This window comes from Coffea arabica, chromosome 8c (genome assembly GCF_036785885.1).
Source record: "Coffea arabica cultivar ET-39 chromosome 8c, Coffea Arabica ET-39 HiFi, whole genome shotgun sequence".
Taxonomy (NCBI): domain Eukaryota; kingdom Viridiplantae; phylum Streptophyta; class Magnoliopsida; order Gentianales; family Rubiaceae; genus Coffea; species Coffea arabica.
This window is the reverse complement of record NC_092325.1, coordinates 32,351,781-32,423,869: the sequence shown is the minus strand read 5'-3', so window position 1 is coordinate 32,423,869 and position 72,089 is coordinate 32,351,781. Positions and strand designations below refer to the sequence as shown.

General features: G+C 33.7%; 3 protein-coding genes, 1 long non-coding RNA gene and 1 other non-coding gene across 5 annotated transcripts; 2 read left to right on the top strand and 3 right to left on the bottom strand.

The window, feature by feature from the left end:
• Positions 1 to 40,802: 40,802 nt before the first annotated feature.
• On the bottom strand, positions 40,803 to 41,443 carry LOC113705237 (probable steroid-binding protein 3). The gene has a single exon (XM_027227020.2). The coding sequence runs from the start codon at positions 41,317 to 41,319 to the stop codon at positions 41,017 to 41,019; it is 303 nt and encodes a 100-aa protein (XP_027082821.1). The 5' UTR covers positions 41,320 to 41,443; the 3' UTR covers positions 40,803 to 41,016.
• Positions 41,444 to 42,298: 855 nt separating this feature from the next.
• Positions 42,299 to 43,045, top strand: LOC140013476 (probable inactive receptor kinase At5g58300). Its single transcript, XM_072062769.1, has 2 exons — positions 42,299 to 42,637; positions 43,034 to 43,045. The coding sequence occupies exons 1-2, from the start codon at positions 42,299 to 42,301 to the stop codon at positions 43,043 to 43,045; spliced, it is 351 nt and encodes a 116-aa protein (XP_071918870.1).
• A 2,637-nt stretch (positions 43,046 to 45,682) lies between these two features.
• On the bottom strand, positions 45,683 to 46,073 carry LOC140013701 (uncharacterized). The gene is made up of 2 exons (XR_011820543.1): positions 45,945 to 46,073; positions 45,683 to 45,861 (listed from the first exon to the last, which is right to left on the bottom strand). It is a non-coding gene; the product is annotated as an uncharacterized lncRNA (long non-coding RNA).
• Positions 46,074 to 46,153: 80 nt separating this feature from the next.
• LOC113705297 (uncharacterized) lies at positions 46,154 to 52,280 on the bottom strand. Its single transcript, XM_027227104.2, has 6 exons — positions 52,009 to 52,280; positions 51,843 to 51,899; positions 49,870 to 50,023; positions 46,947 to 47,044; positions 46,794 to 46,859; positions 46,154 to 46,516 (listed from the first exon to the last, which is right to left on the bottom strand). Exons 1-6 carry the CDS (start codon positions 52,135 to 52,137, stop codon positions 46,478 to 46,480), a joined length of 543 nt encoding a protein of 180 aa, XP_027082905.1. The 5' UTR covers positions 52,138 to 52,280; the 3' UTR covers positions 46,154 to 46,477.
• Positions 51,271 to 51,473, top strand: LOC113707539 (U2 spliceosomal RNA). Its single transcript, XR_003452264.1, has one exon. It is a non-coding gene; the product is annotated as a U2 spliceosomal RNA (small nuclear RNA).
• Positions 52,281 to 72,089: the final 19,809 nt, after the last annotated feature.

Below are 72,089 nucleotides of genomic sequence, written 5' to 3'. Positions count from 1 at the left end.
TTTATGCTATGATTCAACAAGTTTCCTTTAAACCCGCAAAGCTTTGGAAAGAAGAAGTTTCTATCAATCTCATAGAAGGCTCGATCCAAATTACAATCAAGAGACTTGGGAAATAAATCAAATTTGAGAATGAAGTATAAGTCAATTAAGCCACACATATCCCATTTCTCCAACCACAAAAGAATCTCAATGCATCACAGGACAAAATGTCCTAGTCAAGTTCTGGACATAGTTAGCAAGCAATTTGACGATTGAGTCTGTGATAATTCTATTACCATGTGGTATCACGTAACCAAAAGATTTTATTTTTCCTCAACTATCCAGGACACCAAATCAATGTCCATTACCTGTGTCTCAAGTTGTCTATTTCAAGTTTGAACATCTTTGTCAGTATCATCATTTTTCTTTGGCTGCTCCCTATAGAAAACATATAAGTTGAATTGATGAATTTTTAAGGATGAGTGATACCCATTAACAAGTCGGAGGAGCCAAAATTTCCGAAACAAGCACTGGTCACAATTCACCCGAAACAAGCTTTCGTTTGGACATTGTTGAAAAGAGGAAGATGCTTTTGAGAATGGTGAATTGTGAGTGATTTTTGGGAGATAATGAGAGGGTATGGTGGAAATAACAATGAGAGGACATAGCTTGTTAAGGTTTTAGGGTTTATTTCCCATGATGAATCGTGATTTTGTGGGAGAGTTTTTATTTTAATCGGTTTTGATTATAGATTAAGTATTTCTACCCGGTTAATCGATTAATTAACTTAATATGGTCCGAGTTGGGTTGTTTCAGGGTTTGGTTTATCAAGGGACACTTGGCAAGATTAGAAGGAGTGGGATAGGATGTGAGACAGGATGTGGCACAGAAGATTCGTTGTGCTGTACCTTGCACTTTTTAGCACTGTACACTTGCTGCTATTGTTGTTTCTTTCTTCAGTATTGGAAAATGAATACTTGAATCTAAGTTACTACAATGGGTTACCTTGATTGAATAGTCACATGAACATTTGAAAACAAAGGTCTACTTCCAAGGGAAAAAGACAATCTTCTTGTAATGGAGATATCTTGGAAATGATATTAACCATTGGCGCTATCTTTTTGTGTTTTGATACTATAGATGTTGTCATTGAGTTTATTGAAGGCAAGGTGGAAACATATCCGAGTTTGCAGTATTTCGATGGTTTCCCCGAAATAACACTTTTCATTTTTATTGGACCATTTACTCTTCCTCTGCTTTTACTTTAGCTGTTTAGAAATGAATATTCTTCCATAGCCATGCATACCAAGCAATCTTTGCTATAATAACCTTTTGAATATCAAGTTAAGGTTGTGTTGAAAGTCGACATCTCAGGTGTAACGCATGACAAAGTTACAATCATATCAGGTTGGTAACTTCTGTTGCATAAGTTTTAATTACTAATTTCTTATTACTAGCATATGGACAATGTATTATTGTTTTGCAAAGTACTAATACTTTTCCATAATACTTGCTAATGGGTAAACGACTATGCAGCATATTTTTCATTTCTCTCCATATCCTATACTAGCGCATGAGACTATTTTCTCCATGCGTTCTGTTCATTGCGCTCTTGCTTATTCCATACATTACTACTGCAATGTCACACAAATTTGATCCTTTTTTTTTTTTTTTTGAGGTTTGTAGACATACATAAATTCTACAACTTCCAATTCAAGGATAGAACAACAGAAGCTCAATTCATCTACTAATTGAGTGAACCATTGATGTCATTTCATTTTGCCTTTGATGTATGCATACATTTCCAATTTCCTTTTATTGTGACCAAATAAAATCAATTACGTTATTTCTTAATACAATTTTTTTATATAAATTCTCAAGTTTCGTATATTATCAGTCGATGAATTTAAATCTATCATTTTTTACTATGATTTTCCTCACATCTAAAATTCAAACTTAATTATACATTCACATAAATAATGTATCAATCTTTTACCATCTTTCTTCTTTAATTTATTTACATGAACAGTTTACTCTTTTTATATTATTTATTTTTGGATAAACAATATTGGGAATCTTTTACCATTTCTTCTCCAGTTACATATTCACATCCCTTAATAACACTAATGGCCATTACAAAATTATGACAAATTAAATCAAGTACTATACAAATTTTTTTTAGTACAATTTAATTTTCCCCAACAAATTTTTTGGAACTCATGCCCTTTTACTCCACCAACAACACAACCATAATGTAAGAATCCTTCCCTCATTCTCGATGTTCTACTCCTAAAATATTTCACCATTCTTCATACCACTAAAAAAAATAATACTAATTGTAGTACCCAAAAAAATCAACCAAAAATATATAGGTGATATATTTGACAAAACCAATAGAAGGGGGAGGCAATTTACACACATAAAAATATATGTGGGAGAAGAGAAATAATACCAACAATAATCAATTAATCACATCATAAGAACAAGGCTCTCAATTTTTCACGCTTCTCAACGAAACACAATAATATGACTCTCTATTTACATACTAGATGACTTGATAAACAAGTTTTACAATCATAAGAAATTTCCTAACAAGAAACTAATTCCTAAACAATAAAACTACTATAACTTGACTTCAATAGAATTTTTAAAACCCTAACTTGACTAAAACACTATTAAATAATAATATGAAAATTTCTAATTTTGAGTTTTGATTTAATATGCCAACATTGCTTCCCTTAAATCAAACTCTCTCTTGGATCAGGTTCACCACAATCATGATCAATATTCTCCCTACATATGTGTGTTCATATGAGTATATTCTTGATGTCGGTTTCCACAATTGTCAAACAACTTATTTGATGTTCGATGAAAATGCAAAATACTAAACACCTTTAGATAGAGAAACCAAAGAAAACATAAAGAATCCTTGTTTCAAGTAGCAGCGATACACCTATGCTATGCTATCCAGATAGATGCAGATGATATAAACTAATTAAAACTCCAAAGTTTAATTGGTTTGTTAATTCACCAAGGTTCGAGTCATAAGCTATAACAATTAGTAGGAAAAGACCTAAATAAAGTTTGAGTACATTTACAATATTAAAAGAAATTGGGGAAAAAGTGAGGAGAAAAAACCTTAGCCCAAGTAAATTGACAAAAAAGAATTAACAGCAAAAGCGCAAAGGGCATATATGTATCAGTTCATATACATGCGTAATGGCATTTTTTTATTATTACCAATGATGTGCATTCTATGCTAGCAATAAGAATTAGTCTAAACACCAACAAATTGGAGAACACTAAATTTATAACCAAGACCTTAGCAGTCTAAGAAAAAAATTGTAGTCTCTAGCAAATTAGCAGTCCTCTTTGACCCTGTCATCTATCAAAGTCATATATAGTTTTGGATGACAAATGAGTTTTAGACCTATTTTATCCATCCAATTACTTAACCAACCCAAAGACATAGCTAACTTCCTAAAACTGTGTGGCATATGATGAGTGACAACCAAGCTGTTGGGCTTATAAATACGGTGTTTAGAACTCTGGTGAAATTTCTGCACAAGCATATAAAGCAACTACCTAGTTTGTCTCAGGCTCCCTCTATGTATGCTACGTATTGGATTCCCAAAATGCAATAACAGAGACCAGAATGTGATGAATTATTATCCATAGTTTAAGTCCATAATACAAGGGTCTTATTACTGCCATCCATGATTAGGCCAAGAAGCCAACCTTAAATGAATTGGAAAGTTTACTTGCCAATAAGGAAACTTTAAACACATCTATGTCTGAAGTATCTGTTAAAAAAGAAGCAAAACTCTCTTTACCAAAAAGAGAAGATCTCAGGTTGAAGATAGAAGGCCAGCAAATAACTAGAATAACTCAAATAACAAGTAAGGCCATGACAATAGAAGAAATGGAAGAGCAACAATTGAAAGGGAACTGGCCAAAATCAAAGAGCAAATGGCCAAAATAGAAGGCGTCAATGGTCACAAAGCAACAAGAATTGACGAGTAGCAATCACAGCCCAGTAGTGGTGACAGCCAATAATTTTAGGTTACCACTTACTCATATTGATAATACAATGATACTATTTCGATACAAGTCTCAACAAATGGAGTTGCAACATATCTACCACATACTTGGAACAATGAAAATTTTATTACTAGTTTTTCAATTGACAACATTTGGCAACTATGTGTTGTTCAAAATTGATGATGTCAAAATATATCGATATCTAAAAGTTATATGTACACCAACGAAGCAAGGAAGACAATACGAGTCAGTGTATGTGATGTCAATTCAAGAAACCTATGTTGATAAAGAGAGGAAGAACAAGACAGCTGATCTATGGCATGCCAGATTGGGGCATGTCAGTTACCACAAGTTGAAGATCATGATGATGAAATCAATACTTAGAGGACTTCCTCAGTTAGATGTTCGAGAAGATATTGTTTGTGCGGGTTGCCAGTATTGTTATTCTTGGTTTTGATGATCACAAAGTACTTTGAAATGTTTATTTAACTCTCTTCAAATATAAGTGTTTTTTGCCTATCAAAGAATCAGGTACGAATATGTCAAGAAATGAAAATCAACCAAAAGAATAAGTAAAAACAGGACACTCATGTCGGACATCCGAAGGAATCTGTCAGACGTCCAAAAGGATAAAGAACATCAAGAAGGAAGCTCTGTCGGACGCTCATAAGGAATCGTCGGAAGTCCAGAAGGATCGGACACACGCCTCGGACGCACATCAACCGCGTCGAACGTCCAAAAAATTCCAAGAAGACTTGCCAACTCTCTGACGACGATCGGACGCTGATGCTGTCGGACGATAAAAAACGCATCGGACGTCCGAACTACAACTTGGCTGTTTTCGGACGATAGGTTCAGACGATGATTTGGTCGTCGGACGTCCGACAGCCCCAACGGCTAGCTGACTCTTCATCTGCCTTCTATCCGTTTGAAGCATTAATGAAGCCCATTTTTGGTCCCCTTTAAATACAAACTGTTCTAAACCAAGAAGAGACTTTTGCACACTTTGTTTACAAGATCTCAAGAGATATTTTAGCTAGAAAATAGTCTCCAAAGCTAGATTTGTTCTCCAAGTGGTGTGAATTTCTTGTGAGCATTTCTCTTGTGGTTGAAAGTTTCATTAGTGTAGCTTTGTTGAGGGTTATCTGAGTGATTGTAAAACTTCTTGGCTTGACTAAGTGAGGCTTAGGGCAAGAAGGAAGTGCTCCCTCCATTGTACATCTAGTTGATCATCTTTCATCAAAGAGAAGTTGCTCAACCTAGTGATTGGTCTTCAAGTTTGAGGAAAGCTTGGTAGACAATCGGTTTGATATTCTATCTTATTTTTTTTGTTTAATAAAATTCTCATTGCTTATCTATACTTGTTTTTCTAATCAACATTGCTCTCTCTTCTAATCTACTTGGTTGATCATTACTAGAAAAGAAGGTAAATTTTTATTAAAGAAAAATTGCATAAATTTGATTAAAATTTTAATCAACCTAATTCACCTCCCATCTTAGGCTGTCTTTGGGCCTTACAAGTATGAAAAGGCTCGTCCACTTCCATATGAAGAGTCAAAATTCAGAGTCAAGGTGTTTCTAGAGCTAATTTACTCAGACGTGTTTTGACGAGTGAAGGAACCATCCATCTGTGGTATGAGGTACATGATTATCTTTATTAATAATTTTTCTAGATGTAATTGGATAGACTTTATGAAGGAAAAGTTAGAAGCCTTAAACAAGTTCAAAGAGTTCAAGGAGAAGGTTAAGATAGAAATAGATCGGAAGATTAGGTGTCTACGCATATACAGAGATAAATAAGTACCAAATGAGTTTACCAAATTCTTGTAGGAATTCAAGATAAGGTGGTAGTTGATTTGCCTGGTACGCCTCAACAAAATGGAGTATGGTATATGCCAAAAACATATCTCTGCATTTTTGAGCCAAATGCATGAAGACAGTAGCTCATGTGACTGATAGACTCCTTCAGCCTAAATTAGATTTTATTTCTCCAATTGAGAAGCTGTGTAATATTAAACCTAATGTTACTCACTTTAGAGTATTTGGATATATTTGCTATGTCTTTGTGATAGATCATCTCTGAATCAAGTTTGATAAAAAGGTCATTTGTTATATATTTGTTGGCTATGATAATCAATGGAAAGGATGCAAAATGTTGTAACCCTACAATTGAAAATGTTGTCTCACAAAATATGGTATTCGATGAGGTATCAACCTGGTGGTTACCACAAGCAACATTATTGCTAGATTCACATGAGTTAGAAGAAAAGCTGTAAGAGTGATCTAATGATCAACTTAAAACTAACAAGCTAGAAGCAAACCAAGACATAACCAATGTTCATTCACTTGAGAACAACAAAAGTTCTTGGCAAATAGGAGTACATGCTCCAACCTCAGAAGATAAAAAGCCAAACTAGTGCAAGGAGATTGAAGGTGATGATAATTCTTCTATACAACTTTAGAGGTCAACTAGATAGAAAAAGTCGGATGTCAAGTAGATTATTGCAGTTTTGATAGAAGATGATGAAGTAGTTAAACCATCTACTTACTAGGAGGCAACTAAAAATAGTGAGTGAAAGAAAGCCATGAAGGAAGAGATTCAAGTGTTCAAGCAAAATGAGACTTGGGATCTTGTTTCAAAACCAAGAGATATTAAACCTATCTCTTGCAAATTGGTCTACAGGGTTAAGACACATCCAGATAGCTCAGTTGAGATGTACAAGTCATGCCTCATTGCTCATGAATTTTCTCAAAAATATATTCTAGATTATGATGAAACATTTAGCCAGTAATAAAGTTGACTATGGTTCGAGTTCTATCTGCACTTGCAACCGGGAATTCATGAAAGTATTGGCACATGGATGTAAAACAAAAACATTCATGGAGAGTTTGATCGAGAGATCTATATGAATCAAATAAAGAGATTTGAAGGCATGGTCCAACCAAGTTACATATGAAAATTGAAGAAAGCTTTATATGGATTAAAGCAAGCACCAAGGGCATGGTATAGCAAGATAATTGGATTCTTGTTTCAAAGTGGATATTTTTTAGCACCTGCAAATTTCAGTTTGTTTGTGAAAGCTAGTAGTGGAAGGTTAGTTATTATCCTTGTATATGTTGATGTTCTAATTATTACAAGTGAGAATAATGAAAAAATTCAACGAATTAGAGGAAACTTGTCTATATGTTTGCAAATAAAAGAGTTTGGGGAGTTGAAACATATGTTTAGTCTTGAAGTTGATAAAACCAATGAACAATTGTTTCTGTGTCAGAAGAAATACGTCAAAGACTTGTTGAAAAAATTTGGGATGCTCGAGTGTAAGTCTATCTCAACTCCAATGGAGGTCAATACTAAATAATGCTCTACTAAGGACAAAGATCTTGATGATGCTACTATTTATAGAAATTTAGTAATTAGTTTAATTTATCTTATTTTGACTAGATGTGATATATCATATGTAGTTGGGATCGTGAGTAGATTCATGCAAAATCCAAAAAAGACACACTTGAAAGTTGTTCATTGGATTTTAAGATGTATTAAAAAGACCATTCACTATGGTCTATTGTACAAGAAAAGAGAAGGTTGCAAAGTGATTGAATATTGTAATGCAGACTATACTGGTGATCATGATACTAGGAGGTCAACAACGAGTTATATATTCAATGTTGAATCAATCACAATTTCTTGGTGTAGTAAGCGACAACCGACACTATCATTATTTAGAATATTCTAGAAGAAGAGTATAAAGTATCAGGTTCAGTAGCACAAGAAAGCACGTGGTTAATGCAACTTATGAAGGGCTTATACTAACCAATTGATTATTCGATTCAATTATATTATGATAACTAGTTAGCTATTCGCATGGCTAATAATCTAGTATTTCATTCGAGAACAAAGCATGTTGAAATTCACTATCATTTTGTTCAAGAAAAGATGTTGTAAGAAGAAATTGGCTTGAAATATGTCAACAAAGATGACAAGTTGTTGATATATTCATAAAATTTTGATTCCTTCCAAGTTGTAAAATTTTGATAGATGTCCGGTATGACTATGAGAAAAGTCAATGCTAAAGGGGAGTGTTGAAAGTCATCACTGACTTTATTGTCAAGATCCACTATTGATCTATATACATTTACCACAAACAAACTATAATAGTGTGAGCGAATTGCGCGAAATGTCACTAAACTATTTCAAAGTACCGGTTCTGGTCACTAAACTTTTTTATTAGCGCGAAATGTCACTGAACTAGTAAATCTGTACCGTTTTGGTCACTCCGTGTATTTGTGCCGTCAGGAGAGACGGAAATCAACTTTTTGAGGGGCAAATTCGTCTGCACAGTCTCTTCTGTTGGTTATTTAATATAGTGAGAAAATTTAAATTCTTTTTTCCCAATTTATGATTTGGGTGCAATTCTCCTTGTTTTCCTTACTCTTGATATATTTTAACCATCCAGCTTGAAGATCTTGGCCTTAATAGCAGTTTTTTTCCTTTTATAGTTGCTGAAAAGGATGTTTGCTCTGAGATCCGTATGCTTGAAAGTGAAATGGAATTACCTGAGACAGATTGTCTTGGTGTGAAAACCGAAAGTAGAAAATTGGCCATGGATTTTATACATGAATTTGGTTGGCTTCTCCATAGAAGTCAGTTGAAGTCTAAACTAGGGCACTGAGATCAAAATTCTCATCCATTTGCTTTCACACGATTCAAGTGGATTATACAGTTCTCAGCAGACCATGGTTCGTGTACTGTCGTGAAGAAACTCCTAGATCTTCTTCTTGATGGTAATATAGGTGCAAGAGAGCAGCCTTTGTTAAGGTCTGCAATGTTTGAGATGGGTCTCCTTCACAGAGCAGTGAGAAGAAATTCCAGGCCTTTGGTGGAGCTACTATTAAGATATGTCCCAGAGAGAATAGCAAATGAACTGAGTTTGGAATACGCTTCTCTGGTTGGTAGTGAAGGAAGCCCGTTGTTTAGACCTGATGCAGTGGGTCCAGCAGGATCCTGAGTCAAACGAAACCTTGACGCTTTTAGCCCGATTTTTGTCCAAAGCACAATCCCAATTCTGCCAAGAACAAACATGAACCCAGAGGAGAGCCCTTCGATAATATACTGCCCATTGACCCGACCCGGGAGGAAAACAACAGGTCTAACTGATCTGGTGCGGGAATCCTGAGTAGATCCGATGCCCGGAGGTTCAACGATGACATCGTAGACGAGCCCTGACACGACGAGGAAGTAGGTGAGGAGGATCAAGGCATAGATGGTCATGGCGGATGGAAGAGTGAAGGATGGGAGCTTTAGACGTAGACGAGGAGGGCGGAGGAAAGAGTAGGGAAGGATTTTGAGGACGTGGAAGAATGGGTCGATGGCGGATGCAATAGGATCCTGCTGGGCTCAAGCACTCACCTATCTGTTTCCCAAATTTTCTTACGAAAGTAAGAAATATTATGAGCGCTACTTGGCAGCGTCAATTAAAGAAATATTACACTGATTGAACTTGGTTTTTATTTAATATTATGCGTGATGTAAAGGTGGCAGTTGAAGCATGGAAAAATGCTCGTGACAACAATGGTTTTTGACTGTGCAGACGAATTTGCCCCTCAAAAAGTTGATTTCCGTCTCTCCTGACGACACAAATACACGGAGTGACCAAAACGGTACAGATTTATTAGTTCAGTGATATTTCGCGCAAATAAAAAAGTTTAGTGACCAGAACTGGCACTTTGAAATAGTTTAGTGACATTTTGCGCAATTCGCTCTAATAGTGTGGTAGTTGTCTGACAAAAGAAAATGGACAAATTGCTAAAGTCCATTTTCCCTCCATGAACGTGAAAAGATTTTGACTGTTGAAGATGTAAAACCATCTTGTTTGATATTTTGCCAGACTTTCAAGAAGTTCATATTTAATGTGTCAAGAAAAAATAGTGTTGCATGTTGAGCACCTTACTAATATAAATAGCGGTTTATTTTCTCAATTGAAGAGCACTAAAGTTTGAAAGAAAATGATAGTAAATAAACTCAATTATTAAGTGAGTATTTAAATAGACATCTCAAGTGTGAGAACCCGTAAAACCCTAATTATTTTTCTAGGGTTTATTTCCCCTTAATTGCATGTTTTCTGCATTTTCTGGCTTAGAAATATTTTTTTAGTGGATTTTATGAGCAATTATAGTTTTAAGATGATTTTCCTAGCATTGGAGAAATTTTAGAAAATTAAGAGTAAATAATGGACGTGGGACCCACTAGTGCGAAAAGTTCGGCCGATAAGGTTAAGTTTCGGATACTGTTTCAAATTTATCGGGTGTTAAGAGATAAGTAGTGTGTGTGAAGTGATTGATGTGAGAGAGAAAAGAAAGATAAGAATGCATTTATGAAGGTGACAAATGTCACCTTCTTATTGGATGCCTTTTAAGAATTACTATTCACAATTTTGACTTTTTTGACCAAAGGTTAAATATCCAAAAATTGCACAAAATTCACCATTTTTCTCCTCCTTATGGCCGGCCCTCTCTAAGCAAGAAGAAAGACAAAACTCTTCAACATTCTAGCAAACTTCTAGCTCAAATCAACTAAACCACTTGCTTAACTTAGTTTTCACTCCATAAAATTCTTCCTTCTAGTGCTAGTAAGTTGTTTGGTGAACTTTGTTTGAAGGGCTAAGGTGCACAACATCTTCCTCTCTCTTGGTTTTTGGTAAGTGAAACTTGAAACATCCTACTACACCTAATGATGCTTATGTTGTGCTTATTAGTGATAAGAGTGCTGAAATTTCTGGTTTTTATCTTGGTTTGAATTGATTTGGTGAAGTTTTCCATTTTATGATGATTTTTCTGGTTTAATTGGATTATGATGGTGTGGTTGTTTGTGATGATTGGCAATGGACTATAATGGCTCTAGTGGATGTGAAATGTGGATAAATGCAACCAATTTTGGATTTGGTGTGAAAATTGAAAAGCTAGGGTTCTTAAATCCCCAATTCTGTCCGGTTTTGGATCATAGGGTTAGAGGCCGAATTTGACTTTGCTCAAAACATGAAAGTTGTAGGTATTGATGTGATTGAGATGCCTGCAAAATTTCAGGTCATTTGAATTAATGTAGAATGAGTTATGACGAAATTACTGTAGCTGTTCTGCTTTGATCAGAATGCGAAAACTGCGATAGTAATTGGCCATTTTGACTGGAATTGGTTTGGATTTTGGAGTTGGTGTCTTCTGATGAAATGTATCTGGATGTCTTAGCTAACTTATGCCTTTAGAATTTCGGCATTTGGACTTGTATGGACTGAGATATACCGATTACAGTTTTCTGTGTTTTGCAAACCTGTTTTGGTAATTCTGGTATAGTATTTGGCATTTTCGACCTAGTTAAGCTAGGAACTGGATTGAGTGACCTTCTACATTGTTGTAGCCCTGTTTCATAGCTTCGAAACGGTGGGTCTTACACCACCATCCGATAACCGTAGTGAAATTGACGCCATTACCGCATAATAAGTGTAAAACAGTTTTCTATTTGGGGGGCAAGACTAAGGCCATTTTCTAATTTCTGGTTTGCTATTATGCACATTTATGCATATGAAACCCTATTGGGGTTGTGTTTAGCATTGCTATATGACTCGTTATCGAGTCTCATTGCATTTGTTGCGTGATTCTAGGGCGTGACGGTAGCTCACGACGTCTTGGTGACCACGGTGTATGAAACACCACTTTCTCACTTGGTGAGTATACCACTCACTAAATTGTTACTATGTGGCTTTGTTAAATGTTATGTGATGCCTTGATGGCTTACTTGGATATTGAAATTGATTAAGGTGAGGGTGTACTTGACCACCCTCACCTCTTTTGATATTGTCACTGATTGGTTACCGTTTTATTGCATTACTGAACTTGATATATTGGTTGGTGAATTCCATTTCATGGAAACTGAATTGGTGTCGTTTGGACGATGTCCAACGGCCTTACTATATTACTGAGCTCAACCCCGTTTGGTAGTCAATTGGATCGAGCCGGCGAGGGTTTGGTCGTGAAGATTGAATTGCCACGGGGACTGTATTGGGGAACCTTGTGGTAATGAGACCCTTGGTTCCGGTAAACTCGAGTATTACCAAAAACTACTGAAATGAAGTGCGGGCCCGGTTGGGGTATGTTAGGTGGAAGGATTGGAAGTAAAGGGTGGTCTACGGTTTGGTACTTTTAACATTGATGGAGAGTCAATGAGGTTGGATCAAGATTGCAAGCGTGGAAATGGGCTCTTGAGAGCCGACCGTATCCTTTTACCGTTTTGCTTCATTGCTCATTTGTGCACTTTAAATGAAAGTTCATTCTTATATGACTTTGATTGCTTATTGGGTGGTATACCACTGGGCTTTAGCTCATTCCGTGTTATTTGTTTTCCTTACAGGGTGATAATTACTTTTGAGAATGGATTGGATAGTCAATTGCCGAATTGAGCATGTAAATGTCTTTTGTATTGCTCTTGAAGTGAAACCCTAATGTATAACGGGTTCATTTCCTTTTGATAGGCAAATCGAATGTGTACTTCCTTAGTGAATGGTTTTGGCTTGCCGTTGTGGCTTGTAAATGGCTAATGTTATGTTGTATATGTATTTCGATGCTTGGTTGTGTTTCGGACGGGTCGGTTACTATTCATGGCCGACTCTGGAGTTCGTTTCTTTTATTTTGGGATATTTTGCCCTTTTGCCTTGTTGCGCGCGTTATAAGTTTCAAACGTGATAGATCGCTTTATACTGCACCGTTAGTCCTGGCGAGAGGTGGGCAGGCAGTCCGCTAACCTCTTTGGTTCGCCTTAGGGGAAGGTGGGGCTGTCACATCAAGAGTGAAATTTTGATAAAATTAGAGTAGATATTTTCAAGAATAAAGCTCAATTTAACAGTGTCTAGTGTAAGTTTATTTTGTGAGAGTTGTTATTATATACATTTTAGTGCAATAAAATTGTTTGTTTGCCTCCATTATTAATGGATTCAATCCATTAATTTATCATTAGAGTCCACCATAATGCAACCAGGTAATGTGAATGATATATCATTGCTCTCCTATGACTTGAATGTCATGTCATTTAGCAATAATGATATGGATAACATGTTATAGACATGAGGTGACCTAATAACCATTTCATCTATCATAAACGACCTAAAGAACGCATCAACAAAAGATATGAATGAAATATCATACGTTATGCTGACGTGAATGCCCAATCAATGGTATATAATGATATAAACAAAATGTCATATGTTTAAGATGTTGTGGATGAGATGTCATGACATTATGGTGATATGATGAACATATTATAAATGATATGGATATCAGCCTGAAATGACTGACATGTCATAGAAATATTGTGAACGCCATGTCATACATTCCGTTGTTGAGGATGATAGGTCATCGATGAGAAGTGACATGGATAACACATTATTTTGTCAAAATAATGTGGTTGGCACGTCTTTAAGAAAGGTGATGTGAATATGCCGTCACTATTGTATGTTATAATGGCATTTCATATCACATAGTATTGAGGTGACGTGAATGAACTATGACATATGATGTGTATGACATATTTGCGACTTCAGGTAACGTATTTTACACGAATTTTTCTATAATGGAGACAATACGGATGTCTCCACCAAGGAAAAAGCCGAGCAGATAAAGGATGAGTGCACAATTGGAAGGCGCTGAAAATGAGGTTCTATGGGGAAGCGAACGAAGATTCCAGACCGTGGAGGAAACTTGCTAAGCCGGTATTGCAGGAGGCGGGACATGCTCCAGGTGGACCAACACATCATTGCAAATGTGAAAAGATGATTTATTTAAAAACGGAGACCAAGGGATCACTAAATTGCAAGTGGCCCCTAAAAAAGGACAAATAAAAGAGATAATTACAAAATCCTCCTCTAAAATTTCTAACAATTTCACTAAACTCCCTTGAGATTTAAAAAATTACACATACCTCCCTTGTGATTTAAAAAGACAATTTTACTCTTAAATATTTTAATGAAATTCTCTTATTTGGTATCCGTATATTTAGAATGATTTTTAAAATTATTTGTTAATTCTTTTTCCTTCTCATTCTTTTTTGTTAATTTTTTACCAATGGAACTGTAGAACTGTCATTATTACCTCTAGTTTCTATTGTAACCAAATATCAAATTAGTGATTTTTTTTACGAGTTAATTTTATATGTAATTCAATGTTGTTGTTGATCTTTGTTTTCTATTTTTTGATATTAAAATTGACAAAAAATGAAAAAGAAATGGCCCAAAATAACTACTAAATTATGATAATTTCATTACTTGAAAAATTAATAAACTCTAAATGAATTATTTCAACATTTTCTTTTCTATCTTATAAATCTAAATTCATAATAAAATAACATCAAAAAGTATCCTATCATAGTAATAAAATTATTATTATTGTTACTTATCAAATAGTAGATTTGGATATGAAAAATTTGGCACCTTTTCTTTATAATTATACTAGATCATCTTATAATTGTATAGGAAAATAAATTAAAACTAATTATACAAGAGCATTTTTAGGTATTCATTTAAAATTTGACCCAATAAATATTATTTTTAAATTTTGTTACTAAAACTATCAAATCAAAGAAGGTAAGTGTAATTTTTCAAATCTTAGGGGAGTTCAATGAAATTGTCAGAAACCTCAGGAGAGGTTTCTGAAATTATCCCCAAATAAAAAGCATGGTATAGATGCAAGTAATTTGTAGCAGGTTTAGTATGTTCATGAATAACAACTATTATTTTGGCAGTGTAATATTTTTTTGCTTAATGATTAATTATGAATTGATCCAAGGTGTAAATAATGGAATAATAATATTTTGACAAAGTATTCATAGTTGTACGAAGAAATAATTGCATTTGAAGTATTTATCTACCATATTAGTCTTCAAAAAGTTATATATACAAAAATAGTGTGGTGCAATCATATCTGCTAGATACTACAATTCATACAAAAGATGAAATGTATTCTCTGGGATGGTAATTAAATTTATGATGTGTGTGATTATATTGACCTCGGTATTATTTTTTTTTTTTTTAAAGAATGGTAATTTTATTCAAATGAACGGGAAAGGTTACACAATGGTAGGAGTACTTGTGAACCTAACTCTGCGAAATGAAGGAAATGTAAGATTGTCCCATCGAAATGCACCCCTGGCCATTAATGGCAGGCCAGCGAAGTTTTCATAAACATGGAGCAACTGATCTGGATGGGTACAGCCCACATTAGACAGCATATCGGCCACCTTGTTTGCCTCCCTGTAGCAGTATACTATTTGGCACCCGCCTTGAGCTAGTTGCACCATCTTCTCCACCTCCCTACCGATGGACCAAGGACACCGGTACCGTTTTAAAAGAATTTGCACTAGCATCAGTGAATCCGACTCCACAATCAGGCTCTCCTTGAAACCTCATTGCATACATAACTGCAACCCAATAAGCAAAGCCTTGGCTTCCGTTTGTAGACTGGAATACTTCCCCAGGAACCCAGAGAGCGCAAGTACCATCTTCCCTTCAGAGCTCTGAAGTATCCCACTTCCCCCACTTACCCTAGGGTTTCCTTTTGAGCAGCCATCTATATTCAGCTTGACTAATCGAGGTGGCGGAGAGAGCCACCGGATCGGTTCCATTCGGAAAGCATCAGTCTGATGCTCCACCATTTCCAAGAACGTAGGCCAATCCCACACATGTTGCAACTCCATTTGGCACCTCGGTATTCTTTCAAGTTGAAATAAAAGGAAAGGTACCATAGTGCATTTGTGCATTAGTGATCTGTAAATCAGAGTCCCTAACTTTTGATGTTTACAAAACAAATGGATGTTACTAATTTTCTTTTCAAAGATCTTTTCAGCAATCGAGCAAATCAGGTTCAAAAATTAAGCGCATTTAGAAAAGACAAAGATTGCTGAAACTGTCGGACGCTCGTAAAAACAAGATCACACGTCTGACAATCATTGAGCAACTTCGGACGCATGAAGAACTCCATCACCAGATGTCCGAAAGAATTAAAACATTTTCTCTAAACTCACTGACCTCGATCGGACGCAAAATGTTAGAGCACCGGACATCCGATAAACTGCAAAATATTTCAAACGCAAAGCACTGGAGGTACCAGACGTCCGAAAGAATTGAAAAAGATTTCTCAAACTTTACCATCTGCTTTCGGACACAAACTTTGAAGGTACCGGACGTCCGAAAGAATTAAAGAAAATCTCTTTTGCTCACTGCCTGCTGTCGGACGCAAGAAACAAGTCTACCAGACGTCCGACACTACCAATGGCTAGTTGACTTTTCAGCTGCTTTCTATCCATTGAAAACTTTAATGGAGGAACTTTTTGGTCTCATATAAATAGAGCAAAGTCAACCACTTCAAAATACTTTTACACATTAAGACTACAAAAGATCTAAAGCAATTTTAGTGAGAAAATTCTCTTCAAAGAAGATTTGTACTCTTAATTGTGTAGATTTCGTATAAACTTTTCTTGTGTGAGAAAATTACTTCAATAGTGTAGTTTTGTGAGGGTTATCCGAGTGATAGAAAAACTTCTTAACTTGACCAAGTGTGGTTTAGGGCAAGGAGGAAGTGATCCTTCCTTTGTACACAAAAATTGGTTGAAATTGATCAACTTGAAGAAACTTGCTTTATAAAGTGATATTCAAACTTAAGAGGAGTTTGAAATTTTGCAATACAAATTGTTCATCTCTTCTACTTACGAGTATTTGTGTTTTCTCATTATTTGTTCTATTGTGTGGTCATCTAGAAAAGAGGGTAAATTTTATATTGAGCAAAAAATGTCTAATAACTTGGTTATTTTTTAATTTACCTAATTCACCCCCTCTTAGATTGTTTTCGACCCTTACAATTGGTATCAGAGATTGGTCTCCTAGAGATTAAGTTTAATCGGCTTTAGAGTAAAAATGACAACCAACAATGCCATATTTTTTGAAGGACAATATGTCACTAGACCTCCAATATTTAATAGATCCAATTATATGAGTTGAAAGGAAAGAATGATTATTTTCTTGCAATCTATTGATATTAAATTGTGATTTATTGTTAACGAAGGTTCATTTGATGCCTCTATAATTGATGATGTCACTCATAAACCAAAACCAAAAACCAGAAATGAGTTGACTATTGAGAATAAAACTCACCTCACTTTGAATGGCAAAGCTATGAATGTGTTGTATAGTGCTTTAATTCAAATGAGTCTATTAGAATCAAAAGTTGTAGATCTGCGAAAGAGACTTGGGATAAACTAAGAGAGATCCATGAAGAGAGTGAGAATATAAGAAAACAAAAGAAATCAATTCTAGTTACTAAGTATAAATCATTTAAGATGGAACCTCATGAAAATATTGATAAGATGTATTGTAGATTCAATGATCTCATTAAGAACTTAAAGGTAAGAACTTAAAGGTGCTGAAAAAGGAATACACCTTAGGTGAGAAAAATAGAAAGATTTTGAATACATTGACCAAAGATTGGGAGAGTAAGGTGACTGTCATTGAAGAGGCCAAAGATCTAAATTCGATGCCTATTGAATCTCTCATTAATTCTCTAATTTCTTATGAGTTGAAACTTAAGTCTAAGGTGCAAAAGGAAAAAGATGCAAAAGTGAGGAGGAGCATTGTTCTAAAAGCTTCTCAAGATGAAGATGATTCGGCTTCCTTGGATGGAGAAGATGTGGAAGTTGATGACAATGATATTACTCTTATTACAAGAAGGTTTAAAAGAATTCTCAATAAAAGAAGATTCAGAAGAGGAGGATCTAGCAATACATTTCCAAATCAGTTCAACAATACAAGAAACAAAGAAAAACAAGAGACCAATAAAAAACAAGTGGACAAATGCTTTGAATGCAACCAACTTGGACACAACATAAGTGAGTGTCCAATGAAGAAGAAAAAAGAAGGAAAAGTTGAACGAAAATCAAAGTTCAACAACTTTCAAATCACATGGAATGATTGCAACTCGGATGGGATATTGAAGAAGAAGAGGAATCTACTCAAATGGCTTTCATGACCATTGATGATGATGAGGTAACCACTTGCAACTCTCAACTTATTAGTGATGATGAATCTGATGATGATGTTGAGTCTTTCATTGAGAGATTGCATAATAGTTTGAAAGAATCTTATACTCGAAACAAAGAACTAAAATTCAAAATTAGTTTTTTGATTCAAGACAATGCAAATTTTTTTGGAGAAAACAAAATACTGAAAGCTGAAAATGACTACTTGAAAAAGGATGAGAATTTTCTACTCTTTGAGTTTGATAGAAAAACAAAACTATGTGAGTTGTTTAAAAAGGAACAAGGTAACTTGAAAAAAAGAATGGATGGTCTAAATGAGTTGTTTAAACACAAGAAACAAGACTATTTTCAAAAGAATGAATCAAAATCTCACTTTGATATTCATAAGAAAAGGTTGAATTCTAATGCAAACGAATTTAATATCTATAAAAGAAAGCAAATCAGATTTGTTAAACCTGTCTTTGTAAGCAATTCGCTGACTATATGTAATTTTTGTTGCCAAGTTGGTTACATGAAAAATAATTGTTATGTAAGAAAGAATATGAGAAATGGTATGAAATGCATGTGGATAGTTAGACATAATGCTAACTCTTAAGAACCCAAAAAGTAAATGGGTACCAAATATCATCTTGTGAACTCTTGTGTATGTGAGTTTGGTGAATATCATTAAGGAATCCAATTGGTTCACAGATAGTGGATGCTCAAGGCATATGACCGGTGATCCATCACAATTCATCAAACTCAAATCAAAATCAAGTGAAAAAGTAATATTTGGAGATGATAACAAAGTCAAAACAGTTGGAGTTGGAGATGTTGGTGTTCAAGAATGACATAAGAAGTTTACAATTCATGATCAAAATAATGCTCCACAAGAAGAGAGCTCAAAGAAAGGTGATTCCTAAGACAATCAAGCATTGGAAGAAAATGACAATCATGATGATGCACCTAGGGATCTTCCAAAATCTTGAAAGTTTGTTCAAAATCATTCTAAAGAACTCATTATTGGTGATCCATCCGAAAAGGTAAGAACTCGCTCCTCTTCAAAACAATTGATGGACAATTTTGCTTTGGTCTTACATTTTGAACAAAAAAATGTTGTTGATGCATTGAAAGATGAAAACTAGATTTTGGCTATGGAAGAGGAACTAAACCAATTTGAAAGGAATAAGGCGTGGATATTAGTTGAAAGACCTTAAAATCATCCTATTATTGACACAAAATGGGTGTTTAGAAATAAGATGAATGATAAATGTGAAGTGGTGAGAAACAAGTCTAGACAAGTAGTTAAGGGGTATACTCAAGAAGAAAAAATAGATTTTGATGAAACATTTGCTCCCGTAACTAGACTAGAATCAATTAGAATATTTTTGACATTTGCATGTTTCAAGAATTTTAAAATTATTTCAAATGGATGTTAAAAGTGCTTTTTTAAATGATTTTATTGATCAAGAGATATATGTTGACCAACCTCCCGATTTTGAGAATGAAATGTTTTCAAATCATGTGTTTAAACTCTCAAAAACTTTGTATGGTTTAAAACAAGTTCCAAGAGTATAGTATGAACGCTTAAATGGTTTCTTGATTGAAAATGATATTAAAAGGGGTATTGTAGACACCACTCTTTTTATCAAACAATGCTCCAATAATCAACTAATTGTATAAATATATGTTGATGGTATTATCTTTGGTGCTACTAATGAGTGTTTGTGCAAAGATTTTTTCACTATTATGCAAAAAAAGTTTGAGATGAGTATGATGACAAAGTTGAATTTCTTCCTTGGCCTTCAAGTGGAACAAACTCGAGAAAGAACATTTATCAATCAACCTAAATACACCAAGGAGTTGCTCAAAAGATTCGGTATGGAGGAATCAAAGCAAGTTAGAGCACCAATATGCACATCTACCAAACTTGACAAAGATGAAGGAGGTATAAATGTTGATAAAAAGAAGTATAGAGATATGATTGGCAGCTTACTTTATTTAACTGCAAGTAAACCTGATATCATGTTTGCTGTTTGCTTGTGTGCTCGTTTCCAATCTTGTCCAAAATAATCTCACTTGATTGCTGTGAAAAGAATTTTTAAATACTTGAAAGGAACATTGAACTATGGTCTTTGGTATCTTAGATATCATGAATTTTCTTTATGTGGTTTCTCAAATGCTGACTTTGATGGATGTAGAATAGATAGAAAGAGTACAAGTGGTACATGCCACTTTCTTGGTAATTGTTTAGTGTCTTGGTTAAGTAAAAAACAAAATGCTATTTCCTTGTCTATGGCCGAAACGGAATATGTTGTCGGCGATGCATGTTGTGCTCAATTAATGTGGATGAAAAGTACCTTGAATGATTTTGGATTAGTATATGATTGTGTGCCTGTGTATTATGATAATACAAGTGCCATAAATTTGACAAAAAAATTCATTCAATATTCTAGAACAAAACATATTGACATAAAGCATCATTTCATTAGAGATCTGGTCCAAAAATATGATATTTATGTACAATATATTTGTTCAAAAGATCAAAGTGCTGACATTCTCACAAAAGCCCTTCCACTAAATCCGTTTGTATTTTTTAGAACAAAATTAGGCATTGTTGAAAAATTTTCTGAAAAATTATTTGGTCACACTTTATCGGACATCCGATACCTGATGAACAGACATTCGACAGCGTTCTAAACCCTTTTTTCAAAAAATTTTGTTTCGGACAGTAGTGTCGGACAATGCTTGTTATAGGTCAGTCTTCTCCTTCATTCAGTTCATTTTTCTAACCGGTATATCAGACGCAACCCTTCATCTTCTCCCACTTTTAAATTTCAATATTTATCTCTCCTCTGAACAAGTTTCAAGAAATTGATTTGTCCAAAACCTTTACACTCCTTTTGCCCGATCATTACCCCTCATAACTTTCTCTAACTGCCAACTACTCTATAAATCTCAATTCTCACCCGAAACCCTAGTCACTCAAAATTCACTCTCTCTGGACGATTCAAAACTTCATTGCAGTCCATACCACACTTTTAGTCAATCTCATATACATTTGGATCATACTCTATAACAAAAACGCTTTGCATTTCATCATGGTAAGAGTAAGGGAAGGATCTGCTAGTGCCGGACGCACTACCAGGCTTATAGATGAAGATGTTGAAGTGGTCGAACCTTCCACCACGAAATCACCTAAAAAGGGAACTGCAACTCGTGATGGAAAAAGGAAACAGCCGGCTAGAGGCAAATCGACAGCTCAAACTAAGGCACGGAAAACTACTAAGCCGTCTGTTGAGCAAATTGAGGAACATCAAACTGCTTAGCAAAATGCTGAGGAACAGCAAACTACTGAACCTTCTACCAGGAAGTCACCAAGAACAAAGTCTAATGTCCAAACTGCTGTGCCAACTTCTTAACGCAGTGGAAAGAAGAAGCGTTCTGCCAGAGCACAATCTGAGGCTGAGCCTGAAAAAAAACCCACTTCATTACCCAAATTCATCGATGATGATGCCAGGGAGAAGTTCGAATGGATTTCTCAGAAGGGTTTCATCACCCAGAGAACCATTATCCCTTCTGAATTCTGTAAACTTGGCCTTGAACCTGCTCTTGAACTTTTTGCTTTCCAAAAATGGACTCATATTCTGATCATTCCCAATATCTATTACCCTGATATGCTTCATCAATTCTTTGCTAATCTTAGAAAGGGTAGCTCACACACTGATCTTGTTTTTCGAGTCAATTCAGTCGATATTGCTCTCAATTCTGATATTGTCAATGCTATTTTGAAAATCAAAATTGAAAATGATTTCAAAGGAAAAATTACAAACTTTTTCTCATATGAAGAGTTTTCCTTCTACCTATCATTATTTTCATGTTGCAAAACTGATGACTTATTTTCATACACACTTTAACACCTCTGCTAAGGCTAGATTTGAGGATTTCAGTCCCCAAAATCTGATCATCTTTTCAATAATTTCAAATTTATTAGTCCCTACTGATGGTCATAAGACAGATGCCAACAAAATGAAACTTTACTTGTTTTACTGCTTTGTTGAAAAAGTCCGTATTGATTTTGGTTTTGTAATGCACAAATTCCTACTCAAAATCAGTACTGATAGTCGTAGAAAACTTTCCTATGAAAAATTTTTAACACTAATCTTTGCTCACTTTAAGATTCCTTTCACTAGGGTGTCACCAAAAAAAGGTACATCCACTGTCTTTTCAAAAGCTTATTTTGAAAGAAAAATTTTGAGATTTTTTTATGGTAAATGGTGCTACAAGAAAATTGTATTGGAGTTTAGGATAAAGAGTCGTCATGAAACTCCTGTCACCCTCAGAACTCCTCGAAATCAGTCTCAATTTGTTTCACCTTTTACCATTAATCCCAGAAAACCATCCACTCGGCCTTCCTCATCCACTCATGAGATCATTTCTTTGCTTGAGAACCTCAAACAACACATCTTACTTCTTGAAGATGGTCTAATGATGACCATGTCACCTGAACAACAAGCTACCTTCATTGACAAAAGGAACTTGCTTATGCCTCCTACCCCTCAAGAAGATGAGAATGTACATCAAAAGGAGTCTAGGATTGAGCATACTGAGCAAACTCCACATATTGAATCCACTTCAGAGGTTCGTGCTTACAATTCTCAGCCACAAGATAAGGGAAAGACTCCAGCAAATGAAAACAGTGATGATGATGAGGAAACTGAAGAGGAAGAAGTGGATCCTGCTCAATTTCGCCAAACAATGATGAAACCTGGATCGTCCAAAATCACAATTTAGACATTTCTAGACACTTGCACTTTATATTTAAGTTGGCATCTCATAACAGACATTTGCATCTTCTGCATTTTAACATTTCAAGTACTCTGTACTCAGGATTCTGATTATTTGATTAACTCTTTTGGCTTGTAAACTTTGGTTAACTTTTATATTTTGAATGGTTTCTGGTTACTTTTGTCGGTCATCTTTTGTTTGGTTAACTCTGTTTATGAATGTTAAATTATTGGTATCCCTGTGACTGCTGATTTCTGATATTGATTGCTGATATTGTTTGGTATTCTTGATTAATGATGTTGCTGATGACATTGATGTTGGATTTCTGGATGTTGGATGCTGGATTTGAATCATCTAATGATGACAAAAAAGAGGAGAAATGGATGAGGATAATAAGAAAATGGAATGTCAGGAAGTTTTTTAGAGTCTTCTGGTATATGTGTGAGGGGGAGTTATTCTGAAGGGGAGTGACACTTACAAATTTTTTTTTATACATTATACATTAAGTAAGGGGGAGTTTTGACTCAATGAATTTTTCTCTCCATCCAACAAAACGGGGGAAATTGTAAATCTGAGTTCCTAAAATTTGATATTTACAAAACAAATGGATGTTACTAATTTTCTCTTCAAAGATCTTTTTAGCAATCGAGCAAATCGGGTTCAAAGATTAAGCACATTTAGAAAAGACAAAGATTGCTGAAACTGTCGGACGCTCGTAAAGACTAGATCGGACGTCCGACAATCATTGAGCAACTTCAGACACATGAAGAACTCCATTACTGGACGTCCGAAAGAATTAAAACATTTCCTCTAAACTCACTGACCTCGATCAGACGCAAAATGTTAGATCATCGGGCGTCCGATAAATTGCAAAACATTTCAAACTCAGAGCAGTGGAGGTACCGGACGTCCGAAAAAATTGAAAAAGATTTCTCAAACTTTACCATCTGCTTTTGGACGCAAACTTTGAAGGTACCGGATGTCCGAACGAATTAAAGAAAATCTCGTTTGCTCACTGCCTGTTGTCGAACGCAAAAAACAAGTCTACCAGATGTCTAACACTACCAACGACTAGTTGACTTTTCAGCTGCCTTCTATCCGTTAAAAGCTTTAATGGAGGAACTTTTTGGTCTCATATAAATAGAGAAAAGTCAACCACTTCAAAATACTTTTGCATATTGAAACTACAAAAGATCTAGAGCAATTTTAGTGAGAAAATTCTCTTCAAAGAAGATTTGTACTCTTAGTTGTGTACATTTCGTATAAGTTTTTCTTGTATAAGAAAATTACTTCAATAGTATAACTTTGTGAGAGTTATCCGAGTGATAGCAAAACTTCCTAATTTGATCAAATGTGACTTGGGGCAAGGAAAAAGTGATCCTTCCTTTGTACACAAAGATTGGTTGTAATTGATCAACTTGAAGAAACTTGCTTTATAAAGTGATATTCAAACTCAAGAGGAGTTTGGAATTTGGTTTGCTATTCTATCTCTTTCATTTACTACCTTGCAATATAAATTGTTCATCTTTTCTACTCACGAGCATTTGTGCTTTCTCATTATTTATTCCATTGTGTGATTATATAGAAAAAAGGATAAATTTCATATTGAACAAAAAGTATCTCATAATTTGGTTAGTTTTTAATTTACCTAATTCACCCCCCTCTTAGGTTGTTTTCGATTCTTACAACTATGTAACAAAATTAATAAGTTAACCAATATAAAAAGTGAATTAATAAATGTATTGAAAATTACTTTGTACAATAGTGCAAGTGTACTGAAAAGGGATAAATAAAATTAGAAGACAGGGATAAAACGAATAACTCAAATGCATTAGGTGTGATAGAGGTTATTAGAAGAGACAAATTATAAATGAAATTAGTTGGAAGAGACTTAGACGAAAAAATAAGTAGAACTCAAGTATAACAAATTAGTTGTTATACAATCAAAGTTGATAATGTATATATTGGCAAAGCATAAATGATTAATTCTTGAAAAAATAATTATGGTATACGTGTGTATGCGTGCGTACATATGTATATGTGTATGTATTAGTAACCATGACGAAGTCGAACATTCCATACAGGCGCACTTTTGGCAGATATGAGAAATGGGATGTTATGGGCCGTAAGAAGGTTGTGAATAAAAGTTATAGGATGGAAATGAAGAAGAGTTTAAGTATTGTTAATTTTTTTTAGTGCAAGTGGCAGATCTCGAACTTGGAACCTCTTACATACACTCCATCTCGCGTACTATCCAATTCATCCCTTTCTCTCTAAGTTTCGTCCATAATACAAGTAAAGTGTTCACGAACATATTCGAGTTCGGTCGAAAAAAGATTGATGGTATAATAAATGAATCAAACTCGAATACAATGCTAGGTTCATTTAATAGTCGAGACGAGCACGAACCTATTTACAAACTATTCGAATAGTTCGTGAACACATATATAATGACAAAGAATAAATGAATAGCAATATAAGTGTATTTTCAAATATAGGATATATATTTCTTGTTTCATAAAAAAAGTAATTATACATGAAGTTAATATTATTTAATTTGTAAAACAAAGAAGCATAATTAAATTTATTCTAAATCATGAATGATTTTTAAAATGCATAATTAAATAGTTTTCAAACTGAAATTGGAGGTAGAGCTCAAGCTCGAGTTCGATTCATTTAATTTAACAAACTAATGTCGAATTTGAACTCAAACATATATACAAATTATTGAAGTGAATTTGAGCAACAATTATGGGTCGTTTAATATTCAATCAAAGTCGAATAGCACTCATATAATATGGGAACAGATCTTGAACATCATGTAATTAGATCGATTTGACTCGTGGAAAACATATTATACAAATATAATAAAAGTAAGAAAATCTGTAAACCTAGTAAAATTAAATGGTAGAGAAACTAAATAGAAAGTAGATGAATGATCGCCTGCTAAGTAGAAAAAGGGAATAAAAATTTTTTAGGTAATTTGGCAAAGAGCAAAACAGTCCCCCAGGGGAAAATAGTCCTGGTGCTGATTGATTTGAATTATTTTAATTACCAGTTGCCACTTCTACCCACCACTAGGCATTCACGGGCCCCATGGAGAACACCTCACTCACTTTCAAACCGATGACAAACCGATACTGCTGGGCTGCAACGAAACGTCACATACTGCCCTCCCCATTATTGCTACTGCGGTGGCTCATTGCACACCACGTACTTCAAAACAATTGCTTTACTCTTGCTTTACTCTTGTGGTGGTCTCTTGGTTTCCCAGCTATTTTAACAATCTTCATCATCTAAACCTCATTAATGACGGTTTTCCAATGAAGAATAAATCCTTAATTTCTAAAGAGTAAATCTTCTTCTACTCTTTACTTGTAGATTAAGAAAAAAGTTATAGAAACCAACCCTCAAACCACTCCTCAACGTCAATTTCATCACTTTCCAAAAGGAAATTTTGAACTGAACCTTTACAACATAATGGATTAGATTATAAAAAGAGTTTAATCATCATCGAACATTTTAAAATTCATTCAATCTGAACCCTGTATCATTTCGCTATTTTCTGGAGAAATTGAATATTCTCTGGAGTGAGTGTACAAAAAATCTTTATTTCATGTACCATAAGTGGCAAGAAGAATTGCTGCCATTTTCAACATCATCATTGTCCTTCATTTTCTTTGAGAACTCAAGAGAATTAACTTATTAGTTGTCTATCTATATACATAACAATAACCATCAGTTTGCAGTTTTTATATGTATAATAGTAGAATGTTCACAGGAGAATTAGTTTGTTAGTTTTCTGTCTAAATGTGTGTAATAATAACCATTATGTTGCATTTCTTATGAATAATAGTAGAATGTTAGGAGTTTCTTTTATAATCATTTAATATTTCATGTCTTTATTAAAACGTTATAACTCATACTCTTTTAACTTCCACCTTTTGCACTTTGTGTACTTTTTGAAGAGTTCAATTGCAATATTTCGTTCGTATGTTATTTTGCTATTTTTAAGAACAACAAAAGGATTATTCATCACCACTCTCACCTTTTGGTTTATTTCTTCATTCTTGTATTGGAATTAGTTATATAAAACACAATTTATCGTGATCACTTATTACTGTTACGACTCTTTTTTCATGTCAACACGTAGTTATAGTAAATTACTTTGCTAGAGATGTAATATGAAAAATTGCAGTTTAGGTGCAAGTTATCTTTACTTTTCCTGCTTCAGATCCTCAACCCCTTAACAAATCCCCTTATTAAGTCTCAACCTAAAATTTTGATGTGTAACAAATCACGTAATATTACTTTTTCTACCCAAGGTCTAAAACATGACTTGTCTCTTGTCTCTTTTGACTATTAAACAAGTAACGAGAAATCACATGAAACGAAAATTTACAAACCCTAAATTGATAATTATTCCCTTTTAGCATGACTTGTTACAACCTATTATACAATCATTCCAATATAGCACTAGCAGTCCAAAATTTCATTTTCAAACTTCTATTAACTCTAAATCTTTTATTTGGATATTACCGTATCACAAACTATAGTAGATTATTAAAGAATCCTTGGAAAAGCAATAATAGGTTATTGAAGAATCACCAAAGGAAGATAACAAGTAGCATGACCAATTCCAAGATAATATGAATATCAATTAAATTTACTTTTTACGCTCCATTAAATTATGTTCTTGAATTAAATTTAAAATTGAGTACATCATTACTAAAACAATTATGTTCTGGAATTATATAAATATTGCTAATCAACGTAATATGCCACTTTTGAATGATAACAAAATGAAAATACATGAAATAGACATGTTTTATTAGTTGAAAATCAAAAAATTTTGTTAAAGAGAGAATCCACAACACAATGGTTGGAGGAGTGTATATTTGTAATGTATAGTGTGAAGTGGAGGGATTAAATGGTCAGGTGAAGATGTTTAATACAGACTTTTTAGTGAAATAGTTTAAAATTCAAGAATCGAACTTGCAGGACCAAGAGACAAGCATGGCACGGTTCCTGAGTGGTTTGAAACCTAAAATTGCTAATCAAATGAAGATGTATCACTATGTTGAGCATAGTGACATGGTAGAGAAAGTTGTCAAAATTGAGCAGAGACACAAGAGAAGAGGTCAGCCAAGATCTTTCTCTAATTTTTCACCTTCCATAGCTCATACTCCTCAACCAAGAAGAGAAGAAAGAATATTATTTAGCAATTTACCTTCTTCTAAGCCGAAATCTGGAGTTGCCAAGGGGGATGTGAAGTCGACTCCAAACTATACCAAGTATTCGGTTAAGGTGAATAATCGTGACAGCAAGTGTTTCAAGAGTCAAGGTTTAGGACATATTGCTAGCCAATGTCCAAACCAAAGAGTAATGATTGTTGTCGCGCCCCATTTTTGAAAATAAAATTTAGTGTTAAAAAAACATATTTTTTTATTTTAGAAAATAAATAAATAAAAATGGTTTAAAATGGGACTTAAAATATGTGACGGTTTGGGTTCAAAATAATAGTCTAAAAAGGGTTTTTAAGTAGAAATAGGAGTCACCACTTGGTATTAAATTTAGGTGTACCAAGTCACCCAAAATATATTTTTAAATAAAACAAAAAATCCCTTTTAGACGACTCCAGATCTTTAAAAATAAGAGAAAAGAATTCGGGAGTTACGGTTGAAAAAGGGGAAGGCAAAGATTTGATAGGTTCAAACCTAAAGCACCTTTTCAATCTAGTCAAAACTAGTTGCGAGATTTAGTCAAAAAATTTTCTAATCTAACCTATAAAATTTATCACATTTGGATGTTTCTATAATGGATGGAAATCTAGATCTAAAGAATATCGGGAGAGTCGAAATGTCTCTTCAAAGTTTAATTGGTACAAATCACATTAATTGTAATGCCCCAAAAATGATTCTTACAAGAGGTCGCGAAAAATGCAAAAGATGGGACTCAAAAAGAAATTATAATATATAGCTAAATATACATGATCTAGAAAAGGGAAATGCAACATAACAGGTACAAGATGCTAAAATTCGTGACTCAAATTTTCCTTCTTATAGAGGGGATAAGAGCATGCTAAGATTAAAAAATCATACTCGTTCATTTTTCATATTTGAAGAGTGACTCTACGAATCTAGTCAAGCAAATGGACTAACCTATTTCTAATTTCCTACAGTGAAATACAATTCTCAATGATATGGTCCAAACATATAGAGGGTAAGGGAATAATAGTAGGAAAAATATCATACAAATGAAAATAACCTAAAAATAGAAAAAAATGCATAAAATGCAATAAATGTCACGCAAAGGTTTGAATCTAGCACGAAAATGGCCTAAAGGGTCTAACGTTGGACTAACCCATTTCTACAAGTTATCACTAGCGTTGGACTAGTAAGAAATCAGGGAAAAATGCCACAACTAGCATTGGACTAGTGTGGTAACGTCATGCATTTATTATAAATAAATAAAGCATATAAAGCATAATTAAAACAAATAAACATATAAAGCACATAGAGCACATAACACATAGGCATAATATTTAGATGCAAAACCTTAGAGAAAACGAATAAATACATAAGTACACAAGCATGCAAGCAAATAAGCAAATAAAAATTAACTATTACATTGGGAGTCCTAACTACAATTTAGAAGGAAAATTTTGAAAATAATAAACCTATCTATTACATTTATCTAACTAATTACATTTTTGCCAAAAATAAAATCTATCTATTATATGGCCTAACTAAATACATTTCATGGGCACCTATCTATTACAATTTGGCATTTAAATGCCTCCCAAATAATTATCAAAATTAAATAAAATAAATGAAAACTTAAAATGAATAGAATGTGTAAATAAAAGAAAAAGTATTCAAAACATGCAATCACACATAAAAAAACACATAGGAGCACATAAAAGAACTTAAAATAATAATAGAAGGTACCTCCCTTGAAATAGTGGTTAAATGAGGTAATTTGCCCTATTTACACTCTAAAATCAACAAAATAGTCAAGACACTAATTTAATTGATAATTTAAAAGAAAATATAAACATGTAAATAAACATAAAATCCTTAAAATTTACTAATTAAATGCATTTAAATGAGACATGATTAACAATTAAAGAAGATAGACAAATTATACTTAAGGAATCAAAACTATAAAATAAAGATGGTGATGCGCGTGGGAAAATTTTTTTTTTTGTTTTTTTTATTCATTTTCTTTTTTGCTTTTTCCTACAAAACCAAGCAAAATGATTTTACTTAACAAGTTTAAAAAATAAGAATCAAGAAATAAAATTAAAAGTAAAATAAAAATAAAAATATATATATATATTAAACAATAAAGAAAAATAAAATGAATTATCGAATTATTGATATTTTGGTGTCGACAATTGTGTTGTCAAGCGGTGCAATAGTCACAAATGACAAGGAGGAATACAAGAATATGCCACCATTAACCAAAGAAGAGGAGGAAAACATGGAAGAAATGCCAACCTATGAACTTGTTGGATTAGGGTTGGTTGCACGAAAAATTTTGGCAGCACATGTCCAGAAAGATGAACTCCAATGGAAAAACATCTTTAACACCCATTGTTATATCAAAGCCAAGACTGGATGTGGCTTCACATGCACAAGGAGAGGTTCCTAGTTCAAAGGCTTAACAAACTCCTACCTCATGGAGATGGACATTTTCAAGTGTTGGAATGCATTAATGACAATACGTATAAACTTGATCTTCCACATGAGTATGGAGTTAGTGCTACTTCTAACTTTAATGACTTAAGTCTTTTTGATGTAGGTGATGACTATGATTTGAGTACAAATCCTTCTCAAAAGGAGGGAAATGATGAGGACATTGAAACTGTCCAAAGGTTCGACACTTCAAATGATGATTCGATTAGAGTTCTAGTTGATCCAATCACTAAAGCTCGTACTAGGAGGTTGAGAGATTCACTTCAAGCGTTGGTTCGAGGTATGAAAGAGCAAGTTGGGGCATCTAAGGCTATCAAAGAACTTGATCAAGTAAGCATGAAGGTTGAAAGTTTGCTAGAAGTCACGGCTGAAAGCAGCTCAAGTTGTTCAAGTAGTTGGAGAGTTTAGTTGAGTCGAGCACCCAACATAAGACCCATCATATTCTGGTTCTTGTTTGATCTGCAGAGATTTGCTATGATAGGTTGTTGACCTTGGTCCCTAGCTTTTGATGTTTACAAAACAATGTATAATACTAATATCTTTTCAAGAAAAACTTTCAGTTATGAAGTAAATTAGATTCAAAGATCAAGTGCATTGAAGGGACAAAGGCTACTGAAAGCTGTCGGACGTTTGGATCGGACGTCCGATAATCATTGCGCAACTTCGGACGCATGAAAAACTCCACCACCGGACATCCGAAGGAAATAAGATACTCTCTCTAACTCACTAACTTCGATCGGACGCAAGCATCGGACATTCGATAGGTTCATTCAAACTCGACGAAAGATGTCGGACGCTCACAAAGATAATACCGAACGTCCGATAGAATTGAGATATTTCTTCTAACTCATTGTCTACTTTCGGACGCAAGCACCGTACGTCCGATAGAATTGAAGAAGATTTTTCAAACTCACTGCCTGCTGTCGAATGCATGTTTCGGATGTACCAGACGTCCGATACTCCAACGGCTAGTTGACTCTTCAGCTACTTTCTATCCGTTAGAAGCATTAATGAGGCACTTTCTTGGTCCTATATAAATAGTGATTGGTCAGATACTTCAAATAACTTTTGCACACTGAAGATACAAAAGATCTAGAGTAGTTTTAGTGAGAAACACTCTTCAAGGAAGATTTGTAGTTTTAGTGGTGTGAGGTTCATTGTAAGCTTTTCATTTGTGAGTGAATACTTCATGAGTGTAGCTCTGTGAGGGTTGTCCTGAGAGATTGTAAAACTTCCTAACTTGACCCAGTGGAATTCGGGGCAAGGAGGAGGTGAACCTTCCTTTGTACACAAGAGTGATTGTAATTCATCAATTTGTTTGAATTAATCTACAAGCTCAAGAGGAGTTGGGTAGTTAATTGGTTTGCAATTTTTTCCTTTTTATTTACTTATTGTTACGTTTGTGATCTTTACACTGCTTATCTCTTCTACTTCTCTCAAGTGATTTTGTTCATTCATTAATTGATTCATTGTGTGATCACTTAGAAAAGAGGGTAAATTTCATATTGAGCAAAAAGTGCCCATAACTTAATTAGGTTTTTAATCAACCTAATTCACCCCCTCTTAGGTTGTCTTCGATCCTTACATGGGTGGTAATCATTGAACCCAACATGACCTGATATTGCATTTTATTTTCACATTTTATTTTATTTTATTTTATTTGAATAGAAGCAACCTGCTGATATTGAGTTTAGTAGTTCACTTAATAGGATAATTAAATTGTTTTTAAGTCTTTCTTGAGTCAATTTCCTAGTGCTAGTAGGAGTTTACATTCGACCAACTTGAACTTGATTTGGTCGAGAATCTTTCCTAGTTGGTTTAGGTTTTATGCTTTGTAAGTCTGTAAATAGGCTATTCATTTATTCAATAAGAAGTTAAAAGAATTTTCCAATAAACTTGAGAGTAAATCTCTTGGCTCTTTGAGAGATCCTTTGAATATCTTAGAGTGTGTCTTGGAAATTCAATTCGGCTTATCAAACAGGAATCACACTTGTTTGTGGTGCCTTCTACAATTCACCAAGGTTCTATCCATCACTAATTGTGAGTCAAATTACTTCCATTCCATTCGGTTCATAATTCAGGTTTAAAGGGTTTTGGTCGTTCCGTCAATCCAAATTTTGATGCCTTTCTATCTGGGTCTTACCTTGCGGGGTACAAGTTCTTCCAATCATGGTTGAGTTCGTATCATGATACCTCCTTAAATTAATAGAATTTGTATGATCTCATGGTTATTAATTTAATATGCTTCCCAGCTACTTTGAAATATTTAACTCTATTTCTTCATTGTCACTAATTTGTTGCATTCTAAATATTTTTGGAACAATAGATAGAATTCATGTACTTAATTAGCTAATTAATCTTGAACGTGTAAATTTTTTGCTTAATTTCATCAGGGTTTTTCATTAATATAACTATAATTCTATAATTCACCTAATATACTATATATATATATATATATATATATACATATTCATAATTATTATCCTCCCTTTGAATTTATATACTTTTTCTATTTAATCTTACTTGTTCTCTCTTGTATTTATTTACTTTCTCTAATTAATCTTATATTTTTAAAAATGTAGCACCTGAAATATATCTTAATGAGTACCTATTGGGCACCCATTAGACAGACCCAATTCATAAATACTTCACCTTTCTTTTTAAATGACATGATATATAGCTAGTTGAAGTAATTGACGACTGTTCTCATTTGATTATTTTACTTCATTTCATATTGTCATTGTTTTGATATTCTTATTTGCTATTTTTAGTTCTACATTTTAGATTTTTTAGTCGACAAAGAAATTAAAATCTAGAATCTACTTAAGAGTAGTTTTTAGTTTATTTTGAATATTTTCAAACTTTTTATTATCAAATTTTGCAACTATATTCTTGTGCATGAGTGCGATAAATTCGTATTTGTAACTTTGACATTTTTATATATCATATATTTTCTACAGATATCCTATTTTATCCCTGCAATTGGGTTAACAAAATGTTACAATAAAAATATCTTCCCAATGATTGAGATGTTGATCTTCCTGATCATGCATAGCTGGTGTAATCTACTTATTACTTGTCACGGAGGGAAACCGAGGCCAAATGGAGAGACAGACTGCAGGATCTATTCTTTTATCTTTTCTAGTTTGTATTAGAGGCCTAGATTTTGAACATCCTGAGTTGCTGATGTCCTAAAATTGGTTTTCTTTGATATATTGAAATATGCGGATAGCTCGGTAGAGATGCCTTGCATATATTGTGAGCTTTTCCAATTATAGTAAGAAAAAGGAATGAAATTCACTATAAGATGCTTAATTCTTGTTGGAATCAAGGAATGTGAAGACCTCGAATAAACAATTTGCTATAGACAACTATAAATACCTTAGTACCTATACTGTATGCTCTTTCTTCAAGGCTCATGTTCCAACCTATCCATTTTCTTTTTAAGGCTAATAAGTAGACCTGGCAATTATGCTCAAAACCCAACAATCCACCCAACCTACCCACTAATTTGAGAGGTTGGGTTGGATAATTTGGGTGTTGGGTCAATTTTGAGTTGAGTAATAAAAATTCAAATATATTTTGGGCGGTTTGGATATTTATGTTGGGCACCCATTACCCAACTTAAATATAAAAAATTAATAAAGAAATTAAATTCAAGAAATACGACTCTTGTTTTCGGCGACTTCAACAATAACTTTTGTTCTTCTGCCCGAATAAATCACCACCACCTCCTCCTTTGCCACCTCTACTCTTGAGCAAATTCACAAGTCTCCTTCACGAATGGAACCACACCGCCCTAGATGTATACTCACATCTCTCCTTGATTTATATTCAACCACACTTGGTGTTTGATATATTGCCCCAGTTGGCCATTGTTTCTCAAAGTCTCTTATCGATGATATAGCCAGCTTGAGATTTCAGAAAACCATGCCACTAACAAATATTGTTTTAGAAAACCATGGAAAATATCAGCCACCACCGCCAGAAAGCATATCAGAAATGCAATTGCAATATAGACCTATCCTGGGCTGAGCATATTGTGCTAGTTCTTGTAAAGTCCGCTGGCATGCTTCATATCATTTTTGGACTTCACAAATTGTGCTTTCATTGGAGCTTTTCAAATGAATTGGATAGTGATATTTGAACTAATTGATTGAGAATTGTATCTCTCTCATCAAAATTTCAATTTAATTAAGGCATGATTGAATCTTTTATGGGACTAGAAATAGTTTCAATAGTTAGTACGTGCGTGTATTTGTGAAAGTATATTAGTGTGTATTTTAGTGTATAAAAATAATGTATTTCTAAAGAACTTAAGAAGTAAGTGTGTGCTTGTATCTGTGAAAGTATTTTAGTGTGTGAAAATGTGTTTATGTGAGTGAAAAAAAAATTTTGTATGTAAAAATGTATTTGAGAGAATTTATGTATCAAAATCTATTAATTAATATATTTGGCCATATTTGGGTCATGGGTTTGAGATAACCCAATCCAAAATTAATCCAATCTAAAGTTGGGCGGATTAGGTATAACCAATTTAAATGAAAACCCAATATCAACCCGCCCAACCCACCCAATTGCCAGGTACACTAATAAGCTCACCTCAGAGAGAAATTGCAAGATCTGCAAAGTTTCCCTCACGTTCTCGGTGCTCGCTGGCTCTTATAGGTGGATGATTTGTCCATTAATTGATCAAGGGTAAAATACAAGGAACTCCTTTATGGTTTCGCAAAAAGACACCTTACCACCTATCATTTAGAAACCTCCATATAAACACCCTAAACTTCATAACTAAAGTGAAAATTGACCTGTAACTGGGTGTGCGACCTAGAGACGATGGGTATGCGAGGTTCCTTTGAAAAGACCTTAATATTCTAAAAATACTCAAAAATATGTTTCAAAAATATCTCTAAAAATAATCCAAAAAAATCTACAGTAAAAGTTTTTCATATAGTTTTTGAAAAACAACCCCAAAAACAACTAATCCAAACGGACTTGTTTTTCACATTCAAAATGCTACAGTGGTGTTTTTGAAAAACAAACCCAAAAACAGCTAATCCAAACGGAGCCAAAGTAAATTATTTGGTGTGAAGGAATTCAATTCTACTATCTCAGGCTGAATTTGATATATTAAACCGCCAGGTGTGCTAGAATTTAATTAGATTTTTATGTATATAGTCAGAGTTCAATGACCATCTCACTAATTTTTGTTGTAAAGCATCCTATCAAGACTTTTTCTATGAGTACAATGGAAACATGCACTATTGTACTCACACAACCAATGATTCTTAAGAAATTTTTAGATTTATAGGAAATATGCATTACCTTTTTGGCATTTCCTCTTCTAATTTTTTGGTCAATGAAATGACTGTTCGCCTATGATATATATATATATATATATATATATATATATACACACACACTCTCTCTCTCACTTGATTTTGATTTTTCCGACTTATACTCGACATAGAATAGCTTATTGAGTTGCCCGATCTCGATTCAAACACTGAGTTCCGGTCAAGGCTTTGACTGAACCAAGCAAGAGTTCAAATCAAGCAACTTGTTTTGATTGCATTCCTATTTTTATTATTGTGATAGTAGAAATTTTGATTGGACTAAGTCTCGTGATTTTTTTCAATTTAAGTTTTTCATCTTCAAAATCTTGGTGTCTTGTGTCTTTTACTTTTCTGCATTTTATTATTACTATTGATATCACTGCTTGGTAATTTGGTTTGGCCTTATTTTAATTGATACTTGAAAAAAGAGTAATTTGTCCTGTGTTAATTCTAATATTGTGTGCATGCACTAGTATCCCTTTCCCAATAGGTTCTTTTTTGCACACAAATGACAAAGCATATGAAACACCAAAATGATCACCTAGCATTCTGGAATAAGATAAGAGTGTCTTGGTGTTGATTGATCAATTACTCGACAAATAATTCCATCGTATTCATTGTAATGCATTACCAATGTTGGTTGACCAATGGGTAAAATACAACGAACTCCCTTATGATTTCGCAAAAAGACACCTTACTCCCTTATTGTTTAAAAACCTTCACATAAACACCCTAAATTTCATAACTAAAGTGAAAATTACCTTCTGAACCGGCTGAGTTACCGGCTGACTTTGTCAAAATCCTATCCCTTATATCTGTGAACACCTTTGGAATCGATGCAATGTTCAACTCTCTCAGCGTTTTAACGAATCTCAATCCATTCGGAACCATCTCCAGCTTTGGGCAACATACAATTGTCAATACCAAAAGGTTAGGCATGGCTCCTTCATCAACATTCCACTTCTCTAAGTTGTGTAGACATTCAAAACGAAGAAATCTAAGTTGGCCAAAACCTGTTGCCTTGCACCTCATCTCTTTCCCGAGAATATTTAGATCTCGCGAGTGACCGGAGATTAGGAAGCCTTTCTAGAGTTTCCATGGAATATTCCTCTATCTCCATTGTGGTTAGTTTCAATTCAAGAAGGCTTGCATACATGTATTGGGCTTCGTACTTGGGGAAATTGGCCAGTGGACCATGTACCTCCAAGACTTGAAGATTGCGACTAGAGAAACATTGACCAACAGCATCCGACAATTTTTTCTTGGTTAAGGCAGCAGAGGGTGTTAGCATGTCTTTGTTAAAGACAAGATTTAGGGATGTGCAATGCACGTGGCCAGAGTTTGCCATTAATCTATGGATTTCTATAGGGGAGTACTCATCATCAAAGTTCCCCACGAACACCATGGCGGATAGTACTCGAAGGTTCTTCAATGTGGATATATCTTGAGATGAACAAGTCGGAGGACAGAAGTTTTCCAGGATCTCTAGCTTGTCCAATCCCTTGAGTCCCAAATTCTTGCAGCACAAATTTAAGGTAAACTTGCCCACCATACAGTCACTGTAAGTAGCCGGAAGATACAAGTGCCTAAGCTGTCTCATCTTCCACAGCACATTAGGTATTCTAAGCACTCCGGCACGTCAATCAAGTGTCTGCAAGTTTTGTAAGACGACTTGTGAAGCCCAGATGGCTAAAATACTCTGTGCATGAATTAAGCCTGGGTTACCTAAATAATCAATGCCCACCTTCACTGAAAATTTGTGAACCCTTTTTGAACCAAACTGCTTCTCCAAACTTGACACCATTTCTTGATAAAAGTTCAGGAAAAACACAACCAAGTGCGCCAAGCATAGCCCATCTTGAATGAATAACTTCTGATTCGTGAAACCTCCTCCAAAATTTGCAGAAGTGGACATGGCGATTTTCGATTCTCCCTAAGATTCGTCAATCGTCCTACATTATTTTCTCTTAATTCTTCTCCCTTTTTCCTTTCACTCTTTGATGGCTTCAAATGTCTTCTGTCCTAATATGTCACTTCAATATAGCAACTGAAGGGTAGTTTGGAAATGAAACTTAATGATACATCATGGTATCTTTCCTTTAAACCCTGCAGATTAGACACAATTTTTAGATAGGCAAAATATGATCTTATACAAAGCTAATCAGTGCATTAGACTAGTTAGACCTATCTTCTGACGAATGACAATGGAAATTAATGATATTTTAGCAAAAGAAATGAAGATAAGCTCACTTCCAAAGCAGATGATTAAACCCCTGGAGCTTTCAATAGGTTTTAAAAAAAAAAAAAAAAAAAAAAACAAACTGTTTATCCTATTTGCTGTAGAAGTGTAGATTATGTAAAAAGTTCCCTCTAGACAAGTCTTTCTTGTTTCCGTTTACTCTTCTAGCTCCCATCAATAGGAAAACTATAGGCGAAAGAGTAAATTCTGGGAAAAAATTAATTTTGACTCACTTTCTTTTCTTTAAAATATATATATATATATATTTTTTTTTGTTCTTGTTTAATATTTTTCTCCGAATCAGATTTCTTTCCTCTTAATTGTTCATCATACATGCTTAATGCATACACTTGTAAATTTTTGGCTCAATGTCTTACCATAATAGGCTTTGATTTTTTCCATGTAGGAAAACTCATGAATTCAATGTTACCTCACCATTGTTGGATGCTCTGCTATAGAAATCAATTCCTAATTATTATTCTCTCTTAATTATTGATTTCTAACATTTAACAACTGCATGTTATTGTTCAGTGAGCGACTGGTACTATTTCATCTTTGCAGTTCATCAGTTTAATCTTCAAAAGCTTGCAAGTAGGAAATCAAAATTGAAAAATTTGGAACTCCACTCCTCAATCATTCATTCTAGAATTCCCTCTACATTTTTTGTTCTAAATTGTTTGTACAGGATTTGAATCATTGAAGTTGGTCCTAGTGATTATGTTATTGTACTTTAAGTTTGTAAGTGAGAAGCATAGCAGGAACTAATCTTCTCACTTGATCAGTAGATCATTCCCTATTTATTTTATAGATTTCCATTTTAGGATATGGCTTAATTTTCGAAATTCACTCTCGAAGCTTTTCACCTTTTATCCAAAAATTTTAAGTTTTGCAAGGGCTTGCTCACGCAATGCATGAGCCCATACATATAGCAGAAAAAACCTAAATGAAGTTTCAGGACTTATTAGAATATTAAAAGAAATCCCAGGGTAGGAGGTTTTTTTTTGTTTTGGGGGTGGGGGTGGGGGTGGGGTTGGGGGTGGGGGTGAGGGGGGAGGGGGAGTGTCTGAGGGAACAAAAAGCTTGGACAAGATCAAGAGATAAAATTGAATTAACAGAGCAAAAAATGCAGAGGGCATCCATGTATCAGTTCATATAAGTGCATAATGGCATTTTTTGGCTACCAACGATGGTGTATTCCATGCCAGCAACAAAAGAATTTGTCCAAACACCAACAAATTGGAGAACTCCAAGTCTGTAACCAAGACCCAAGCAAAATAGAGTAAGGACCTATTCATCCACAACACAGCTAACTTTCTTCCTAAAACTATAAGGTGATGCAATAACCGATAACCAAGCCACTGGGCTTACAAGTATAGCGTCCAGAACTCCGGTGAAATTTCCCACAAGCATATAAGCAAACACATATATTTTGTCTCATAGTACACTCTTGCAGTAGACAACAAACCTTCCTACACAAAGGACTAAGCGTTCTAGCACAAGAAGCTACCACCCCCAGAACCCAGAAAAGTCACCGAAAACCTTTATTGCAACAGCCTAGGGTCCAGCCATAATGCATTCATATGCAGAGACAGACACATTTTGCTTTAAAGTACAATATTAGAGGAGAAAAGAAGACTAAAAATCCAAAAATAGGAAGCAAGATATGCAGCACTAAGATTAAGAGGTATAAACACAGGAAAAGGCAAATCTTGTGACAAACTCAAGCAAGCCCCTGAATGTCTGAAGAAAGTTTACCTAACCAACAAAATATTGACTTGAAAATGATAATAACAATAATAATAAGCTGTAACTTAACCAAATCTCTAAAGCATCATTAAGCAAGATTTACGTAACACCCTAAACAAACAACACAACAAAGTTCCTAAATTACATCTCATACATCAATCAACATCCAGGATGCCACATCCATCAACATTCTTATGGTGAAAACACAGTAAGTGACTCAACAAGAACATTCGGTTAATCCACAGTAAACGCAAAACTCCCACAACAACACAGAAGATTAGTGCATCAGTCATCTCACATTCACCTTAAAATAACCTTTCACTAGATAATGCCTACCTAGACTTTATGGAAACAAAAAGAGAGAACAGAGAAACACATTAAGCCGGCCATGTTGCTGCATATCAAAAGCAATATAGCTCAAACAGTGAAGAAAACGAATATGCAAACAGTTAACGACCATTGATTCCATGGATTGGCCGTTTCTTATCAGTGAAAAGATATACAACCAATTGAAAGGAATAATGCTCAAATCACAATAAGTTATGACTAATTCGCATTTGCCAACCAACCAACCCGGTCATATTCTCAAACCAAAACATAGAAGCATAAGGACCACAAACTTGATCATAAAATGTTATGTCCATGACAGAAATACAAAGCTACTGACCAAAAGCTACTATAAACAATTAATTTCAAGAAATTATTAAATCGCCTTCTTACAGTAAAGTTCTAAAATTTCTCCCTCCCTGTATTCCCCAACAATCACACAACAGCCACAATCAAAAGACAGCTCAGAAATCTTAATCAAAATGGGCAAACCACACACAGGTCTAATTTAAAAAGAAAACAAAATTTACAGAATTATTCAGCTAAAATGAATAAAATTCCATCAGAAATTTAATCACTTCAAGATTAGAAAAAGAAAAAAATCACAATTAAAACACAGCCAGCCAATTTATTGATATAACCAACATCCAAGTACCCATTACAACATACCTCATAATCCACCCAAAACCAACCCATATGTCTCCATAATTACACAAAACCCACAACCCAAATCCTCACTAAACCACAAACCAACACACAGGCATACAGAAAACACCATTTTTTATTTTTTATTTTTTTGTCTTGAAACTTCACAATTTAATCAGCAAGGCTGCCAACGACAGGGTACTTAGCCTCAAACTTCTTCTCCCAATCATCAAGAGTCTGGATCTCTTTCTCAGAGAGGCCATCAAGGGATCCAATGACGTCCTCATCGTTCTTGCTCATCTTGGCCAGTGCTCGGCTGGCGTCTTTGCCGGCGAACATGCAGTAAGATCCACCTGGGCCGTAGAAGGACTTGCCAGCGGTTACATCGAATACTTGGCCTTTAACTGCTACGTATATCGGCTTTGATGGGTCGCTGCCGTCGTATTGCTTCAGCTGCTGGAGCGTAAACGCCATTGACTCTGAGAAGAGTGCGATAAGCCGATAATAGGAACTCAGGTGAAGGGTGCGAAGCGGCTTGTTGGGAGAGTGAGTGTGTGGACTCTGTGAATTGTTATTTTTAATGGATACATAAGATTGGACTGTATCAGTACTTGGTTTGTTTGGACAGAGGATTATTTGTCAAAATTTATTTGCTTACCTCATTATTATAATTTTTAACACATTTTTTTATTCTCTTAATTACTTTTTTATCTCACATACATTATATCACAAAAAATACTACGGTAAAAATATCTCAAATAATTTACAATCCAAACAAAATTCTGACACCCATCCACATTTCAAATCAAAAATATCTTCTACTAGAATTCTGACCCCACCCGTCCACATTTCAAATCAAAATAGCAGAATTATTTTTTCAGTGTCTATTACCATCAAAATGTGTTATTTTGAATAAAAGCAAAGGGAAAAAAAACCAAGGTTATTTTGATATTACTGTTTGACAAAAAAAAAAAAGGCAAAGGAAAAAAAATCCATACCCATGGACTTGAAAGAAACTATGAGGGGCTGCTTGGTTAAAGGGTTTGGGAATCACAAAATGAAATAAAACCCTTATTTGTTGCTTGGGTTAAGCCTATTGGAATGCAGTTTTGGAATCATTTCTAAAAAATGAGACTTATCCCATTCCCGAACAAATTGAAAAGTTTTGGACAAAACCCTCAACTTATTTCCTCGGACAACATTTATAACGGACCTACCCTCTCTTTCTCTCCATCACACGCCACACTTTTTGCTTTTCTTCTTCATCAGTTTTCCTATCTCTTCTTCCTCATCATATACTCTTCATCTGTCATCCAAAATCTCTTAAAAAAAATCTAAAGTAAATCTAAATGGATTAATAGTAAGCAAATATCTTCAATGGGCAAATTGTTCAACAAGATCTCTACAAGAAAGATCTCTAAGAAAAATTGAAGAAAACTCCACCCAAAACGGGATGCTAACTGGAAAACAACCAATTCAGTCTCTAGGACGGGATGACATGGTTGATCTCCCAAGGTGGGTCCAATCAGTTGTCAGGGAGGAATGGACAGCCGAAGCTTTTGATGTCGAGTTGATGAGGTTCCAAAATATTGAAGAAGAAATGGTGCAGATGCTGCAAATAGCCATGACATGTGTTGCCAAGGTGCCAGACATGCGACCAAACATGAATGAAGTAGTTAGGATGATTGAAGAGTCCGGCAATCTGACTCGGAGAATCAGCCATCTTCAGAAGAGAACAAATCCAAGGACTCAACTGTGCAAACCCCCTGACTCCTTGTTTATGTTTTTTGCGGTTTCCCATTTGTATTTTGAAAGGATACTCTGTTCTTATAATGAAAGAAACCCATAAAGAGTTGGTGTTTTATTGAAAAACAGTTTTATTTTTATTTTATCCGATAAATAAATTTGTTTATGGGAAAATGGGTACTCTGTTATTATAATGGAGGAAAGCCATAAAGAGCTGATCTTTTTATGGGAAAGTGATAATTTACAGAAAGTGACCGCGATTTGGTTTATGAAATTACCCCAAACTAATATTTAGAATGAATTTGTTTGTTTTGAAACCTCAAGGGAGTATCAGTGCAAATGTCAGAAACCTCAAGGAAGGTTTCTGCAATTATCCCTTTGTTTTATAAGAATTGTTATATCAAGGATAAATTTGAAATTTAATTGCATTTTATTCCATCAGGAATTGGAATGATGCTAATTTCAATATGTGAACCAAGCTAGATATTGGAATGAAAAGTTTAATTACAAAACCAAAATCTATGATTCTATTTCCATTTTCGATTCCAATATGTGAAACAAGCACCCCTAAAATTGTCTGAAAATTGTGTTTAATTGTCATCCTTTCATTTTTTATAGTTGCTTATAAAAATTTGTGCTATTTTAGAAAAATTCCCTTCTTTCATTATATACTGCAGCATGAGAATTTTGTATATTTTTAAATTACATGTGATTGTATGAATAATAGAAAAAAAAAATCTAATTCCAAATGCATTATTAGAGAATAATTAATCTTCAATAAAAGATAAAGCAATTAGCAAAATTAAATAGAAAAATGCCCAAATAAGGTCGAAAAAATATACCAAACACACTCAATCACTTTCGCTCTCTTCTTTCCTCTCTACCATCTCTTCTACCTTGTAATTGCACCATTTCTGGTACTCTTCCCCTTCTTTTTGCCATACTCCCCTCATCTTGTAACTTTATCTCTTTCATTTTCCCTTCCCTTCCCTTCCTTCATCCTCCTTCCCCAATACTATATGCCTTAATTTTCAACTCTCTTCTTATCTAACAGACCTACTTTTTCCTATCCACATTCTTTTCCTTACCCTTATCCTGCAAGTCGTATTTCCTTGCTCTCCCACTCAACAATCTCATTTTTTACCTACCCTTATAATCTTATCTATCACTCTCTCGAGACCCTTCTCCCATATTACAAATTGCCACCTCCCAACTCCACTTTGTTTTTGTTCACTGCCCATTTATATATAATGCATATATACATATGTAATTTATCTAGTTATAAAAATTATTAGAGTTTTATGTATGCTTACTCGAGCTCAGCTCAATTGAGCTTGAACTCAAGTTCATATTCAAATTAGTCTTATTAACAAATATATATATATATATATATATATATATATATATATATATATGAAAATTTCTGTTATTATTTTCAAGAGAACCATATCATTATTTTTAAACCAATAATAAATTACCATGTGAGAGGTTTTAATTTGATGGTTGTGTGTTTAGCAATTTTATATACAAACTTATGAGTCGGTGTTTCTGGAGGTATTTTTGAAAAATTTTACTGTAACTTTATAGGTAAAACTTGTCAGTGAACCAACTTATTTACGTAGATTATCTTGGACAAAATCTACAACAACATAATTATTTTATTAATGACTTAAATACCTTTTTTTTTGTCTATCTAGAAGGTGCATATATATCTAAAATGTTTAATTAAACATCCTAAATTTTTTAATTAAATAGTTGTACACGAGTTCGACCTACGAGCTTAATCACATTGCTTGGTTAATACCTAGTCAAATCGTTTCACGAACTGAGCTAACTCAATAACGCTAACAAGCCCACTTAAGTTTTGTTTTTAGTCCCAAAAATGACTCTAGGGTGTTTGTTTGAGTCAAAATATTGCAAAAGGTTCTTTCAATAAACAGCATATGGAGATTCACCACTGAGTGTGTTCCCAAGCAGCTCAGGTCAAGTACAAGCTGATAGACCAAGAACTCCCATCCAAACCCCTTCAAGCACGGAACAGCAATATATAATTAGGATCTAATCTTCCGTGATGACTCCCATGCTCAAGTTAGTACAAATTATTCACAATCTAAAGAGAGAATATGTGGACTTGTTCATTATTACCTTGAATAAATAGAGCATGGGGAGTATTTATAGATTGTGAAAAAAAAAAAAAAAAGATGACCGATGTCGTAGATGTAAGATTCTAACAGCCCATGTGAAGGGATAGATCATGCATCCCAACGACGAAGAAATGTCGGGAGGCACTTGGAGCTCTGGAAAGAGCTCTACAGTGCCGAAGTATTGGGTCGCCACAGAGAACTTTGCAAGAGACTGACTTGAGCACAATATTTGACCTCCCTTGATAACTCTTTACATTTTTTTTTTCGTAACGATAATCTGATAACTCTTTACTTAATTGGATAAGAAGTGCTTCATACAAATGTAGGGTTACAATTTGAAGCTTTGTTTGGCAAGCAAATTTTTGGCCAAGATTGTCTGCTACAAGTTTTTTTTAACAACTTTAACTACAATAATCTCAAAAACTTTTCAAAATTTTTAAACTATACACTTCAAAATATCCAAAAATTTTCACACTTCAAAAAAATTTTTTACAACTGTAATAAGTTACAGTAAAATTTTAGACAAACGCTCAAAAAACTCACTTGTCAAACGGGATCTAAGAATGGCTTATCTGAAGCTGGATTTTGTGGTAAATTGGCTCCAAGCCTTAGTTTTGTTGCAAATATATCCAAAGCCCATTTCGTATCGTTGAGATATAAAACACCTTCATGACTATCTTAACACCTTTTATCTGCAAAGGAGGCAAAGAGGTCGACTATCTTAAACACCTTTATCTCAACACCTTATTACATTATCTGCAAAGGTAAAGAGGTAAACTATCTTAACAGCTTTATGACTTGAAAAGATATAAAACGATGTGAACAAGGGCAGAAGGGAAGATAGAAGAGGTTCCTATGTCCGGGTTTCAAAGGTCATTGAACAAAACAAAAACTGCAGGATTTGCAAGGCTATTTCAGCACCAAGAAGCCAGCTCAACAAGTCTTCCTTTCAGATTGCGTCCTTGAAGAATTACTGATCTACTCAAGCCTCATCTTCCTGCTCTAAATCTCCATTCTTAATATTACCCGAGGAGGGACTGGCCAAGAGTTCAGCTTAGAAGCTTTGAACATGAACCGTCTAGAGGGGAAAGAAAGATGAAGAACTCCTCATTTGCTTCTCGGCTTCCTTTCTCCAACAGATGTGGATAAATTAGCACCCCTTATTTAGAACACCAACCCCAAAAGTGACTGTAATTGCCTTAAAGTTACCTGCAGCTTCTTCCATATCGAGCATTGACAAGGAAGTAAAGCTTATTCGACCAAAAGATTTTAGCCAATAATTAACTCACTGCCACTTTCTAATACCAACCAAAAGAGGTCTTCAGTTTTCGGTTCATGTCAACTGCAGAAAGTGCATCAAATTGCAAATCCTGCACTTTTAGATGCTACAGGAATAAACAAAACTGAGTCAATGCATATGCTAGAAAGGATAACTACTACGTGCATTCAAATTCTTGAGCCTAGGGATCCAAAAGATTATCTTAAATTGCCTTAACAATGTTATTTTAAGATCTAATTAGGAAATAAATAATGGTGTCATCAGAGAACAAATCTGAAGCCCTTACAAACAAAATTCATAAATTGCTCCTGCCACATGGACTTTTAAATCACAGAAGGATGACAATAAAGGAAACATATCCGGCAACATGAACACCGATGGCAGTGAGCAAAATTCACCATACTTCAAGAACCCATTCATTCAGAAGCGCTGCCAGGAAATTTGGAAGTGTGCACAGTTCAGTTTAGAACAGAGAAAAACCGCCACCAGAATACTCGACCTCCTGAAAAGAGAGACTCCTTGATGTCACAACAGATATTAAAATTTATGTTAAAAGGAGCTAGCTATTAATCATTTTCAGTAGTATACTGAAGACGGTCACAAATAAAACATTCATCAAATTAATGGAGCATAGCTAAATGTAGAAACAGTTGTTGTTGGTTCTAAGCATGAGCAACATTTCATGGCCATAAAAAATGTCACAAATCTCTTAAAGTTGAATGCAGACAAAAGAAGGCAGAAAAAAAAAAAGCAGGATTCAGATTTTCTAAAAAATCCACCTGAGCAGGCGGCAAGGATGAAACCCAATCTGATGCGTGAGTTGGAAGAAGGCCCAATGTATTGAGCTGCCAGAAAACAAACAAGTGATGAAAACTTTAAAACCTCGTATGGTTAATTAACAGAACAAGACAAAGCATCAGAAAACAACCTACCTTCCATACACCTAGCCCTAAACCAACCAGATTAAGGGCAATGTATACCAATTTTGGTCCAAGAAGGTCCACTTTATTGTCCTTGTAAGGCTCAAAAACTGCAAAACAAATTTCCAACAATTAGCTCTCCTTTTTAAGAGAAAATTGACATTGGAAACTTGAAAGGTGAAATAAAGCTAAAGTTCCATGACAATTCATTATTTTCAAAATTGAGACAGAGACTGCCATACACGTAACTTTATTTAAAGTTTCAAACTTTCAAAAGCATGAAAATTTATTCTGAAAAAACATTACTCTAAAGCTCATGGGAAATGACTCTCTGGCTCTTACCATTTAGGCATGGCAAAAACCATCTTTTAACAGTTAAAAAAATGCTACCAACATAAATATACACACAGGCCGATGCCCACCCACTTATCAAGACACGCCCAAGTTCACACACAGACAGGTGTGTGTCTCTGTGTTATCTGTAAGAGTAAGCATATATGTGGAATAGACCCTAATACTTCACAAGGAGAGAAAGGATTATTTGTCCTGCATAAATTTGGACACTGCATTGTCATTTTCTCTCCTAAGACCTACTAATCTGAATACTGTATGAAAAGTAATAACTTCCCAGCCTTACTAGATATGAAGACTGAAAAGCTCTGTTTAAATGGAATTTCCAATAAGGCCTCAGCAGTTGGCATCAAAAAGTGCTGTAAACACTACTACAAGACTATCCATAAGAAAAATAATAACAAAAATTTTACCAAAATCCCCATACTTGAACAAACAACCTTAAAATATAAAAAGCTCCAAATCATATGAATTAACAGGAAATGGAAATGGGCCTATGAGGTTATACTGTTCTAACCGAAAGTATAAAGCCAAAATCACCATGCTTGCCACAATGAATCTCAACACAGAATCCACGCCACCAATGTCTTTCCATGCCATAGCATGTTCAGATAATGGGATGCACATTGCTTTTTACTATTTATGTTTGAGATTTTGCAAATGATATTCCTTGAAATCTTTTCACTAAATCTTCCAAGTTGCCCTTTCAGCCAAAAGTAATGATTAGTCACCAAGATTCAATGCTAGTGATGTGACTACCAAGGGTTTGAAGTAGCTGGTGAAGGTATAAAACTGAAGGTTAAAATTCTTCCTGAGAAACTATAACATGTTATCCACTTGCCAGAAAAACTTCAACACATTATCAAGCCTACATAAGATGTGAAGAGGTAAACAAGAGAAAAAGGAAGTTATATCACAAGTTTGAAATGAAATCGATGATTAAATCTGCAAAAAGAAGAAAACACTCCAAAATCTAGAGAGAATATCTTGATGCCTCTCATACAAGTCAAGTTCTTTGTAAACACAGGGAAATTGATGCTAGTGCAAAATGTTTGTAATTCAACTCCAAAATTATGAGATGATTGCAGCATATCTTTACCTTAAATCATTTGGGTATTTCATTCAAATGAACATTTACATTTATTGGGGCAGCAATACGTTATCCCAGATATTCTTCTTAAAAATTTTGGGCAGCCATCTTGAAAAATTATAACCATAGAAGTGATCTTTCATTATAATGCATAGCCTCCTAATGCTATTTTCACATGTTAATTGTTATTTCTACATTCGATTGCGCAAAGCCCGGACTTGCTCAAAACACTCAAGCCCAATGACATGCCCATCTTGCAGCAGTTTATACCACACACTTAGAAATGGTTGGGAATTTTGACTAGACCTTGGACCACAGATATGAGAGACCAAATCTTGTTGAAACAAAGAATTCAAGCTTTGCCATGAGCTCTCAATCAAAATAGCTCATTCGAGCTCTATTCCAAAACAAATTCATATTGAGTTTCACCAATATCAAGTCCAGACTCTTTGCTTGCAGCTTAAGTAGAATGCAACCTGAATCCTATTGAAGGGGAAATGCCATAAAATTCCATCAGTACTATGAGTTAAGTAACGGTACATTATACGTTCAATAAGGTGTATGCAATCAAATTCTTCTCTCGGTTATCACCTGCCTCTCTATAAGGAAAAAGCCCACATAAATGCAAAATTTTGTGCCTCCAAAAATGTCTTATGTTTGAGAATATAAGAGTTACTAGAACCTGAAAACAGGAAAAATCTCTCATCTGCAATCCAATGTGCCATGAAACAGGCAACTTACTTACTGCAAAGTGATCCTAGGATGGACACCCAAGTCTCAAAGCATGTTTTATATAGTCAGTTTAAGTAGAATTCCACCAAGCAAGATAATTCACCCACTTTCGTTTATACATCAGTCTCATCAGTCCTGCATTGCATCCTTGTTTTCACGTGACTCACGGTAGTTTTCTTCCAGAATGCACACAAGGTAGATGTTAAGACTTCACTAAATTTACTATTACATCTTGAGACAGGATATTCAAGTTATATGACACTCCATCCAAAACCAATTGGGATGCATTTCCTTAAACTAGAATGACAACAACTAGTTAGGTGACAATTTCACTTGGGAAAATAACAGGAGATATTGAAGAAAGATCATGTTAAAGGGCCCATGTTCACAGACTACAGAACACTTTCAGACTGCAAGACTTGTAACAGTATGTGCAAATTTATGCAAATCAGAGAAGCACGAGTGCTTAGCCACAGGAGCTACAAGTCTAAAGTAAAACACTTTGACCCTAACGCTCTCAGTGATGCTTCTCTCTAAACCAAATAATCGATTAAGGAAAATTACAAATTCTAACTAGCCAGTTAGTTGAGTGATAGACTCAGTGGGTAGAAAAGTGAGAACACAATATTTCTTGTTTATGGTCACTGCAATAGCCTCAGAATTCAGATGTAACTCACAATTTTGTACCAGAGTAACTGGAGGAAAAAGAACATGGAAAAGTAAATAGAAATAATGCTATTGGAGTTCTGATCAATGTCTTACCTTTTCCGACTCCTTGAAGAGCACTTATCGGCTGCCAAAGGGCTGAAAATGTTATACCAATGCTAAACAAATGGACTGTGCTCCCAGCCATCCACATCATGAAACCCATCATCATCAAATTCTTAAAAGGTGCTTGTGCCACCTCCCATGCTTTCTGTTCATAAAAATTATATGACATGAAGAGATTCAAGTGTGAGCATTAAAACATATAAAAATAAATCAAACCCTTCATGAACAAACTGGCAGTCTAACACAATATAATATATTCTTTCTTTTATATATATTGTCACACTTCATCTAGTTAACACAAGCTGTTAGACCCATGTAAACTAACATTGGAACATAGTTACAAGCTTCGGCATTGGATTTCATTATCCCAAAAATACAAGGGAATATAAAAAACTTGCAACTTGATCATTGAAAAACTAGAAATTTGATAATAGCCCAACCATATCGAATAATACTAAGGCACACTTCAAGGGATAGACAGTGACTGCAGTGAGTACTACTATGGGAAAATAAGAGAAAAATGTCAATGGATAGACATTGACTGCAATAGATGGCGCCACTAGTTCGGGCATTGCTTACTGACTGCCACAACAAAATTGGCCACTAAGATAATTTCTGCTATCATAGGGAATCTCTAATATCCCAAGTGCATCTCCCTTCCAAAATCCCAGAAGAAAAGTATATTTACTTCAAAAGAAAAAGAAATACAGAGATAACCCAGCTAATCCATAATCAGAATAAGAAGACAAATTACATTTCCAATTTTACATTTTACCATCTTTCATAACCAGACATTTTCTAGGCTTTAGGGTGTCTGACCAACATCTCAGAAATTTTCAAACTATAATCATGGAGGGAAGAAAAAGAAAACCAGAGAAGACATTCTGAAGCAAAGTATTTCTCATTTTTCAAAAACAGCTATGCTATAAAGGTGTATTATTGCATCTAATGAAGAAAACAGTCCAAAATACCTAAGCCTTTGAAGTTTCTGTAACAAGGCAAAAGTAGAAAATAAAAATGGAAACATTCGAGTGACACTCATTATCCTACTTTTCTTCCTGACATGTTCAAGCAAGTGCACTAGAGGTGGAACATTAATTCAGTCTTCAATCGAACAAGATGATGAATCCATCGGTTTTCTGAAGCTGTTCATAATACAGCTCTGAATCCCCATACTTTATCAAGGCCATTTAACGTACTGGAACCACATCATAGAAACTCACCAACCTTTTACAATCATTCACACAAACAAAAGATCGAGGGATCATTCAAACTCTATCATCTTCTCCCCCTTCTTTTCAATGTCTTGCTATTCATCCTATCCACTATAGACATATTCAAGATATGACAAAATCATACTCGACAAGACTGGTATCTGAATATGCCAAGTCTACACCTTTCCCGGCCTTTTAGCTAAAATCCAGTGGGGTATCTCTTCTTAGCAGTTTAATATCTGATAAATGAGCACACAACCCACACGATATTAGCTCAATTTTTTTTCCCCTAAAGTGAGCCCACCACGGTAGCTTGCTGTCAGGGCTCAATCGTCTTAGGTGGCATTGCACTACTTCCTAGGCCTGGATGGAACACCCTATTGACAAGAACAAAACTCACAGAATATTGCATGTGTACTTTTCTTAATGAATGGGCCACCTCACATATGCCAAGTGGTGAATTCCCTATTTGGCTACTTCAGATTTAAAGGATTGGCAGAAGGACGAAAGCCAGTTAAACAACCGAAATTCAATCATACATTATCAAAAACATAAATATAAAAAAAAAAATCTAAACCAAGGAAAATCTCCTACATAATAGCTAAATATTAAAATTTTAAAAATTTAAAAAACCCCAAAAGAAGAAAACAGTCTGCATAACCCTTGAAAGCTGAAAATATAAATATAATACCAGAAATCATGCAAAATATATTATTCATATTAAAAGACCAAAATATCTAGTAAAATTACCTGGGATTTCCAATTGGCTTCAGAATCCTTCTTTTGTTTACTCACCGATGAATCATCCTATTAAAGAAAGTAACACAATCCCATCTATAAAATCAATAAACAAATAAAACCCAGATAGTAAAATATATACAACATATACAGAAATAAAAAGATATAAAAATCGAACCTGATCATGAGATGAGCGAGTGAAGCCAGGAGGGTCAGGGATATCTCGCGATGATGGGGAAGCAGAATTATCAGTGAATTCGACGGCCCATCTACGACCCGAACCCATTATTGCTTTTCCCTTATCCATTTAATCGCACAAGATTGATTCTACTCTTTACTATTGCCGGCACAAGGCTGAGAACAAGATCTATCAGTTCTTACCGGTTATCTGTACTCAGCTATAAAACTGTAGGAAGAAAAAAAGGGAATCGTTTAGCCGTTTAGGTTCAATGTTTTTTGGTACTTTGGTTTTGTGTCTATTTATTGAGAGGGCTAATTACACTAAAGCCCACCTGAAAGCCAGCACTACAACTTTGCCCTTGTGATTAATACCAAACAGCAAATTCGGTTTGGATATTCAACCGGGGATAGATAATCAATTCTCGGTTAGAGAAAGTCGCATGGACAATTTTACCCCTAAAAAGCCAAAAAATATGTATTGTATTACTATTTATTTTTTTTTTTGAAATTTAACTGTTGATTTGAGTATGAGTTACGAGTTACTCTTTAGCATTTTACTATTGATTTGAGCTCCATTAATCTTAAAATGTAAAAGTTAATTATGGGCTTTGTTTAGATTTTTTTTTACTAACAAAGTTAATTTTTTTATGATAAAACTACAATAAGGGCGGGCAAAGCCACTGCCCGTGCCCAACATTTTCAATAATATTTCTGAACAAATTTGGGAGGAAAAATTAGTCTCAGTAAGTGTAGAAAATCGACTTCCTATGAGGCAAAGCAAATAAAAATGGAAGTCACTGAAATTATAATTAAACATAGATCCAATAGTCACTTGTTCTTTACACATATTAGCATGCATTGCTCTATAAAAGCTATTTGAGCAATGGGTGCTGATATGTTGTCAAACAAATAGTGCATATAATCTGCCATCCATAATATCATTATGCAACTCCTGCTAAACATAAATATTAAAATACATTATTCTATCAAAAGTTATTGGAGCAATGGATTCTACTACTCCATTAAAAGTACAATGTAGATAACCAACATGGCAGTGTAAATACCAAAAGATCAGACAAAGTCTTTACCAGATTCTAGTTCTCTTCTTTAGTTTTGTCTTTAGGGTTGCTCAGAAGCAGTTTTTTTGGTGGGTGAAGCTATAGCACTAAACTTATCACCAATTTTATGGGTGGCTGATGTTGATATCGTCACTATCACATCTTCATGTTCACTCTTAGGAAACTGAAGGCTTCTCTTTGAGCTAGCCATTGTAGGGATCAATCTTGTTCTTTGGACAGTAGAGTCAACAATTTCTTACAGGATGAGTTTTGTAGTTGGTGTGAAGAGTAGTGGGTCAGCTGCTTCCTTTTCCTTGCTGCTTGATCTAGTAGTCAATTAAGGGTTGGTAGTAGTATCTACTGAGTTATGCGAGGCTAGGGATTATCTTCTGAGCTATGCGTCGCAAGAGAAAGGCCCAACACTTCGTCAATAGCATAGCTTTTAATGATATTATTTCTCCTTTGAGACTATTCCTAAAAAGTGGTCTCGTGGGTTTTGAAAAAGTAGCCTATTCTGTATCTTCTGAGATAGTCCCTAATTTCATCGTTGACTGCAATACCCTGCATTAAAATAGCTGTAATTAGTTTGGAATATATTTGTCCAAATAAATAAATAGAGTTGTCTAAATATTAGTAACAGATCTGTAGAGCATTATAAGCTTATAAACTAACATTTTCTTCTGATTGTTTCTATTGCAGAGCATTATACTCAATCATCATCTTCTATGCATCTGTGTCATATATGCCACAATCAATGCTTCTTGAGGGATTAGTAATTGTGATTCCAATGTGACACCTTAAATAACATAAGATAAGCAAGTTTTGGTTTGAGCAAGAAATGAACTAGGATACAAATGTGTTTTTAACTGTTTAGAGTGTCAAGGATCACTTGACTTCAACCTCAATTCCTTGCTTGCATGATGGACATTTGATGATCCATTCAATATCAGCACTGACTGACTTGAGTTAGTTGCTACAAGTAGCGTAGCAAAATTGGTTTCGGTCAGGTATTAGTGCTATATCTCCAGATATCCATGTTGCTCTTTGTTGAGTGAAAAAAGGGAGGGTACTCATATGGTCAGCATGGTCATAGTCTTTTTTAGATTTGAGATGGAGAAGTTATTTCTCAGTTTAGATGACAAGCATAACTCCATACTTACAGTTGCAAATGAAGCCTAAGCATCATGAATGCTCTTAATATCCTATTGTGTTGGAGGAGGCAAGAGTAGAGTAGCATTTTTATATGCTTTTGCATTTAAGAGCTGTCTGATCTCCTTTTTGTTGATATTGTACCTATACCATATATTTAGTAGACAAACATCTAAGCATTGATAGTGAAAGATTATTAACCTGGCGGGAGGGGTGGGTTAGGTAGTACGGAGGGAAGGAGTGTAAGCGTGAGGTCTCGGGTTCGAATTCTCTTACTTACACTAAAAAAAAAATACTAACCTTAGAAGCTAGAGAGTTGACAAAAGATAGGTTGTAGGTCAATTTACCATTGCCTCAGTAGGAGTTCTTCTTGGACTGGTCAATTAATATAGATTCTAGATAGTCCAATTGTGCTAAAAGATAAATCTGACATGAAAACAAATGTAATGTTAACATAGAGTACTCATAAATCTGATAGGTAATATATAAATGACTATTAAAGTTTACTAATACTCATTGCCAAAGATAGTCACTTTCACTTTCATAGCAAATATCATAGGCACACTGCTAACAATGTTAACAAGTATGGTGCCTTCATCTTCTTGAAAGTCATTTTACAAGATTAAGAGCGTGAGCTTTTTTCCTGAGAATAATACAATAGTAATGAGTAAGATGACAGGAACTCTCAACTTAAATGTTAAATGGTATTCCTTGGATTCAACTAGATAATCTTCATTTACAGTGACAAATCTCTGGTAATAACATCTGGAAATGTTTCTTTGCATGGAAAGGCATGTATCACAAGAGTCTTGACACTTAGATTTTAAGGAAAATGTTAGTGAACATCATAAATAAGAATACTATAATGTTAAAAATGGGAATAACAAATCATTTTTATCAAGATATTACTGGTAAGTGCAGTACCTTATTCAACAAACTTATGTATATCATAAAACTTGCCAAATTTGAATGAACATGAAAGTGTAGGAGGAATTGGCTCAATAAATCGTACTACCAAAGTTGAAGTTGAGAATCCAAGAGAATCCATAATCACTGACTTTGTAGATAGGAGAAACCGTACGTGATAACAGTCACACTAGATATGTAATATCGGTGGTACGGTATGAGTATGTTTTTGAACATTCAGAGATAGTTATCATATATATGCAGCAAGCAAAAAACTTGGTTCCCTATTTAGGACAACAATTAGTTGATAATCAAATTAATACTAATATCTACTATTCATGTTTCTATAATTTGAATACATGCATTAATTGATCTAAATTATTAGTTGTTATATGTGTGTGTGTGTGTGTGTGTGTGTGTGAGTTCTAAATTGTCAGCTGACTACATACATTTATTTAGATTATATATAATGTGAATAGCATTCATTGTTTACATGGAAACAAAGAGCTCATCCATGAAATGAAGCTTTCGATTAATTTTTGTTTCTTTGTTCATATTGATGGAAACGATAAGATAAATCTGCAACTAGTAGATAACACGTTTGAATGAGATATAGCTTATGAGCTAATTGGTAGTGGAGTGCTATCTTTAATGATAGCCAAGAGCAGCAAGTTAGAAAGAAAATAAGAAAATGACTGAAATTGTGAGAAGTCATCAAATTAAAGGAAATCAAAGTGTAACGTATCAGTAAAATATATATGAACATTAAAATATATCAAAGTCCAAATTAAAGGAAGTAAAGTAAAATGAAGTGTTTAGTTACATGTACAATATATTTTTGTTGGAGAATATTCTTAGTAAAATAGCATTTGTAATCACAAAAATGGTTAGCTTAATAGTTTAAAAGCTTGTTGAGAGTTAAGTAAAATATTCCAGTTGTGTAACCTATTAATGATTTGATATTAATGGATGTGTATTGAATGATCTTGGTGTTAATTATTTAGAAAAGTGAATTTAATTAAGGAAAATATTCAAATGTGTGCATTTATATCATAAGTCATGTCTAATTTAAGTGTAAATCATTTGGAAAACTGCTATTAATTTGGAAAAGAGTAAAAATAAAAAGAAAAAGTGCAAGTAATGTGTGCAATCACAAAATAAATTATGTATAACTTAAGTATATTAAGAATTGATCAGTGCAACTGATAATACATCATACACATATGATCCTTTTTGTGAGTATATTAAGGGATAGGATTTGTATTAAATCCACTATATCTACATGTATATACAGTTTATCCATTTAAATGCAAATCCAGATCAAACCTTAATGAGTTTATAAAAGAAGACCCATATGTACTAAATTATGGACACCTGTGGCCTTTTCTCATGATAAAATAGGGTTATTATCACTTTACCCTCTTAACGTTTAGTATACTATCAATTTTCCCCTTAACGTTATCTTTTATAGCTAATTTGGGAGTTTAGGATAGAAAAGAAAAGAAAAGAAACCTTAAGTTATGAAAGAAAAGAAAGGATGAGAAAAGAAAAGAAGAGATGTTGATGTTGTTTGGGAGTTTAGGTAAGAAATGGAATGATTTGGGATATATATGTCAATAAAAATTTGTTCAATACCCATTTGAGGATAAAATGGACATTTTTAAAAATTTTGTTAGGCTTTCTCAACTTTCCTTTGCTTTCTGGCCACATTTGGACGGAAAAGTATAACAACTATGGCAGCAACATACCATCCATCCAAATCCTTTGGTTTCCTTTCTTTTCCATCTCTTAAAAAGTCCCAAATGGCAGAAAGAAAGTTTTTGTTCTCCTTTCTTTTCTTTTCTTATCAAATCTGATCATCCAAACTAGCTGTTAATCACTTTACACCCAAGCTTAACGGTCAAACTTAACGGAGTTTGTTAATTAAAGTGAAAAGACATGTTTAACTCTTAAAATTATTATCACTTTACCCCCATAAAATATAGTCATATTATCAATTTATCTTCTAGAGTTATTTTTTAGGCAATTTGCCCTACCATTAAACCAATTTAGCAAGTTAAAAAACTTTAGAAGAAAATACCCTCTTCTTTGCATAATAAAAATAATAAAAAATTTAGAGTGACTCTTCTCCTTTTTGGTATCAAGGAAAAAAAAGTCAAAGTATTAATTTCTTTCTTCTTGGCAATCTTATTAATATTGAAAAAAATAGAAAGATGGAGATGGGGAGGGGGAGGGGGAGCTCAATTTTCGTGACGGTAGCTCACGACGTCTTGGTGACCACGGTGTATGAAACACCACATTCTTGCTTGGTGAGTATACTACTCACTTAATTGTTACAATGTGGCTTTGTTATATATGAATTTGAAGCCTTGAAGGCTTACTTGGCTATTGGAATTGATAGAGGTGAGGGTGTACTTGATCGCCCTCACCCCCTTGTGATTTCATTCATGACTGTCTACTGTTATACTGAAATACTGCACTGGCTATATGAGTTATTGAATTGCAATCCTGGAAAACTGATTTGGTGTTGTTTGGACGATGTCTAACGACCTCACTGTATTACTGAGCTCAACCTCGTTTGGTGGTCATTTGGATCGAGCCGGCAAGGGCTTGGTCGTGATACGTGACATACCACGGGGACTGTACTGAGGAACCTTGTAGTAATGAGACTCTCGGTAAAAAAGAATTACAAATAAAAAAGAATTAAATACTTTTATTATTTTAAAATTATTTCACTTTTTTTATTTTAAAGAATTAAATTATTTTAATTTTTTTGTTTACCACCAAATTACAATCCTAATCTCAACAACCTTAAAGTAATACGATAATGTTAAATTTTTCTTTATTTTCTTTTTTTTTTTGCAAAATCTAATTTTTTGTCTCCTTCTTTCCTATCTCCTTTTCTTTTCCTATTATTAATAAATGTGAAAAAAAGAAATTTGAGAAAACCTTTTTTATTTTTATGTTTTTCGATCTCTTAAAGTGAAAAAAAAAAAAAAGAATAACCATTCCAACTTTTTTATTTTTAATTATATATAAAAGGGTAAATATATTTAAAATTTTTTTACCATAGTAGTTAGGTTAACGATGAGGTAAAATGTCTAGAAAATAATGTTAAGAACTAGAGTGATTATATCACTATAATCTAAACGAATAAAGTGATAATAACAATGTAGTAATGCTATAAAATAAAAGGGTATTTTTGTCTAAAAATTTTTAACATATTGAGTTGAATTGCTTATAGGGGTAAAGTGATTAAAGATAACGTTAGGAGGTAAACTGATAGTAGTGATATAGTTTAAGGGGGTAAAGTGATAATAACCCTGATAAAATATGAATTCTAATTAATATCCCTAGATCAGTTGGTAAGGAAGTAGAATAGTGCCTAACTAAATTGAGTACTACTACTGGAATTGAGTACTATTTGAGTACTAACAAAATTGAGTACTACATTTAATAATGAACCCCATATATTGTCTTTTTAATTCTCACATTTTAATCACTTTAATAATAAAGTATATACCTAAGAGTCAGTTACAACAAAGCATTGGATGCTTTAAGATGGAATTCGTCAAGCTTACTGTATATGATTCTTTTCAATGATCTGGACCAAAACAGTCCATTTCTTTGATTCTTTCTTTATGTCTAGCACTTGAGAGATATGCCTAGACATTTTGACTTGCAAGTTCATAGTTGTGTTAATGAAAATCCTCACTAGTCTGAAACATATTTGACTATGGTAAGATTAAGAAGGAGAGATTCAGTGAGTTGAACATAAAGTAAGAAGAAAATTTTAATCATACTTGATTTGTTATCTAGAGTTCAAATTTTTCTAAATACAACTAATCATGATAAAACTCAAAGGAAGGAATTTAGTCTGTTAAATATGAAGTAAGAATGAATTTTTAGACAACTTTTTTACTAGTTATTGGGAGTTGATATTTTTGTCAAATGTATTTGACCATGGTAATAGTAAGGAGCAATTCGATGAGGTAAATATAGAGTAACAAGTTATTTTTAATTATACTTAAGTAGCTATTGAGATCTAAAATTTCTTTAAAACTTCTTTATACACAATATTTTTTGTTTGGTCAATTTGTAGAGGAGCAAAATATATTGGTTTTATTAACAATCTCACAGCGGAAGCGTCTTTGCTTGAGATAGAGTAACATATAATTGATCATAGAAAAATACTAGTTCTTTTAGGTATATCCCTACAAAATCGAATGTCTATCCTTGCGCTTTTTGTGGTTATTGCAGAGCACAGGCGAATAGGAAATTGGGTTGTCTTATATGGCATTGGATATTGCTCATCATTTGGTGCTGGCATAGAAATTCTATAAATAAAAACATATTTGCTAGAAAAATCACCAAATGAAATCCTAGCATGAATGACATTTTTACTCAGGGATATGACTATGAGTCTCATACCATTGCGTAATCCTTTAGGAGGATCAATATTTCTCAGACGGATTATTAGCACATTTGATTTTAACAATAATCTATATGGTGGCAAACCACTAGGAGTTAGGGTATTTAATAGATCAATGTACTCAACTTGTTGGTTTTCATTGAGCGTCTCATCATAACTCAAGTATTCAGTTAATTCACCTAGATACTTATCTATGAGAACATTATTTATCTGATTTACAAAGTTATTCTTTGTAGTGAAAATTAACCTCTTCTATGAAAAGGGCACTGTTTTGGAGTGACTACTGAACTCAGGATACACGATATCAATCAACTTTTGAAGAGCATCAATTTCATAGATATAATTGATTAAGATTGAAAATGGGATTTTTACCATGTCATTAGATTCTGTTTGTAATGTCCCATCTCTAATTCTTAATAGAAATTCACTAAATGAGGGATATGACTTGACTCTCATATTTTCACTCAGATTGAGTTTCTCAAGTTTCTGCGATTATGGAGAATTTATTGAACACGAATCTATCATTTTATTTTTTGTTCCTTTTTGAACAAATGGAAGTGTTTGTCTAAAGTCACCTCCTAGAACAACTACTTTTCCCCCAAAAATATCTTTTGAATCCATTAGGTCATCTAAGAGATGATCTAAAACTTCAATAGTAGCTCTCTTACACATAGGCACTTGATCCCAAATGATTGTTTTTTTTTCTTTAATAATCAATCTTAAAAAGTTTTGTTTACTAATTTTACAAGGTATACTATCTTAAACATCTATGGAAATTTTAAAATGGGATTGTACAGTCCTTCCACTAAGTAAAATAGAAGTTGCGATTCCTAACATAGCATTTGTGAGTGCAAGAAATTCTCTTATTCTTACATCTGCTAGAAGGGTTTTATAGAGAAATGCTTTTCCCATGCCGCCTGGATCATCTATTAAAAAAGGTACGGAGTTTGTAATTTATGGTCATGCATCTGAGCGACAAAATGTATCTAAATACTGAACTGTTTAAAGACGAAATTCCTTACCAACCTTTTAGGCTAATTGTGAAATTTACAAGTTATCTCTGTATCATTTACACATGTTTTAAGGATGAAAAGTTTGGTTACTTTGAGCTTATTTTCTAATATTAATCCCATCTTCTTTTTGAAACATTTCATTTGATCGGGTTAGTCTCATAAGAGAGGCTGCTTGAGAAGATATGCTCCAAATTGGATACGCATTATCCAACCTGCAGATCGGGGTTTAGCTTGGTTTGTGGTATAGCCATCCAAGCAGTTTGAGTCAAAAAGATTGATTCTAAAATTAAACTACTCCTGAATTGGTTCATTTCTTTAGTCTTCAATTACTAACTAGTTTTGTAACCGTTCATTGAACGGGAATCTTTGAAAAATAGTAAACTATTTAGTCAATTTTATAAAAAATGTTGATATGAAATACAAATTTAATGTATATTTTATTATAACCTTTCTTAAGTATATTACTATATGCGCATTGTAATATAAAGTATTCTTATAATATAAATTTGAACATCTAATTCAGTAAATAATAATTCAAAATTGGAAAAAATAACATTCGACAATACCATAATATTCAAAAACTTGAAAATAAATAAAAAGTGCAGTAAATAGTATCAAATAATATTCTACTCTTTAGAAACTTGTTTTTGTTTTTCTTCTGTTTGAATATTCTCCTCGATTTGTCCGTGCAAATCAGCATTTATTAATTTTCCATTATCACTGCATGATAGCAAAGCAGGATAACTAAGTATAAAAGAATAAATGATTTATTGCATTCAAGGTTGTGTATAACAATACGTAAAGATTATAATTTAAGAAAGTAAAATAATATATTAAATCTACCTTCTCATGCAAATCTTTTTATGAAGATTCCCTTCCTCTGTGGTTTTTGTTGAATGAACTTGAACCCTTTGATGAATGATTCATATGAAGTGTATTGAAATGTTGTTGATTAGAATCATTTGTTATACTAATTGGGATCTGAGGAGAAGATACTCCAGATTGGTATCGGTTGTTGGTTCCACCAATCTGATAATGATTTATCAAAATTAAAGGCAAAAATATTATGTGAGATATAATATGTGAAATATAAGAGAAATTTATTACTAATTCAAGATATATTACTAATCCTATGTGTTCATAAAAAAAATAAACAGAAAATAAAACAAAAAAAAAACAAAAGGAGTGGAAAAAAAATGAAGATCAACATGCCTTTTTTAAAAAAAATATTTATTGAAAGAAGATGTACCTGATAATCAAGAGGAGTGGAAACCCAAAATCAATGTTTTAATGTGTCAACCGCTTGCACTGAAAATACCTAACCATGAATTTGATACTTGAAATCAATATATTAGAGCCTATATATAGTGTAGGCATAAGAAATAAGAATTGATAAGAACATTAAAAGTAGGTTTATCTTGATTTAAGTTGTTTATAGTACGTAATTTTGGGTAGGAAATAAGAATCCTATAATATTAAAATATTTTATCAAAAATAAAAGTCCGTTCCCAAAACAGATTTTACCTACCTTGAGAGACCACATCAACTATATCAAGTCCTTTAAGTGCATGGACTCCTATGGTGTGGGTCCACACACTAAATACTCCCCACCATCTGGGTAGAGATGTATTGTGAATCTTATAACCTAGCAATGAGTATAACCTGCATGTTTTGATTAACCACGAACGGGTTTATTGGAATTTACAAACCCGTGCTCAAATAGGAATTTATATTTAATCGTACGGGTCAAATACATATAGTTAATTGGATTCAATTAACTTTTTCTTTTCCATAAATTTCGTACTATGCACTATGTTTTGATAACGCACTTAATAATAAAATTTATTAAGAATCCTATTTCAAACATCAGATATTGACTTCTGTTATTAATGGTACCTTTTGAAATTAGTTACTTTTCTACTTCTTGTAGTGATAACAATTTTTATTTACTTCGGTTCCCTATGCAGTACACAAATTATTGGCATGAATTTGGAAATATATCTAATAGAGATATTTATGTCTCTTTTATTTATATCGCATTACTTTCCAGTTCTTTTTTGGGTAGGAAATAAGAATCATATAATATAAAGAATTCTTATAGGAAACAAGAATTGATACATATTTAAACAAAAAAGGAGCAAGCCATGTAGGAAACTACTTGCGTCTCGTTAAGTCACGTAGGAAAAAGAAAACATGAAGAAATAAGAATGAGAATACGACTTTATTATATATATATATATATATATATATATATGATTTTAGTTTGACACAACTTTTTCACTAAGTTAGCTTAGGCAATTAGCATACATCTACATACTACCTGAACTTTTATGGAATGCCTAGGCCTCAAGAGATTGCATGATTTCTTTGTAAGGACGCGAAACAAAGTATAGAGCGAACTTGTAAGGCACTGTTGCTAAATTCAATAGAAACATATGAAAGGATGAAAACATCTTGTTTACTTTTTTTTTTCTATGCTTAGATTCTAGCTTCGATATGGACCTTTTCAATTGATGATAAAATGCGTTTAATCTATTTTATTCTTTTGTTATGTATTTGCAACCTTCTGAAATATATGGTTAGGAAACAACCTGGAATAGGCGTAGATTTTTGTAACAATGGTAAAAACTTAAATTTCTCCATCCTTAGTTTGAAAGAACAACAAATGTAGATGGTGCCGTGCTCTATTTTTTTCGATGAAAAAGAATTTTACAAAAAATGTGCTTTTATTTTTTACAAAATAAAATAAGTGAAAAAGGGCCTAAAATGTGACTTTAGAAAAGGCGAAAATTTAGGCCAAAAATTTAGTCTAAAAAGGGTTGTTAAAAAAATAGGAGTCGTCACTTGGTATTGAGTTTAGGTGTACCAAGTCACCCAAAAATATTTTCAACAAAATAAAAATGAAATAAAACTCTTTTCGACAACTTCAGATTTTTCAAAATAAGAGAAAATGAATTCGGGAGTCAAGGTTGAAGAAAGGGAAGACAAAGGTTTAATCGGTTCAAACCTAAGGTACCTTTTCAACCTAATCTAAACTAATTGTGGGATTTAGTCAAAAATTTCTTAATCTAACCCTTAAATTTATCACATTTAGATGCTTCTTATATGAATGCAAACTTAAATTTAAAAAAGATATCAAAAGGGACAAGATGTCCATTCAAGGTTTAATTAGTACCAATCGCATTAATTGCGATGCCCAAAATAATCCCTTAAAAGGGTTACGAGCATGCAAAGATGAAATTCGAAGAAAAGGGAATTAAATTATATATATAGGTATAAATGGTCAAAGAAAAAGCAATGCAACATAATGGGTACAGGGGAACAAAAACTGGTGACATAATTCTCTTTCTTATAGGATGATTACTGGAATATTTAAGTTAAAAAGCTATAATTGTCCATTTCCTATATTAGAAAAGCAACTCTTCTAGTCTAGACGAGCAAATGAACTAACTTATTTTCTAATCTTCTAAATGAGATGCAATTCTAAATGTTATGATTCACACATATAGAGGGTAAGGGAATAATATAAAAGAAAATATCATGCATATGAAAAAAATAGCCTAAAATAGGAAAATGTGTGAAAATATAATGTATGACACACAAAAGATGAATCTAACGCGTGGATGACATATGGGTCTAGCATTGGATTAGGCCATTTCTAGAAATTTTCACTAGCATTGGACTAACCAAGAAGTGGAGGGAGAAATCACAACTAGTGTTGGATTAGTGTAGTGACGCCATGCATTCATAATACATAATAAAACAAGTAAAACATGAATTAAAACAAGTAAATATTTAAGAGCACATAGCACATCAGCATAATATTTAGATGCAAAAATCCTAAGAAAAGTGGGTAAAACACATAAGCGCATAAACACATGAACACGCAAAACCTATTAACTACAATGGGAGACCTAACTACAATCTAAAATGGGGGGAAATATAATAAAATAAATCTATCTATCATATCTATTATATTGGCCTATCTAGTTACAATTTTTGCAAAATATTATCTATCTATTACATCTTGAGGTATTTAAGTACCTCCCAAATAATTATAAAATTAACGCAACAAACATTAATAGTTTTGAATAAACATTTAAATTAAATAAATAACAAAAAAATGTAGAAACATATAAACATATAGGAGCACGTAGGAGTACATAAGAACATATAATCGAAATTTAAAGGATAATAGAGGTACTTTCCTTTTGAAGTGGTGACTAAATAAGATAAAGTTACCCTATTTATACTCAAAATCAACAAAAAGATAACGACACGAATTTAATTGGAAATAATAATAATAATAATAATAATAATAATAATAATAATAAATGTACTAGATTCGCATAAATATGTCAAACATAAAGAAACTTAAGAACATCTAAAAATTACAAGTTAAAAATACTCAAGAGTAACATAATTAGCTATTAAAGAAAAAAATCATAATAAAGAAAATCAAAAGGTCACTAAGGACTAAAGTGCAAAAATAAGAAAATTTTTAGGATCAAAATATAATTTTTCAAAATTTTAGGGGTCAAAATTATATTAAGATAAATTTTAGGAGCAAAATGCTATTAAATTAAGGACCAAAGTAAAAGAAATTTAAAATATTTGGATTACAATAAAATTATTTAAAAGATTAAGGGTCTAGATTGCAAAATTCAATTTCTAATTTGGCAAAATATGAAGAAACAAAAATTGGGCCTCTTTTTTTTTAATATGTTGGGCTGGATTGCTCTGTAGCCCAAAAGATAACGCAGACCAATCAGCAAAAAAAGACAAATAAGTTCAAAGAAAATTTAGACAAAATTACATATAATAAAACGTTGGGCTTATCTCCAAAATCCAACCACAAAGCCAACCAAAATAATCCATGAGCCCACTAGAAATAAAAACAAATAGCCCAATATTTTCTTTCTTTTTTTTTTTTTTTCTTCTTCTTCTTCTTCCTTTCTCTCTTCTTCTTCTTTCTCGAGACGGCAGAAACTTCAGCCAACGATCATGGCTAACACTGGTGACGGTGCCACCGCCGAACCACCTCCAACCGCCGATTGCCAACGACCTCTCCGATAACAGAAATTCACCAAAATACACCCTCCAACTGGATTTTGTTGCGTAGAATTCATTTTTGGACTTAGTTTTTGCAACAAAAAAAAAAACAAAAAAAAACAAACAGAAAGTGGCAAAATTGACAAAAAAATAGTCTAGTTTTTATTTTTTTAAACCACTCTAATCACCATTAAAATTCATAAAATCTATACCAAAACAACTCTTTTGGATTTTTGCAACTATGACCTTAGTTTGGCAAAAAAAACAACAACAAAATGATACATTAAAGCAAAACAGCCCAAAAATGAAAAAAAAAAATTCAATGCTTTTAACGCTCAAAAACTCCAAAAATTTGAATCACCAAATATTTTTCAGGCCACATACTAGCTATAACCATCTATTTTAACGAAAATGTGCACAAAAACTCACTCCTTTAACTTAATGTTCATTTAGGCATTTTACCAAACACTCAGCATACATACACAAAAATTATTTCCCTTTCCTTAATCTTGTTTATAACTTAGTCCCAAATTTCAACAACATAATAACGACAACAAAACTAACAAAAACAAGAAAAATTAAACAATTAAAACTTGGGTTTAACTTGATTAACAAAGCTGGAAAATACCTCAATGTGAGCAAGAGTTTCTCGGTCAAATTTTTTGAAGGAATTCCTAGGTTTCAACTGTTTGTTGCTTGCTTTATTGTGTTTAATTTGTGTATGGGTGTGTTGTGTGAGAGAAAAGAGAGGGATAGAGCCGAGAGAGTGAAGGAGAGTTTTGAGTGGGAGTGTTTGTGATGGTGTCTTGAGAGTTGAGAGCAATGTTTTAAAAACCGGACCGTTAATTGAACCGGTGAAGTGAAAGGGTCGAAGTTTAACCGGTCGGACCGGTTCAACCTTGGTTCAATGAATTTTTTAAAAAATAATTTATATAAATATATATATGCATAAAATAAGACATGTAATGGACTAATTTAATACTTTAATGCTGAAAAGTTTACTATTTTTGAATAACTTGTATTTTTAAAAATAAATTATTTATTTTTGAATTATAAGTTAAAACAAATAAATTTCATCTCAATTTCAATTATATCTACCAAAAAATCTTAAATCCAACCCAAAAATATCACAATATTTTGAAATTATACAAATTTCACGTCTATGAGAATTTAGACATTGTGAACTTAAGTTTTAATTTACGTTTTGGGATTTAGAGATTGCAATTTAAAAAAAAAAAGTTTGGAGTTTGAAAGAAGTCAAGAGAATCGAAAATAGAAATGCAAACTTGATAAGAAACAAAAAATGAGATAAAAGTAAGTGGTTGTGGCATTAAATAATTTGGGTTAAAAAATAATTCTTTTTTAACTTTTTTAATTTAATGGACAAAAATAAAATTAAAAGATGTAAGAAAACATCAATAAATTAAAAATAAAGATGTTTGATTAAAAAGGGAGTGACAAAAGAAAAGAGGATGGAGAGAGAGAGAGAGAGTTGAAAATTAAAAAGAAAGAGTCATGAGAGAATGAGATTTTGTAAAAAAAATGAAAAAAAGAAATATGAGTGTTTGTTTTATATAAATAAGTTATTAAAAAATTAATAAGATGCAATAATGTATTGGTTACTATATTGGTCTTCTATTACAAAGGTCATGAGAGGAAAACTCGAAAACCGAAAAAAATTGGTTCAATCCGGTTTCAACGGTTTCACGGTTGGACCGTTTTTTGACCGATTTTCTAGCATGGTTAACCCTAACATAGAACCAGACCGGTGCCATGGCCGGTTCGCGGTTCAACCGATCGAACCGGCCTGTCCGATCCGATTTTCAAAACATTGGTTGAGAGAGCCGAGGAGAAGTTTTTTTTTTTTTTTCTTTCTTTGTCGTTAGAGTTGTTAGGTTGTGTCTTATCCTCTTGAACCGAAAAAAAAACTGAGAGATAGAGAGAGCCGAGAGTTGAGAGATTCAGGGAGAGGGTTGGAGTTGTTATTGTGCCAATGTGTTGAGAGAGAGGAAAAAAAAGACCGAGAGAGTGGGGAGTTAGTGAAGGGATTAGGTTGGAAAATGATGATTTTTTATACGAAATGAAAAGAAAAAGCCATGGGATAATATGCTAGTTTCTACCAAATGAAAAGAAACATCAATAGGATAAAATGATGGTTTCTACCAAATGAAAAGAAATATCAATGGGATAAAATGATAGGTTTTACCAAATGAAAAGAAAGATCAATGAAAAATTGGGTGTAAAAAAATGGGTTAATAGTATTTTGGTAGAAGAAATGATTAGAGGGTGTAAAAATTTTTCTTCTTTTTTTCTTTTTCTTCTTCTTTTTTTTAAAGACAAAAAAAATCTACAAAAGCAAGAAAAATGGACATTCAAATGCTTAAAAATAAATGACTCCCTAAAATAGACAAAAATTCAAGAAAATACCAAAAATTATCAAAACTTTGGTGTTTAAGCTTGCCCCTCTTTGTTTGGAGTTTCGAAAAAATTTCAAACAAAAACATAGACACCAAATTACATACTGTCTCTTCTGACTGTACTTGAACTAAAATAAACAAGCCAACACTTGACCAAAATTATTGAACAAAAACAAAAGACGTGACCGAACTCGTGTAGAGTTACCTATGTATTCCGCCATGGGAATCAAGTTAAACGTAGTTCGAATGCAAATGAACAATGAAAAAACAGATGTGTGTCCCGTCAGGGATCTCTCCAGATATAAAGAAGTCATAACTCTCAGAATTTTCAAACATGAAACACAAAACATGTGATAAAATGCAATTACTAAACAAAAACGATCAAGAAAAGTAAGTTATCATAGTGGAAAAAGATGCACGGAGGGATGCAATTACGCTCCAAGAAAGGAGATACAAGGGTGCATGGTGGACGCTGAGACTTGCCAACAGTAAATTGAATGTGATTGTCGTGAATCCAGACTGTTCAATGGGATTGAATCCAAACCCAAACAACTAGTGAAAATTTAAAAATCATTTTAAAACTAAACTGATCTATGGGATCCAACCAAGTCCAAACAATTAATAGATTGGTGGGATCAAATCTAAATCCAACTAAATAACAGATTTGTCGGATAAAAATTCGATCCTAATTAAATAAGAGATTGGTGGAATTGGTGAAATAAAAATTCGATCCCAATTAAATAACGGATTGGTGAAATAAAAATTCGATCCCAATTAAATAATGTCTTGGCGGGATAAAAAATGAACTCAATTAAATAACGAATTGGTGGAATAAAATCCAATCCCAATTCAATAACGAATTGGTGGGATAAAATTTGAATCCAATTAAATAATAGATTGGTAGAATAAAAATCCAAGCTTAATTAAATAACATATTAGTGGAATAAAATTCGAATACAATTAAATAACAGATTGGTGGAAAACAAACTCAAACACAATTAAATAACGGATTGGTGGGATAAAATTCGAAACCAATTAAATAATAGATTAATGGGATAAAATTTGAATTCAATTAAATAACAGATTGATGAAATAAAATCTAAATCCAATTAAATAACAGATTGGTGAGATAAAAATTAGAACTCAATTAACTAATAGATTGGTGGAATAAAAATTCAAATTCAATTAAATAACAGATTGATAGGATAAAATTCAAACCCAATTAAACAACAGATTAGTGGAATAAAACTCGAATCCAATTAAATCATAAATTAGTGGGATAAAATCCAAATTTAATTAAATAATAGATTGATAGGATAAAAATTTGTACCCAATTAAATAATAGATTTGTGGAATAAAATTCGATCCCAATTAAATAACATATTGATGGGATAACAATCTAAACTTAATTAAATAACGAATTGGTGAAATAAAATTCGAACCTAATTAAATAACAGATGCTGTGATAAAATTCGAATCCAATTAAACAATAGATTAAATGAACATGTATCTCAATCCAAGATTGCTGATGGGATTAGACCCAAAACCAAACAACTAGTAGGAGAAATGAAAATATAAGTTCTGAATTTCTAGACTTTAAGAGTGAAATGCATGCTGCTTAAACATGATAAACATAAAATGCATACAACTACAAACTTACTCCATGGATTTGCAATCTTTTTGATTTTTCAAACGTTGGAAGAAGACGAATGGAAGAATTAATTAATTTTTTAATAAATTTTTTTCACAAAGCCAACTTGGAATGCATCGTCAAAATCGAAGTCCATTCCTTTTTTTAAAAAAATTGCCCCAGTGTAAATCATACTCAACTAAACCAGTGCTGCATCATATAAGTCCACTTGCAAAAGAAAAAGGAAATAATAGTTGTTAATCTTGGTCCCTAACTTTTGGATGATCCCTAACTTTTGATGTTTACAAAACAATTGGATGATACTAATATCCCTTCAAGAAATATTTTCAGTCATGAAGCAGATATGATTCAAGATCAAGTGTAATTGAAAGAGACAAAGGAAGCTGAAAGCTGTCGGACGCTTGTGAAGACAGGACCGGACGTCCGATAAAGTGCGCAGTATTTCGGATGTATGAAGAACTGCATCACCGGACGTCCTAAAGAATTAAGACATTCCACCTATCTCATTGACCTCTTTCGGACGCATACATCAGAGATACCGGACGTCCGATAAACTATGCAACACTTCGGACGCAAAGCATTAGAGGTACCGAACACAAGAAACGGGAGTACCGGACGTCCGATACTCCCAACGGCTAATTGATTATTCAGTTGTTTTCTATCCATTGGAACCATTAATAAAACATTTTCTTGGTCTCATATAAATAGAGCATGGTCAGAAACTTTAAACAATTTTTGCACACTAAAGATACAAAAGATATGGGTTAATTCTACTTTGTCCCCTCAAACTATACACGGAATTCCACTTGAATTTCTGAACTTTAAAATGGGACATTTAAGTCCCTAAACTACAAAATCTAACTCACATAAATAAATTTCGTGACAGAATCCAAAAAATTGACGGTGTCATAGAGGTGTGGGAGGCACGCTCCATCAGTGTGTACGTGTAATTTTTATAAAACAAAAAAATAGGGACATAAAGGTAATTTTACACCCTTTTCTCCCTTCTCCCTCATCTTTCTTTTTTTTTTTCCTTTTTTTTTCTTTTTCTTATTCTTCTTCTTCCCTCATCTGCCACCACTGATGGCTCCAATCCTGTTGCTACTATTATAAAGATATTTCCAAAAGATAAAGCTTTAACAACCTTCAAAAGCTTCTATTCTTATGTCTATGCTTACGGCATGATACTGATGCTATCAGGTTTTTAGTTCTAGTTCTACTTGTACAAAAGCCATGGTTGCAGCTTTAGAATGTTGGACTAGGTAAGCTAGTATGCTAGTGCAGATGAGAACATGGTGGATCAAGTTTTGATAAGAACCCAGGACAGATCCGAGGCTGTATGCATATGAGCCTTGTCAACCCCCTGTCTTACTACTACTATTTTTTTAAGTAGTTATTACCCAACTCAAATACTTCTTCTATTCAAACTACACTGCACTATTACACCACTCCGGAGTCCGGACGGACTTGTGATGCGATCCCAGCTTCTTCTTCTGCTTTCTGCTACTGTTCTAATTTTCACCTTTTTCCTTCCCGTACTCTCCTCTCCTCATCGGTCATTTTACTTGCAACCATCACCCCTTCCATCACCATCATCATCATTTCATGCTCATGCAAACGTTGTTTTAGGACTAATAACCTATTCTTTCTCTCTCCTCTCGTCACTCTCTCTCTCTCTCTCACTCTCACTCTCACACACTACCACCGATCTCCACAGTCCCTACTAGCCAAAAAGGCATTCGCCCACCCTGCCCCAGCTTGATAACCTTTCCCCCGTGTATTTACTCTTCCTCGTCTTCTTAGCCCAAAATTATGCTTTGCTTATCCCTCATTCTCTTTGTCTTCTCCTCCTGCTCAACTTTTCCATTGTCCTCACATATTATTGCCACCACCGCACCTGCCACCCACAACCACCGCATCCTTCACCAACCCTTTTTCCCGCAAGGCTCGCTCCCACCGTCACAGCCTCTTAACCCTTCACCCCCGGCCCCGCTACCCCCAAATACCCATTCTTGGAGTCTTTGACCACAACATTTTCGTCAGATTCTGGTAAGAAATGAAGCAAGGTTCTTGCAAATAGCAGGATGAAGCTAGCAAATGCTAAGTTTATCTTCCGCTTCACCACCAGCCCCTTAAGAGTACTACTACAGATGTCGCAGAAATCACAGCCGCCCCAAGAACAATTCGAATTCAACAAAAAGGAATTTCATGGAAGTGAATTTGACAAGAAATTTAGTGGTCAGATTAGACACGTATTTTGTGAGACTTTGACGATTTTTGGAATACGGTTGCAGATTTGGAATATGAAGTGGGATCTGACGAAAACAATTTTGGATTGGTAAATAAGAGATGAAAAATTCTTGGAGGCCATTGAACAAAAGCATAGGATTGGAGATGTCAG

What these genes read in the sequence shown, in the direction of transcription:
- LOC113705297 (XM_027227104.2), bottom strand. Translation starts at nt 52,137, where the DNA reads ATGGATAAGGGAAAAGCAATAATGGGTTCGGGTCGTAGATGGGCCGTC. An exon ending in TCTTCAAGGAGTCGGAAAAG is followed by an intron (nt 47,045 to 49,869) that starts GTAAGACATTGA and finishes TTTGTTTTGCAG; the next exon opens with TTTTTGAGCCTTACAAGGAC. An exon ending in CATCCTTGCCGCCTGCTCAG is followed by an intron (nt 46,517 to 46,793) that starts GTGGATTTTTTA and finishes CTCTCTTTTCAG; the next exon opens with GAGGTCGAGTATTCTGGTGG.
- LOC140013476 (XM_072062769.1), top strand. Translation starts at nt 42,299, where the DNA reads ATGCTAACTGGAAAACAACCAATTCAGTCTCTAGGACGGGATGACATG.
- LOC113705237 (XM_027227020.2), bottom strand. Translation starts at nt 41,319, where the DNA reads ATGGCGTTTACGCTCCAGCAGCTGAAGCAATACGACGGCAGCGACCCA.